The 71,147-nt window shown below is 45.0% G+C and overlaps 2 protein-coding genes across 6 annotated transcripts in view; both read right to left on the bottom strand.

Moving 5' to 3' along the window:
- Nucleotides 1-1,214: 1,214 nt before the first annotated feature.
- Nucleotides 1,215-39,785, bottom strand: CHRNA1 (cholinergic receptor nicotinic alpha 1 subunit). Its single transcript, XM_059395491.1, has 12 exons — nucleotides 39,704-39,785; nucleotides 36,555-36,576; nucleotides 34,338-34,472; nucleotides 15,475-15,602; nucleotides 11,355-11,500; nucleotides 11,209-11,253; nucleotides 9,813-9,922; nucleotides 7,359-7,554; nucleotides 6,645-6,882; nucleotides 3,322-3,545; nucleotides 1,955-2,194; nucleotides 1,215-1,631 (listed from the first exon to the last, which is right to left on the bottom strand). Exons 1-12 carry the CDS (start codon nucleotides 39,783-39,785, stop codon nucleotides 1,500-1,502), a joined length of 1,698 nt encoding a protein of 565 aa, XP_059251474.1. The 3' UTR covers nucleotides 1,215-1,499.
- Nucleotides 39,786-56,823: 17,038 nt separating this feature from the next.
- CHN1 (chimerin 1) overlaps nucleotides 56,824-71,147 on the bottom strand; it is a 211,735-nt gene continuing 197,411 nt past the window's right edge. For all 5 annotated transcript variants that reach the window (XM_059394198.1, XM_059394199.1, XM_059394200.1 and 2 more), the window contains 5 exons: nucleotides 69,906-70,079; nucleotides 69,080-69,157; nucleotides 65,848-65,985; nucleotides 58,888-58,993; nucleotides 56,824-57,610 (listed from right to left, as the gene is read on the bottom strand). In XM_059394198.1, the coding sequence (XP_059250181.1) occupies nucleotides 57,439-57,610; nucleotides 58,888-58,993; nucleotides 65,848-65,985; nucleotides 69,080-69,157; nucleotides 69,906-70,079 (668 nt within the window). In that variant the 3' untranslated portion in view covers nucleotides 56,824-57,438. The remainder of the gene's footprint in view (nucleotides 57,611-58,887; nucleotides 58,994-65,847; nucleotides 65,986-69,079; nucleotides 69,158-69,905; nucleotides 70,080-71,147) is intronic.

Raw genomic sequence — 71,147 nt, forward strand, 5'->3', positions numbered from 1 at the left:
GGCTTATTTCATCAAGCATGTTTCCGAGGTTGATCCGTATTATAACATACATGAGAATTTCATTCCTCTTTAAGGCTGAATAATATTCCCCTGTATGTATATCCTGCTTTTTCTGCTGATGGACACTTGAACTGTTTCCACCTTTCGGGACTGTGATTCATGCTGCTGTGGACATTGGCATACACGTGTCTGTTCACATCTCTGTTTTCACTTTGGGGTATATACCTAGAAGTAGAATTATTGGATCCTATGATAGTTCTATGTTTAGTTTCTTGAGGAACCACCAGACTATTTTCCCTTGAGATTACTCTCACATGAAGGCACTGTCCTGCCATGAGTGGGTGCTCGAGAATTCCATGGAGAAGTAGCTCGAAACCACGTGGGTTCAGAGAGGTCACCCATACCCAGGGCTCCTGCTTCTGGAGTGTATTACCTTGTGGCTGGAAAGTGGCTATGAAGAAAAATCATTTTCTCTCCTGTTCACTTGTCTGGAATTTTAGAAATGGTGGTGATATGGGCATACATTTCTGATTTCATCGATAGAACAAAAACCCCAACCAGCACTGGATGAGGACTGGGGAAAAGGGCCGGGGGTTTAATTGGAAGGGCAGAAAGGTGGATGACCCTAAGACTGAAGCTCTCAAAACCCTGAGCGGAGTTACAGGATGGCCTAGGTCAGGTGGGGAGAGGCCAGCGGAGCGAGTGAGCCGATGAGCTGACCCAGCCCTGAGCTACTCTGAATCCACATTAGGTCTGGCTTCAGAACTGGCTCAGTTCTCCTTGCTAGCTCTGGCAGTGAACTTAAGCTTCACAAGTTCAGCTTTCTCATTTGTAAAATAGGGACATTATGAAAGTCAGGAATAAAACCACATCCGTGAGATGATTCCCACAGTGCCTGGCCCTCAAGCTTGGTATAGCTCAGGAAATTAGCTGACTGTGTTCCTTCCTCAAGCCTTGAGCAGCATACTTGGGGGCTATGTTAGCCTGGGAAGCCCTTCCCTTCCCTCCCAGCTCTAGAAACCTGCTCTGATGCAGTTTGCATTTTGGTGGCTATTCTAGAACTTAGCTGTTGACTTTCTACAGTTTCCTTTTTTCTCAAGTGCTTTATCTTTTGGGGACTGGCAGATAGGCCTACTTGTATGTACAAAACTGACTTTTAAGCAAAGGGTACATTCTTTGCTTAAAAAATTTAAAAAACAAAGCACTAGAAAACCTGTTATTCTGGACCACACTCTTCAAGATGCCTTTGGAAATGAATACACTTTGTTAGTGATCCCACTTCTTTTACTGAAAAGGGTTCACTCTCCAGGTAAGATAGAGCAGGACCGCAGGAGAAGCGCTGTGAAGGTCCTGGAGGCCGTCACCTTACATAAATATAGATCGTTAGCATTAATCATAAATACAGAAAGTTAGAGGTCTGATAAATGATCTCAAATCAAAGTAGAAAGATATTTCTCTCTTCCCCACCATTCTCTGCTCTGCCTGGTGCTCAGCTCAGCTCATCCTTGCTGATTTAATTCAATGAGCCGACCTGCAAACACAGCCAGGGTTCCAATGATACAGACGAGCATGAAGACTCCGAGGAGAATGTGGTCCATTACCATTGCGACATACTTCCATTCCTCGGCCGCCTGGGAGAGAGAAAAGTGTTAACGTTTTCTTTAGGTGGTCATTAGAATCACAGTGTTCACGCTATGCGTGGTCTACAGCCCTCTCCATCTGTAGATTTCAAAGCCCTCGACACCCCTTGGCTGGCATGGTGATCTTTATCCTTCTGATAGGTTATTCCCAGTGGGATGGCTCAGGAAGCTGGCTTAGGGGTGGTCACCAAGGCCCATCGTGGGTCAGCAGCTGCTTCGTGAATGCCAGCCTACCCATCAAGACAAACCCATTCATCCGTGCTCAAGTATTTGATCTTTTAAGCCTGGATTGTGGGACAAGCCACAGAACTTACGTTATTGGACTCCTGGTCTGACTTCATGGTCTCTGCGATGTATTTGACTCCTTCGATGGCACTTTTTACCTCTGGGTGTTTGATCAGCGGAGAGTGGAAACCCATAGGTGGAGGCACTGGCTTCCCAGAAATGTCAGAAATATCAATGTCTTCTGTAAAAATCTTTTTGTCTTGTTTTTCTCTAGAGGGTCTTTTCATTGTGGAGAAGAACATGATATTTGGGATAGTGTCGATAAAAACCTAACATAAGAAATACACGCATGAGAATTATTGTGAGCAGGGCAAGTAGCAAACTCTGACTTTGAATTAGCAACGTGAGTCTAGGCACAAGTCATTCGGCTTCTCTGGGCTGTAGCCTCTTTGTCCTTAAAGCAAAAGGACTCTACTAGATTTGCTCAAAGATTTCTTTAGGCATATCTTGTGGCCTGTCAAATTACTAAGGTAAGAGACATGACTCTGTAATGTGAGCAGTTCGCCACTGGAGGGAGCCTGTGTGCAGCTATTGGACTCCATGACAAGCCAATGATGCTTAAGCTTCCAGCCCAGCTCTAGGTACTGGCTTCTTTCAAAGCCATGTGTTAGCAGGATAATATGGTTAAAGAAAAGGTCTTTCTGGCTAAGAGAACATATAAGTCTCCAAAACAGCTCCTCTGTTTTCTTACATTTCTTGTTCCTGAAGGAATGCAACATAGGGGTTGCCAGGAGTCATGTGAGTCTTTACAGATACAGGGACTGACTGTCTTCCCAAAAGAATACATTGCAAGCAGTAGTGTCTCTGTCAATTCATAACAAATCTTTTGCATGCTACAGAAGAGACCCTGGACACTAGTGTCTCTGTGAAGTTTTATTTAAAAACTGACATACTGGAAATGTTAACACATTTTAAATTTCAATAATGTAAATATTTGAGACCATGTTCCTCGGTGAAACTCACATTTTGACAATTTCTTGTCAAGCACCCCTCCATCTCTAGTCCTTATTCTACTCTCAGCAGATGATTTTTTCCCAGCAAAAAATAAGCAGTCTGTTCAGAGATTGGAAGACATACAAACAGAAATCTCAAGAATTTCACAACCTTTGAATAAAAAGACAGTGATTTATTCACATTCTCTAATCACAGAGATTATTTGAGCTTGAATTTGGAGTGGGCTTTAGTAATTCTGTTTTTCTTCTGTGTCTGGGGAGGCTACGTGAATTATTTATTCCTAGAAAGAGGCTAAAGAAATTTCCTTCCAGAAATCCCCTCAAAATCCCCAGAAAGGACTTTCAGTTCCTAAGTACCCACAAATGTGAGCCAGAATTCCATTGGCCTCCTGGAAGGAGAGACGTTCTCGTGGGCAAGAGATGGCAGGGCCTCGCTCACTCACCTTGCGTACCCAGTCGGGCATGACGTGGGTGCTGGGGGAGCGGTGGTGTGTGTTGATGACAATGACGGTGATGATGATGGACGCGATGACAAACACCATGGTGAACAGCATGTATTTCCCAATCAAGGGCACAGCACTGGAGGTGGAGGGGATCAGCTCCACGATGACCAGGAGGAACACGGTTAAGGACAGCAGGACCGAGATGCTCAGAGTCATCTTCTCTCCTGGACAAGATGAAGAAGAAATCCGACCACTCATGTGTTAGGGGCTGAGTTGCGGTATCCTTCCATTTTACACATGGAAGCCTCAGCACCTCCGTGACTGTGTTTGGAGATGAGGCCTTGAGAGAGGTAATTAAGTCAAAATTAGTTGATTAGGGAGGGCCCTCATCCCGGATGACTGGTGTCCTGATGGGAAGAGGAGATTAGGACAGAGACACAACAGAGAGGAGAGACCCGGTGAAGACGGGGGAGAAGACAGCCACCTGCCAGCCAAGGAGAGAGGCCTCAGAGGAAGCCAAACCTACTGACACCTTGACCTCCAGAACTACGCGGAAATAAGTTCTTGTTTAAGCCACCCAGTCTGGGGTACTCTGTTACGGCAGCCCTGGCCCAAGGCTGAGAGCAATGGGACCCTCATGTTGCCAGGGCAATTTCTTGGGCAGAATTTGGTCTTATGAGACCTTATGCACCTTAGCTCTGCTGACAGTGGCAGGTGGCAGGCATTTCCATGACAGGCCGCTGAGGCAACCAGTGGGTGCTTGACCTCACATCCCAGAATTCTGTGGCTTGCTAGAATTCAGGGAACCAAGTACACCTAGCTGTGTGACAAGCTAGATTCCAGGTGGCAATTTTCTGTCTGTAGCAGAATGTCATAAACCTTCCAAAACAGAACCTGACCTGCTTGTTACCCAGCAGACGGATGGGCAACCCCAGAAGTACACGTGTATTTTCCTTGCTATGGGAGGAAGCTGCAGGACCAAAGCAAAGAGAAGTTCAAAACCAAGGAACTACTTTTTCACATTCATCTAAGAGAATAATTTTGTTTTTTTCTTTTTCTGTCTTTCACATTAAGGGGCCAGTGATTTCCTTGCCCCAACCTCTTTTCACCAAGCCCTATAATTTCAGGATGAATAATTCCCTGTTAAGTCTTGATATGGCAAGCGAGAGAGGGGCTGAATGGCACTGGGATATTTTTGTGGGGACGGACCACCTGAGAAGCAGTTAGACAGCCTTTGGAAGGGACTTTCTTTGGCCTGGTCTTGCTGTTTGTTTTGGGAAACCCTTGTGTTGCTCTGTTCTCCTCCCATACCTGATGCTTCCTGATGCTGCGAGTATCTATGGGATACAGAGTGGAAGTACAGAAGCAACGACCAATTCTACCTAGTTAGGAGAAGTCTACCTAGTGGGGAGGAGAGTCTTCAAAAGTGAAAAAGAATACTTGGGGCACCTGGGTGGCTCAGTCTTTAAGCATCTGCCTTTGGCTCAGGTCATGATCCCAGGGTCCTCGGATGGAGCCCCGCATCAGGCTCCCTGCTCAGCAGGGAGCTTGCTTCTCCCTCTCCCACTCCCCCTGCTTGTGTTCCCTCTCTCACTGTGTCTCTCTGCCAAATAAAGTAATAAAACCTTTTAAAAAATAAAAGTGGAAAAGAGGACAGAGTTATAAATATGAGCTACTGATCAAGTTACATCAAGTTTCTCGATTGATAATAAGAGCTAACATTTATCAAGCATTCTTACTGTTCTAAATGCTCTTCAAGCACAAACCATTTCACACTTACAGAAACTCTGATTCACTTCCATAATGCCCTGACTGGCATTTTCTCTCTTCACTTTAAGAAACTTCATTTGATTAGAAAGTTGAAAAAAAATTGTATTTGTAATCATTTGTTTAAAAACACAGTCATAGGGGCGCCTGGACGGCTCAGTGGGTTGAAGCCTCTGCCTTCGGCTTGGGTCATGATCCCAGGGTCCTGGGATCGAGCCCCGAATCGGGCTCTCTGCTCGGCAGGGACCGCTTCCTCCTCTCTCTCTGCCTGCCTCTCTGCCTACCTGTGATCTCCATCTGTCAAATAAATCAATAAAAATCTTAAAAAAAAAAAAAAAACCCACCCACAATCCTAAGTACAACGTGCACCCTGTGGGGCAAATCTTTTTTTTTTTTTTAAAGATTTTATTTATTTATTTGACAGACAGAAATCACAAGCAGGCTCCCTGCCGAGCAGAGAGCCCGATGCGGGACTCGATCCCGGGCCCCCGAGATCATGACCTGAGCCGAAGGCAGCGGCTCAATCCACTGAGCCACCCAGGCGCCCCTATTTTTTTTTTTTAAGATTTCATTTCATTTTTTTTTTTTTTAAGTAATCTCAACACTCAGTGTTGGGCTTGAACTTACAACCCCGAGATCAGGAGTTGCATGCTTTCCTGACTGAGCCAACCGGGTGCCCCTTGTGGGCCACATTCTGCCTTATTCTCTACTGTGACCTTGATGAGTGACAGTTGTTCAGTATGTGGAATGAGCAAGTGCATATGAATCCTTTTTTTTTCCTTGTTGGAAAGTTGAACTTAGACGTGTGTGTGTGTGTGTGTGTGTGTGTGTGTGTGTGTTCTTTTATCATTTTGATACAATTTTACTGGTCATAAGTTTGAGGACTGCCTGTACCACCTTTTCCCCTACTTGGTTGTCCTAAATCGTTTATGAGCAGTGACTTCAAGCAGGCACTTCCCCTTTTCTGCGAATGTTGGTATTTGGTGAAATTATGTCACAGGTGTGATTACCCAGTAGGAGGTAAGGAAGCTGTCCAGGCTGATATGTGAGAAAGAATTGCTACTTGGGAAGCATGGTCTTGTGTATAGAGATGCTGCCATCTGGAAAACGGGAATGCCAAAGCTATTTTCAAGTGGCAAGCAGTGAGGAAAAGACGCAGGACTTGGATTAATCAGCATATAGTCTGCGGCTTCATAGGGGACGTGACATGAGGGTGTCTGTGACCCAGGCCTTACCCAGCACATTCCTGGGCACACACTAGATTTTTCGGCAAGGAGGCACTGGTGGTCATTCACATTAACCAGACTGAGCTGTGCATGTGCGCCTCTGAGGTCATGTTCAACTCTGCCTGCCCTGTGGTCTGCGCCAGCCGAGAGCTCTAGCCACAGACACTCACCACTGAACAGGGAGACCGTAAAGGCGTCCTCCCAGGGATGATGCTTTGGGCGTGTCTGCCTGTATTTGTTTACTGGCCCATGATTATTCCTGGTTTCCCCCCACATAGCAGCAGGAGATCTGCCCGCGGCAGCAGCTGCAGCCACAGCCCTGGCACCCACCTGAGTCTGTGGGCAGGTAGAACACCAGGCCAGTTAAGAAGGAGAAGAGCAGGCAGGGAATGATGACGTTGACGATGAAGTAGAGGGGCAGGCGCTGCATGACAAAGTGGTAGGTGATGTCCAGGTAGGGGGTGGAGGGGCAGCAGGCGTAGAACACCCAGTGCTTCCAGCCCCGGGACTCCTTGATCACCCACTCTCCACTTTCCATGAAGTTGCTTAGGTCTGGTTGGTCGCTTTCCTGAGAAGATAAAATGAAACTGTGAAACCCCAGCTGTGTCCCCATGGAGGAGAGGTGGGTTTCACACTCGGCTGTAATAAAACAACAGATTCCAGGGCTGTTGGGACTGGAATGGAACCCAGAAGGTCACTTCCGATGTGGGGGTCTTAGATCCTCTCCTATAAAGTAAGGGGGGGTGGGGTTGAATCACTGGGGTCCTCTGTGTTGACCACACCTTCAAGTCACTTGGAAAGTTGACAACATATGGGTGCCGTAGTCCCACCCCAGATTGATTAAGCCAACATTCCTGGGACCAAGCCAATTTATGTAAGAACCAGATGGTTCTCATGTGTTCTCAATTGAGAACCGGTGAATTCGATGGCCCCCAAAGGTCTAACTGGTGCTGAGAGTCTGGGATTCTGGAGGGCCAGAGCTGGACACCTGGACGGTGCTCCTCCTGCGTCCAGCCCCGTCCGTCCCTCGAGGGCGGCGCCTACCGGGTTGATGGCCACCACCGAGCCGTCATAGGTCCAGGTGCCCAGCTTCATGCTGCAGTTCTGTTCATCAAAGGGAAAGTGGGTGACGATGATCTCACAGTAGCTTTTGAAGATGGCTGGGGGTGTCCATGTAATGTGGCCAGTGTAGTCCAGGAGCACTTTGGTGAACTTGACAATGGCAAAGTCGCCATCTGCACTGCAAGCGGAATCAAAGAGGAGCGTGACTCCAAGTGACGGATGAGCCTTCGTTTGTGCTCGGGGATGTTAGCGGGAGACAGCTGTTAATTATTCAGGTGCTAATTATAGATGCTTTCATTCGGGCAGTGTCACTCTTTATTCATGGCAACGTTTCCCAAATTTGTCTGGTAATCGCTGGGGTGCTTGTTTAAAATACAGATTTCTGAGCACCATCTAAGCACTAAATCAGAATATCTGGGGAAGAACCTAGGAATCTAGAGCTTTAAAGAAATAACAGGTGACACTATATACCAGATGTTTTCTTCCCAGTCCTCAGTAGCATTTGTAATGTTTATCTCCATCTAACCCTTCCCCAGTGTTCTTTGGAAGTTAACTGGAGGGAAAAAAAAAAAAAAGGAATTTTAAACAAAAACATGTCCAGTGGCTCATTATTGTGGTAAACAGGTTAAAGAAGGGCTCTGTTTTCTTTTGCACAAGTATCTAGGACTCAGTAGGGGAGAGTCACAAACTCAGATGCCTCCAGGCCCAGGCAGGTGAGGAAGGGGTGAGGAGTGAGGGGAGAGCCTTCTCTCCTCTGAGGAAGGTGCCACTTGGCTGTGGAGTCTGCTTGTGAGGGAAGGCGTGATGCTCACAGATACTGGGATTCTTCCTTGGGACCTGGAGATCTAGAATTTTTTAATCCAAAGTTTCCATGCTTTTGAATAAGGGATTTTTCTAGAGAGACTAGAACTCCAAAGTTTAATGTGATATTGTGCAATTTTCAAATGTTGGCACTGATTTCTCATCTAAAAAAATCCACCATGGTAGAGGAGAGCCTGGGTGGCTCTGTTGGTTAAGCGTCTCACTTCAGCTCAGGTCCCAATCCCAGGATCCTGGGATGGAGCCCTTCGTCTCACCCCTCTAACCCACCCTGCCCTTCTCCCTCTGCCCCTCCGCTTGTGCTGTCTGTCTGTCTGTCTCTCTCTCTCTCAAATACATAAGTAAAATCTTTTTTAAAAAAATAATAAATAAATAATCCACAGTGGTAGGTAACGAAAAATAACGAGCCACTTCTGCAGGCCTTATTCAGTGGGCAGTCCACTTGACCCCAGACAGCCCGTGTTGTGGGGCCCCCGGCAAAGGTATTAGAATAGGTGTTGAACAGGGGACGCAGGGCCTATATTGGTGCCTCACTTCATAAATCAAGAGATTTTCTTCCTACTGGATTTTTCCTGGGGTGAAGGTGAGGCTCTCTCCAGAAAACTGCAGTTCTGGACCTTCCCAAAAGGGCCCCAAAGAGCAGAGGACCACAGGATCACCCAGATCTGTCTCCATAAGCAAGTCAAACAAGGTTCTCTCCCCTGCAGGTGTTCCCGAGCAAGCTTATCAAGAGGACCCCAGGACTTTAATTGCTTCTCTTAGATTCTTACTGAAAGAGAACCTTCCTAACAGCCCAGGCATTCTGCTCTATCAGCGTATTTGTCCAAGAGGGTTACACAAACAATTGGCTAATCGGGCTCGAGCTTGAATCTCAGGTTGTCACTGGGAAATCTGTAGTAGAAAATCAAAGTGGGAGGGTCGGCCATAAGGGGGGGTCATTTCCGTTCACAAGGCCTTGCCAACCTCCCCGGTCAACGCTGGAGAAGGCGCAGCCCGCTTGCCCAGCCCCTCGCTGTAGACCGCCAGCCTGTAAGCCCTCCAGGCCGCTGGCGGATGCTCCTGCCTGGGAAGGACGCTCTTTGAAATGAGCATTCCCTGACAAATGAAGGGCGTATGATAATGAACCTGTCATTAAACCAGAGTGTCTCGCATCACATTATAATTTCACTATGTGCAGTCTGTCACGGAGCCCAGTGGATGGGTGACACCGGCCTCCCGGCCATGGGCAACACGCGATGTCTCGGGCTGCCGTGGGGATGTGACGGATAGCCACCCCCGGAGGTTCAGACCTGTCGGGAGGACGGACACGGGATTCCAAGGAACTCGATTATATGAATTTGGGTTCCTTGGATAGTTGCCACACAGCCTTCAGGAGCGCTCAGGAATTAAATGTCCCCCACCCCACAGCCCCGATTCAATTTGGCTCTGATAATTGTTTCTATTCATAACATGAGACACCATATGGCATCCCTAGCATGTCAACTTGGCTCTTGGTTTTTAAGGGTTATTTAATGGGAACAGTGGTGAGAGGCATACTGAGAGTGGCAGCCCTTCCGAGAGGGCCCATGGGCTCCCCCTGCCCCCAGAATGTCCCCCGCCCCAGCCTGTTTCGCTTACTTGTTATAGAGCACGAGGTCTGGGCGCCAGATCTTTTCCGAGGGAATGTGGATTTTTTTCACGCCGCCATAGTCGTCTGGGTTCCATTTCAGATTGTAATCCACCCATTGCTAGAAATGAAGACGTTTCACTACTAAGAGGAGCTAAAAACATTGTTTTAAAAATCTGAGGTTATCAAGAGGCATCTGTCTGGGTGGCTCAGCCGGTGACGCAGCCGGCTCTTGATCTCAGCTCAGGTCATGATCTCAGGGTCGTGGGATTGAGCCCTGAGCCGGCACAGAGTCGGCTGGAGACTTCCTTCTTGCTCTGCCCCTTCTCCCTGCCCCCCCTCTCTCTGTCTCTCAGCTCAAGAAATAAAATCTTCATAAATAAATAAATAAAGTTATCAAGAGTCTTGATGGCACAATAGTTCAGATATTGACCAAAACTGTGCTCCAGTAAGAAAAGTTTGATTCAGAATTCAGCTTCCACTTTAGTAAACGGTAACAGCAAACACTCTATAGCACTGACCCCCCCCACCACCATGCACGCACTGCTGAGAGCATTTTACATATATTCATGATGTAGTCTTCACAACAATCCTGTGAGGGAAGAGTGACTATTGACGCCATTTTACAGAAGAGAAACCAAAGGTACCCCAAGTCACACCACCGGGTGGCAGCACATCAGCCGTGCTGCCCCGCCCACCCCAGGAAAGGAGAATGACCTTCGTGAACATTCCCCTGGAGCAGCCAGCGTCATCTTTCAAAAGTGCTCTGTTTTTTCCTACATTGTGAAAGTAATACACGCCCCGTGTAGCCCATTTAGATGACACAATGTTATGAACTGAACCATGTCTCCCCAAAACTCGTATGTGGAAGTCCTAATCCCCAGTACCTCAGAATAGAACTTTATTTGGAGATAGGGGCTTTCTAGAGGTAATTGGGCTAAAATAAGCTCATTGAGGTAGGCTCTAATCCACTAAGGATTAGATTTATGTTCTTAAAGAAGGGGACATTTGAAGACAGAAACATTTTCGAGAAGAATGCCATGGGGACATGCCGTTGGCCAACTCTGTGCCAAGAAAAAAGGCCTGGAAGCCGAATCCCCCTCACAGCCCTCAAAAGGAACCAGTTCTGCCAATACCTGGATTTGGACTTTCGGCCTCAAGAACCGTAAAAGAACAAACTTTGTCTGTGGCTTTGTTACGGCAGTCTAGCAAAGCACAAAGTAAAACACACACACACACACACACACACGCCTTGACAAATATGATCTTCAGTCCCACGACACCGAAATATTTTCTTGCGTCATGTTGGTATGCATCCCTGTTACCCAGATGGATCCCCACTCCAAGGCCCGGGTTCAATTCCAGGGTGAAGACAGGCGACATCCGTGTACTTATTCAGCTGAATACCTGTTTCAGTCGCACGTTGGTTGTCACAATCTGATTTACTTCATCCTGAAAAAAAGGTCAGACTGCATCTTTAGTGGGGAGGCGGGGGGCCAAGGGACAGGGCCCAGGGTGAGGGGTATGGGGAGCCCCACGTGCCACAGCCTCACCACGTTGATGAGCTGGATCAGCTGTAGGCCCACAGTGACCTCCACAACCTGGCGGTGGTCTTCTACCGGCCGCACCACGCTGTTGTAATCTTCAAAGAGCTTGGCCACCAGGCGGGTCTCATGTTCGGAGCCCAGGACGAGGCCAGCTGGGACAGCAAATGACACACACGCTGTCAGATCCCGCCCCCCACCCTCCCCCAACACTAACGTGAATCCCTGAGGCGTGACCCGTGAATGGAAGGCGCATGGGCCCCCTTGGTGGGAGGCTCCCAGTGCAGCTTTTACAGCCCTACATTCCTTTCCAGTGGCAGCTGCTGGTGGGGTCCCTTCCCAGTGGGGCGTGCCAGATTATCATGAACAGATGACATTCCTGAGCACAGCCGCTGGCTGGACTCGGGTTTGCTGGGTGCACATACACACAAAAGGAAAAATCCACGCACAAGCCTGTCTCCATATTTCAGGGTCTTGTCCCAGGGTCATGAGATCTCAAATCTCAGATCTCAAAATGCTAGGAATGCCAAAAATTGATGCCAGTTCCTACCCATTAGGATGGCAGAAATTTACAGAATGGAAAGCAGTGACTACCGGTAAAGTAGTGGAACCCTCATTTGTTGCTGGTGAGAAATGAAACATGCGGCCGGTCTGGGAGACAGTTTGGCACACAAGCTATATGCGGAGTGACCGTATGACCTAGCGATCCCACACCTAGGCACATCCCCCAAAGAACTGTCCACGCAGAGCCTTGTACACCAGTGTTTGTGGAAACCCTATGCATAAGAGCTAAAAGATGGAAGCATCTTTTAGTTTTAAGTGCCCATCAACAGATACACGGACGAGCAAACCAGGGCGTAGCCGTGCAGAGGAATGTTATTCACCCATAAAAAGGAAGGATTGATTTACACCACAGTGTGGACGAACTCTGAAAACATTGTGCTAAGTGAAAGAAATCAGACACAAAGGTACACATATCATAGGATTCCATTTACATGAAATATTCAGAATGAGTAAATCTGCGGAGAGAGCAGATTCCTGGCTAGTGGGACAGCGGGGATGGGAGAAGGGGGAATAACTGTTAATGGGTATATGGGTATAGGCTTTCCTTCGGGCGGATGTTCTGGAACTGGATAGCAGGTATGTTGCATAACACTGTGAATGCACTTCATGCCACTGAATCATACACTTAAATACGGCAATTTTGGTAATGTGTATTTTACCAGGACAAATTCTATGTAGTGTGTTTTCCTGTAATTAAAAAAAAAAAATTACTGCTGGCGAGTATGCATCCCTGTAAGGTTACAAAGAGTAAAAATCATGGGCTTTTCTGACCTGGATCTGATCACGCTACTATCTGGAGCATGAGTGACTCCTAGGAATCTTTACTACATTCTCCTTCAGGATGCTGAGCAATAGCATCTACTACTCTTGGACCCCACAGCCCTTTTGTGTCCAGTGTTAAACGGTTCTCACCAGCCTCGCATGAGGCGGGCTGACGGCATTCTCACGAGAGATCAGAGAGGCTGGGAGAATTGTCCAAGGTCCTGCGGCTGGGGCAGAGCCTGGAGGCAGCCCCGCCATTTTGAACTCTGCTCCTGCACTAGCTCAAGATACCATGAGTGTGTCGTGGGCTGTCCTGGAAATTACACTGCTGCACCTAGCATTATTCCTATGAGAAAAAGTGTTCCCAATTCCATCAAGTGCCTTATGAAGGACCTTTGTAACTTAAGCCTTACGCGGATTGGGGATTGCCTGTTCAGGGTCAGGAGAGGAAGCAGACACACGATCTACTTGCCCTAAGGCACGTAACCAGATCTCCCCTTTCCGCAGGTTATTGCTGAAGCCACCATACCTTCTCCTTGGGCCAAGGCAACTTGAAAAATGGAATGAATGAGATGCTTTCCTTTTTTCCCCAGTAGTGTTAACCTATTGCCTCGAAGACAGGTTGTTATTTTTCTTTATTATTCGTCTCCTTGAAACTTCAGTTTGAAAGAGCTTGTCAACAAAATAATGAACTAAAAAGTAATTTCTTTTAAAATTTTTATTGATTAATAAAATCAGCATATCCAACTATTACATGGCAGACACTCTCCTGTGTGCTTTATATGTACTAACTCTCGGAATCCTCATAACTGAGTGGGGTAGGTACTGTTCTTGTCCTTGCTATTTCACACCCAGAACTTTAGATCCTCTTGACATAACCAGTGTTATGCAATGATTCAAAACATGTTCATCATCCCCCAAACGTGTATTTTGTTGGTAGAGCTTCACGGATGGCCCTGTGTTTGTATTATCTTATTGAATCCTTATAATGATCCTGTGAGATCAGTCTCTACCCCTGGTTTACAAGGGAGACAACTGGCATTTGGACAGTTGAGACATGTGTTCGTGGTTCCCAGCCAGTTGGAAGTGGTGCTAGAAATGCAGGCAGTCTGACCCTGGGGTCTGTGCTCTTTACCACCTCCCTGAAGATAAACGTATCGTTTCCATTCGGATTTTTGAAGCTCTCAGTATAGCCTACACGTGTGCATTATGGCCTTCCTGGACTCTGTGTGTGGAACCCGTGATCTCACCTACCTCATTTCTAGATTCCCAAACTTTCTGAACCCAGAAGAATCCATTCAGCACTTACACATAACATCTCGCCTAAACCACCAGCCACCTACATTCGGCACCCTTCAGGTTTGCATGTTGTTCAAAGTCCCAGTTTTTGCTGTCACCCCATCGAGCCCCTGGGATGTGGTAATCCTCTGTCCTCCATACCTGTCCATCCTGGGCCCCTCCTGGTCCACATTGGGGGTAGGGCAGGACCCTGGCATGGGCCACCGAGTGCCTGGGCCACTGAGTTTGAAGCTATTGCTTTAGCCATTCCTGGGCTGCTTATTTTTAAGTGACTGTTTATTCCCCGTTGACAGGAAGAACATACTAGAAAGCATCAGATAGAGCAGATGGTCCACATTATAAAGCAGGAAAACTATGCGGCCAACTCTATGGTCTACTAGGGAGAAGGGGAAGACTGGGGAGAGGGGCCTCATCAGCATTCCAGGGACATTCCCTTCTTCCTCTCTCAGTCTCACAAATAACAAGGGACCCTGTTCCTTCCACAGTACATTTCTGAGGAATTTCTGTGGAGGTCTCCATGTCTTAGATTGGGTTGATTGGTGGTGGTGGTGGGTTTTTTGTTGTTGTTGTTGTTGTTGTTTTCCTTTTTCCTCCCCAAAACAGGGTAAAGTAAGAGAAAACATACAGGACTTTCTGTGATTCTGCTCCCAGCTCCAATGTGGTCTGGGTATCAGACCAGTTCTTCATGGAGTCAATGAATCACAGTAAATACTTCCTTCAAGACAGGGTGTAAATTGATAAACATACAAATAAATAATGTCAAAATTGTCTTTTCTGCAAGACCAGATGGGTGATCTTTATTCAGATGGTGGCAACATTAATTCATTCATCAAGTATATTATTGAGCACTTATTGTGGGCAAAGCATTGCTTTAAGAGCTTTGAGATATTCAGAGGTGAATCTGATACGAATCCTCTTTCCGCCCTCTTGGAGACAGACATGTGTCATTTACATAAATAGCTAGGAACAAGCTGGAAAGTAATATGCCATAAGAAAAATGGCCGTGAAATACTTAGGATTCCAGAGATGGAGGAGAGAAAGTGGTCGAAATCAAAGACGCTGCATAAGTAGAACAGAGATCATTAAGTGGTAAGGTAACATATGAAAAAGTGTCCCTGATGTGAATGCGAATTTTGTCTACAAAGAACTGAACCAGGGACACCGGGGTAGCTCAGTGGGTTAAGCGTCTGCCTTCGGCTCAGGTCATGATCTCAGGGTCTTGGGATCGAGGCCCGCATTGAGCTCTCTGTTCTGCGGGGAGTCTGCTTCCCCCTCTCTCTCTGCCTGCCTCTCTGCCTACTTGTGATCTCTCTGTCAAATAAATAAAGTTTTTTGAAAAAAGAACTGAACCAGCCACAGCTTCAAAGTGTTCTTTTTGTACCATACTGGTTCAATTTGCATTTTTTGGAGGAACAGCCTGCTGGATTGGGCGAAAGGAATTCTGAAATGGTACCAGTCACTTTGGCTAATTCTTATCTCAACCTGGCTCTGTACATCTTGCTACCTTTGGCAGTTTCAGGCTGGGTTTTCTGACGAGGCACATCATAGACAGTCTCCAACTGGCCATATTCCAACATTCGTAAACTAAGTGACCCCAGGCGGGTCAGTTCACGTCTTTCAGCCTCAGATTCCCTGTAATAACAAATTGAAGTTGTGGGACTGCCTGATCTCGCTCTAAATTTCTGTGAGCCCCTATGTGAATTGATACCAGGAAACTCTAGGTTTGGTCTAAGTATACATCACATAACTTTTTAGATAGGTAAACATGCGTTTTCCAGAGGCCTTTGGTGTCCTGAGAGATCATTTAAGGATTTTCATGTGTAAGCTCATCACTTAAGAATTTTCATTGAGTGTAGTGTCTGCAGGCGCATAAGTGCACACACGTACACACATGTGCGCGCGCGCACACACACACACACACACACACACACACACCGCCCTACCACAAGCCAGTTTTGGTTGGATCAAGTCCAAATCCCACAGGCTGTAATTTATCTGAGCTTGGGCTATTTCCCCAAACTCCGCTCTTGGAAAACCTTACCAATAAAGCTGTTTACGTTTTTTGCCCAGAAGGTCTGTGTGTGTCAGAGCAGTATTAGAGAAGAGACATCACACTCTGTCAGCCGTCTTATTTCTCAGGTGAGATGATATCACCAGTAAACTTTTATATGAAGCCATCAGCACACATCCCCTACTTCCCCCCACCGGAAGTCTGGGATTCAGGATAGCGTTTCAGCTGCTGTGTGCTGACACATTCCGGAGGGGAATGCAGGTCAAGGGCTGTGCAAGGTTTTATAGTTTCAATTCCAACTCAAACCTACATAGAGTGAAAGAGTAGGGCAGAAGTGCATTCATACGAACTTTTTTTTTTAAACTGCTATGGTTAAAAAAAAAAAAAAAAGACCAAATATTTAATCTCTTACGGAAAGAGCTTAGTTACAATTATTAATAGGTTTCTCTCTCCTGCACATGCAGCTGTCAATCAGGCCTCTTCGTCATCAGAATTCTGCCAGAGTAGTAAAAGGAATGTTACCCAAATTGTAATTATAAGATGTCACTCCAAGTCCCTATGGTTGCTCTCAGATGGTCACAGGGGTGCTAGTCTGATCATACGGGTGAGGGGACGCCGGGCCCTGGTGGCAGGAGGGGCCTGCATGTCTACTTTGTAGCCTCTGACCAGGCAGCTTCCAGTTTCACTGAATAACACAAACCAGAAATCATCCACAAACCGAATCAAGCCAACCAGAGAACTGACCGAAGAGCCTCAGGCTGATGAAGGCCTGCCATCCTGTGTTCCCAGGAGGAAGCAAGACCCTGGTCCCTGGGGACGGCTAATGCTTCAGCCTCACAGGAGAGCCCCTCAGCCCTGGCACTTACCTGAGCAGAGCCCGAGGAGCAGGATGAACGGCCGGGGCTCCATGGGCTGTGGGCGCTGGTGTGGACTGGTGTGCGAGGGGTGGCCGTGTTGCTTGCAAAACGTCTCTGGCTGGGAGCTTGGCTGCTGGAGGCTTTGGAAAGAGAGTCGGCTCAGCGGAGCTATTGTCTTACACCACCTGTTCATGGCAGGGACAGCTGGGCTGCCCAGAGCCCTGGAGCCCAGGGATTCGCCGAGGGCCTCCCAGTATTACAGGGTGCCCCGCTTTACATAACTGATAGACCCTTGGCGAGTTGCGTGTGAACCGCATTGGGTTTTAAATGCACCATGAGTTAGGTTTAATAATAAAAAGACAATGTGGAGTAGGGAATGAATTCTTTCAACTGGTGAGCAACCCCCTCCTTTTTGTATAAACCAGACCCTCATCTAGGTGGATTGATTTGGATCAGGGTCCCCGAGTCTGAGTAGGTCGTCAGCTCTTTGTGTAAGACCCTGATCACCCTGAATCACGAGGTCCACATTCTACACACAGGACAGTTTATTTGCTCTGGTTCATTGTAGGCTGAGAGGACATGGGGCTCTCGGGCGGAATGAGTTTGAGAAGACTGGAGTTGGCGCTGCTTCTCCTGTCGGGGAATTCCACGTTTGCTTGGGTTTGGTTTTTAACAAAGATGGCTTCTTCCATAAAACTGGTTTTATTGGCCCCTGGAGCGGCCGTTCCTGCCTCTGTCTCTTGTGCTAGGCAATACCCGTCCCATGGTGCGCCATTAGCAGGAATGACCTCCCAAGGACGGTCATTCAAGTGAAGCATAATGAGCGACAAAGTGTCCCACTGCGTGAGCACTTGTTCCGGCTCCTCCTCTCTTCGTCCATTCTCTCTCTACTCTCGCTCAGGGAAGAATGGTTCAACTTTATAATTTCTTTGTTAATAAACAACCACCACCCTAAAAGCCAGAAGTTAGTAATTGCTCAGCTGAAGAGTATTTGTACCAAAACGGAAAGGAAGCAGTTGTTTAAAGAGACCCTGCCTGTTCCTTCCTTTTTCCCAAATTGAATCAGGTGAGGAAAGTCCCTCATGTCAAGTCCAAGGACAGCATCCTGACCACTCTGCCCATTCTAGTGGGTCCAAGTAGGTCATTAGAGAAAATTTTTGGAAGGTACAGGAGAGAACTGCACATGGACATGATTTACATTTTTTTCTGTTTAAGTTGTGGGAGATCAGCTCACTAACCACTAAAAAACTGGTTCTCTCCTTTCCAGAGTATTGCACTCTGACGGCTTAGGAGAATCTCGATGGAGCCATGTGACTGAATTCTAGAAAATAAAATGTGAGGAGAAATTTTGAGCCTCACAAACCTCTCAGCATATGAGAGGACATGTGTCCATGCCCTCCTAGTCTTATTTTTTTTTTTTTTAACTTTAAAGTATCCAGTATTGGGCATCTGGGTGGCTCAGTTGGTTAAGCATCTGTCTTTGACTCAGGTCGTGATCTCAGGGTCCTGGGATGGAGACCGCCATCGGGCTCTCTGCTCAGTGGGGAGGAGTCTACTTTTCCCTCTGCCTCTGTTCCTGCTCCCCCCTGCTTATGTTCTCTCTCTCTCAAAAAATAAATAAAATCTTTTTTTAAAAAAAGAAAGTATCTAGGGTCATTAATAGAGTGTTAATTAGTTTCAGGTGTACAATATAGTCATTCAACAACTCTTTACTCAGTGCTCGTGGTAAGCGTACTCTTCACCTTTTTCACCCATGCCCCCACTCATCTTCCCTCAGGTGACCATCTGTTCTCTACAGTTAAGAGCCGGTTTTGGGGATCTGTCTCTGCTTGCTCCCCTTTGTTCATTTGTTTTGTTTCTTAATTCCACATATAAGTGAAATTGTATGTTATTTCTTTTTATTGACTGACTTATTTCACTTAGCGTCATACCCTCTAGATTCATCCATGTTATTGTAAATGGCAAAACGTCCTTCTTTTTTGTGACTAATATTCCGTGCGTGTATATGCCACTTCTTTTTTATCCATTCATCAGTCAGTTGACATTTGGGCTGCTTCCATAATTTGGCTATTGTAAATAATGCTGCAAGAATTTTTTTTGAATTAGTGTTTTTGCATCCTTTGGGTAAATACCCAGGAGTGGTATTATTAGATCATGGGGTAGCTCTATTTTCAACTTTTTGAGGAACCTCCATACCGTTTTCCACAGTGACAGCACCAGCTTGCATTCCCACCAGCAGTATCAGAGGGTTCCCCTTTCTCCGCATCCTCACCAACACTTGTTTCCTGTGTTGTTGCTGTTGTTTAAACATTCTGACCAGTGTGAGATGATATCTCATTGTGGTTCTGTTTTTTGTTTTTTAATTTATTTTATTTCATTTCATCTTTATATTTTATTTATTTGCCAGAGAGAGAGAGGCGTGCACACACAAGCAAGGGGAGCTGCAGGCAGAGAGAGAAGCGGCTCCCCCCCACCCCTCTGAGCAAGGAGCCCTATGCAGGGCTCAATCCTGGGACCCTGGGATCATGACCTGAGCCGAAGGTAGACGCTTAACTGACTGAGCCACCCAGGCGCCCCCTCATTGTGGTTTTCATTTGCATTTTCCTGATGACCAGGGATGTTGAGCATCTTTTCATGTATCTGATGGCCATCTACATATCTTCTTTGGAGAAATGTCTGTTCATGTCTTCTGCCCATTTTTTTGGTTGGATTACTTGTTTTTTTGAGTTGTATAAGTTCTTTATATATTCTGGATACTAACTTTTTATTGCACATGTCATCTGCAAATATCTTCCCCCACTTGGTGGGATGTCTTTTAGTTTTGTTGATTGTTTCCTTACTGTGCAGAAATTTTTTATTTTGATGTAATCCCAATAGTTTATTTTTGCTTTTGTTTCCCTTGCCTTGGGAGACATAGCCAGAAAAATATGGCTATGGCCAATGTCAAAATCCTCTCTTCTAGGATTTTTATGGTTTCAGGCCTCACATTTAGGCCTTTAATTCATTTTCAGTTTATTTTTGTGTATGGTGTGAGAAAGTGGTCCAGTTCATTCTTTTGCAAGTAGCTGTCCAGTTTTCCTAACACCAGTTGAAGAGACTGACTTTTTCCCATTGCATATTCTTGCCTCCTTTGTCAAAGATTAATTGACCACATAATCATGGTTGTCTTTCTGTGCTCTCTATTCTGTTCTATTGCTCTATGTGTCTCTTTTTGTGCCAGTACAATAGTGTTTTGATTACTATAGCTCTGTATTATATCTTGGTACCTGGGATTGTGATACCTCCAGTTTTGTTCTTCTTTTTAAAGATCGCCTTGGGTATTCAGGATCTTTTGTGGTTCCTACAAATTTTAATGTTATCTGTTCTGTGAACAGTGCTGTTAGTATTTTGATAGGGATTGCATTTAATTTGTAGATTGCTTTGGGTTGTATGGACATTTTAACAATATGTGTTCTTCCAATCCATAAGCATGGAATATCTTTCCATTTGTTTGTGTTGTCTTCACTTTCTTTCATCAGTGTTTTATGGATTTCAGAGTATAGCTCTTTTGGCTCCTTAATTAATTCCTAGATATTTTATTATTTTGATGCAATTAAAAATGGGATTGTTTTCTTAATTTCTCTTTCTGCTACTTCATTATTAGTGTATGGAAATGCAATGGATTTCTGTACATTGGTTTTGTATCCTGTGACCTTACTGAATTCCTCTATTAGTTCTAGTAGTTTTTTGGTGAAGTCTTCAGGGTTTTCTATACATAATAGCATGTCATCTGGAAATAGTGAAAATATTACCTCTTCCTTACCAATTTGGATGTCTTTTATTTCTTTTTTTGTCTGATTGCTGTGGCTAGGACTTCCGGTACAATGCTGAATAAAAGTGGTGAGAGCAGGGGCATCTGGGTGGCTCACGCGGTTAAGCATCTGATTCTCAATGTCAGCTCGATAACTTGACCTCAGCTCACCTTGATCTCAGGGTCGTGAATTCAGGTCCCATGCTGGGCTCCAGGCTGGGCATGGAGCCTACTTTTAAAAAAATAAATAAATAAATAAATGCTGAGTGTTTATTCTTGTCTTATTCCTGATCTCAGGGGAAAAGCTGTTAGTTTTCCCCCATTAAGTATGATGTTAGTTGTGGGTTTTTCATAAATGGCCTTTATTATGTTGAGATATGTTCCTTCTAAATCTACTTTGTTAAGGATTTTTATCAAGAATGGATATTGTATTTTGTCAAATGCTTTTTCTGCATCTGTTGAAATGGTCATATTGTTTTAATCCTTTCTCTTGTCTTTCTGTTTGTTTGTTTGTTTGTTTAGATTTTATTTTTAAGTGATCTCTATACCCAGTACAGGGTTTGAACTTACAATCCCGAGATGAAGTGTCACACGTTCTATCAACTGAACCATCAGGTACCCCTCTCCTTTCTCTTACTGATGTGATATATCACAGTGTGATGTATCACATTGACTGATTTGCAAATATTGAACCACCCTTGTATACTGAGAACAAATCTCAGTATATGATGGTGATGAATGACTTTTTTAATGTATTGTTTGATGCAATTTGCTAATATTTTGCAAGGATTTTTGCTTCTATGTTCATCAGAGTTATTGGCCTATATTTCTCTTTTTCTGTAGTGTCTATCTGGTTTTGGTATCAGGGCCTCATGGAATGATTTTGGAAGCTTTCCTTTCTTTTCTATTTTTTTTCAAATAGTTTCAGAAGAATAGAATTCTCTAATTTTCTTTAAAGAATAAAATTCTTGGAGTGCCTGGGTGGCTCAGTGGGTTAATCCTCTGCCTTCAGCTCAGGCCATGATCTTGGGGCCCTGGGATTGAGCCCCATATCAGACTCTCTTTTCAGCAGGAGACCCCCCCCCGCCCTGCCCTTTCTGCCCAACTCTCTGCCTACTTGTGATTTCTCTATCAAAAAAATAAAATCTTGTAAAAAAAATAATAAAATTCTTTAAATTTTGGTAGAGGGGCTCCTGAATGCCTCAGTTGGTTAAACCTCCAACTCTTGATTTTGGCTCAGGTCATGATCTCAGAGTTGTGAGATCAAGCCTTGCCTCAGGCTCTGTACTGGGGTGAGCCTGCTTAAGATTCTCTGTCTCCCTCTCCCTCTTCCCCAAACCACTCCACCTAAATAAATAAATAAATACATGTTTGGTAGAATTCACCAGTGAAGCTATCTGGTCCTGGACTTTTGTTTCTTGGGAGTTTTTTGATTACTGATTCAATTTCATTGATAGTAATCTCTCTGTTCAGATTTTCTGTTTATTCCCGAATCAGTTTTGGGAGGTTTTATGTTTCTAGGAATTTATCCATTTCTTCTAGGCTGGCCAATTTGTTGATATATAATTTTTCATAATATTTTCTTATAATCCTTTTGTATCTCTGGTATCAGTTGTTATTTCTCCTCTCTCATTTCTGATGTTGTTTACTTGGGTGGGCTGGCTGACTTGCTTCCTTCCCTGCTTGCTTCCTTTCTTCCTTCCTGATGAGTCTGTTTACAGGTTTATCAATTTTGTTGATCTTTTTAAAGAACCAGCTCCTGGCTTCATCAATCTTCTCTCTCTTTTTAGTTTCTATATCATTTATTTCTGCTCTAATCTAATTTCATTCCTTCTACTGGTTTGGAGTTTTGTTTGTTCTTCTCTCTCTGTCTTCTTTAGGTATAATTTTCAGTTATTTATTTGAAATTTTTCTTGCTTCTTGAGGTAGGTTTGCATTGCTGCAAACTTCCCTCTTAGAACAGCTTTTATTATATCCCAAAGATTTTGGACTGTTTTGCTTTCATTTTTATTTGTCTCCACATATTTTTCAATTTCCTCTCTTATTTCTTGGATGACCCGTTCATTGTTTGGTAGCATGTTATTTAACCTCCGTGTATTTCTGTTCTTTGCAGATTTTTTCTTGTGGTTGATTTCTAGTTTCATAATGTTGTGGTCAGAAAAGATGCACGGTATGACTTCAGTCTTTTTGAACTTGTTTGTATTGGTTTTGTCACCTAAGATATGATCTATTCTGGAGAATATTCCATGTGCACTTGAAAAGAATGTATGTCCCACTATATTATGATGGAATATTCTGAATATATCTGTTAAGTCCTCCTGGTCCAAAGCTACTGTTTTTTTAATTGATTTTCTGTCTGGATGATTGGTTTAAGTGGAGCAGTAAAGTCCTGCACTGTTATTCCGTTACTATCAATTACTTCCTGTATGTTTGTTTTTAGCTGCTTTATGTATTTGGGTGTTCCCATGTTTGGTGCATAAATATTTACGATTGCTATACCTTCTTATTGGGTATAACAATTTTATTTTATGACTATGACTATGACTATGTAGTGTTCTTTGTCTCTTGTTATTACAGTCTTTGTTTTAAACTCTATTTTGTCCAATCTAAGTATTCCTACCCTGGCTTCCTTTTCACTTCCATTTGCATGACAAATGCTTTTTCCATTCCTTCACTTTTTTTTCTTTCTTTTTATTCATTCATTCATTCATTCTTCCAAATTTTTACTTAAATTCTAGTTAGTTGACAATTAGTGTAATACTGGTTTCAGGAGTAGAACTTAGTGATTCATCACTTAGATACAACACCCAGGGCTCAACCCAAAAAGTGCTCTCCTTAATACCTTTCACCCATTTAGCCAATTTCTTCACTTGCAATCTGCATGTATCTTTAGGTTTGAAATGAGTCTCTTGTGGGCACCATATAGATGCGTCTGGTTTTTTTATCCATTTGTATGTCTTTTGACTGGAGCAGTTTATATTTACATTACATTTACATTTAAAGTAATGATTGATAGGTATGTACTTACTGCCATTGTGTTACTTGTTTTATGTTTGTTTTTATAGGTCTTTTCTGCTCCTTTCTTCTCTTGTTCTCTTCTCTTGTAGTTTGTTGGCTTTCATTAGTGATATACTTGGTTTCCTTTCTATTTTTCGTGTATCTATTACTGGTTTTTGCTTGGGCTACCATCAGGTTTATTTGTAACATCTTGTGCCTATAGCAGTCTCTATTAAGTTGATGGTTGTTTAAGTTTGAACCCATTCTAAAAGCACTAACTTTTTATTTTTCTCCCCACCATTTTTAGATATATGGTGTCATACTTTTCATTCTTTTATTTTGTGATTCCCTTGACTGATTTTTATAGATATACTTAATTTTATAGATATACTTTTGTGCTTCCTATTTTTCCTGCTTATGGTCTTTCCTTTCTACTCACAGGGTCCTCTTTAACATTTCTTGTAAGGCTGATTTAGTGCTTGTGAATTCCTTTAACTTTTGTTTACCTGGGAAACTCTTCATCTCTACCTCTACCCTGAATGATAGCTTTGCTGGATAGAGGATTCTTGGCTGCAGGGTTTTTTGGTGTTTTGTTTGTTTGTTTGTCCTGCTACTCTCTTCTGGCCTGCAATATTTCTACTGAAAAATCAGCTGATAACATTGAGTTTTCCCTTATGTAACCATTTTCTTTTCTCTTACTGTTTTTTTTAATATATATTTTATTTATTTTTTAAAGAATTTTTTAAAAGATTTTATTCATTTATTTGACAGACACAGATCACAAGTAGGCGGAGAGGCAGGCAGAGAGAGAGGAAGGGAAGCAGGCTCCCCGATGAGCAGAGAGCCCAATGCGGGGCTTGATCCCAGGACCCTGGGACCACGAACTGAGCCGAAGGCAGAGGCTTTAACCCACTGAGCCACCCAGGTGCCCTTATTTATTTATTTGACAGAGAGACAGAGAGAGAGCACAAGTAGGCAGAGTGGCAGGCAGAAGGAGAGGGAGAAGTAGGCTCTCTGCTGAGCAGGGATCCTGACGTGGGGCTCAATCCCAGGATGATGAGATCATGACTTGAGCCAAAAGCAGCCGTTTACCAACTGAGCCACCCAGGTGCCCCTCTCTTGCTGCTTTTAAAATTCTCTCTTTATTAGTACTTTCTGCCATTTTAACTTTTCTCTAAAGTTTTGGTGTGGATCTCCTTGGGTTGATTTTGTTGTCTCCTGTCTCTAAATTTCTTTTTTCTTCCCCAGATTTGAGAAGTTTTCAACTGTTATTTCTTCAAATAAATTTTCTGCCCTCTTTTCTCTCTCTTCTGGGATCCCTGTAATGTGAATGTTATTATTCTTGATGACATCACTGAGTACTCAGTCTATTTTTATTAATATTATTCATTTTTCTCTCTCCTGTTCAGCTTGGTTGCTTTCTATTACTCTGTTCTCCAGGTCATTGATCTGGTCTTCTGCTTCCTCTAGTCTGCTATTCTTTCTAGTATATTTTTAATTTCAGTTATTGAGTTATTCATCTCTGATTGGTTCTTTTTTATGTTTTCTGTCTCTTTGTTGAAGGTCTCACCGAGGTCTTCCATTCTTTTTTCAAGTCCAGTAAGTATCATTATGATCATTAATTTAAATTATCTATCTGGGGCACCAGCCTGGATCAGTTGGAAAAGCATGCAACTCTTGATCTCAGAGTTGTAAGTTCAAGCCCCATGTTGGGTGTAGAGATTACTTAAAAATAAAATCTTAAAAAGAAATTATCAGGAATATTACTTGTCTCCATTTGATTTAGCTCTCTTGCTGTGATTTTGTCCTATTCTTTCATTTGGGACATGTTCTTCTGTTTCCTCATTTTGTCTAACTTTCTGTGTCTGTTTCTGTGTTTGGAAAGTCAGCTGTGTCTCCTGCTCTTAAAAATAGTGGCCTTATGAAAAAGAGGTCCTGTGGTGCCCTGAAGTACAATGTCTAGTGAACCTGGCACTTCAGGGGTTTCTCCCATGTGTGTTGTGTGCATCTTACCATGTGGCTGAGTTGTATTTGCCTTCAGTCCAGTTGTCTGTGATGACTCTCTGACTGCTGTGGATAGGTTTTGGTCCCTGTGTTTTTAGTGGACCAGTCTGGGGCCATTTTGGGCTTTAGTCAAGTCAGACCAGATGTTTGCCAGAGATGCAGTAGCCCCAAAATGCAAGGAACCCTCCCTGTGTTGTCCTCTGAGATGCTTTTGTGGGTGGGCCAGGTCTGCAAACAGATCAACTGTTGGTTCCCAGCCCACTCTTGGGGCTACAGTCTGACTGGTGTGTGTGGTTATGTTCCCCTCTGCCTAGGGCAGGAGTCACTATGGAGTGGTTCTGGCCCCTGCAAGGGCTGCTTGCACACTGCACGCCTTGTGACACTGCTTCAGATAGGCTTTGACCAAAGGCGTATTGGAGGATGCAGGTCTGCAGGAGAACTTGGGGGCAGGACGTGCAATGCCAGAAGGTCTACCTGGTGCCTGATGGGAGGAGAACTGCATCTGCCTGGGAAAATTGCCCAGGCTGAGGTGGAGGGGACAAGTCTGCAGGAGAGCATAGGCGCAGGGTGAACTATTAGCAAGCTAGGTGGAAAGTGTTGGCATTCTGTTGGTTCCCGCAGGTGTCTGTGTATCTCCCAAACTTCCCTGCCTCTCTAGCACATGCTGTGAGATTAGTAAACAAATCTCCCTCCTATATACCCCAGGCATTTTCTAACTGCTGTGTTTCCACAGGACTGTTTGTTTTGCTGCCTCTTTAAGAGTGGGCACTCAGTTTCCTATCACTTTCCTGGCTCTGTCAGAGCCAAGCTCACTTTTTTTTTTTTTAAGATTTTGTTTGTTTATTTGACAGAGATCACAAGTAGACAGAGAGGCAGGCGGGGGTTGGGGGGTGCAGGCTCCCTGCTGAGCAGAGAGCCCAATGTGGGGCTCAATCCCAGGACCCTGAGATCATGACCTGAGCCGAAGGCAAAGGCTTTAACCCACTGAGTTACCCAGGCACCCCAAGCTCAATGATTTTTAAAGTTCCAGGTGTTAAGTCCCACTGATTATTAAAAAAAACTCATGAAGCCAGGTCCCTTGGGCCTTCAAAGGCGAATGTTATGGGGATTCATCTTCCACATGCTGTGCCTGGGGTGCTGGGGTCCCCGGGGTAAGGGTCTGTTTCTCTCCTCTCTCCATGCCAGCAGCATCTCTCCCTTTTGTGGCCAATTGCAAGGGCCCTTTTGACCCACAACACATCTTTGCCCTTCCTGTCCTCTTCGATGAGGATTTTTCTCTACGTTTAGCTGTGGAGAGTCTGTTTACCAGTCATTTTCTGGTTTATTTACACTGATGTGAGTGTTATCTAGTTGTACACATGGGATGAGATGAGCTCAGACTCCTCCAGCTCTGCCATCTTTAAGCCTCATGCTCTTTAGTCTTCTGACTAGCTGGAATGGACATGACCCTGTTGGAAACCACATGTTGGAGGTGACTTTGCTTACAACATCCTGGATCCTTGACTGACTTTGTGGAGGAGGGTACCCACTGACCTGTCACCACGCAGCTCTATTTCGTGAGTGAAAACAAAACTTTCATCGGGTTAAGCCATTGAAATTCTTGTTTTGTTTGTTTGTTTAATAGAGTAGCTAGTGTTATTTGTATTAGTACAAAATTTACTCCTTTTCTTGGGGTCCTGGGACTAAGAATAAACCCTAAAATATATAGCACTGTAGAGGAAGGCAAGAAAATTGGTATTAGAGGCTGACAAGAAGAAAACCCATGTTATGTAACAGCAAATTATTTAATAAAACTGCTGTCCTCAGTTACTTGGTGAGCAAAATGTCTACTGAGCCATGGTTCTAAAAGAAGTTGGAAAACCCCAAAATCGTGCACATTGGTTCTTATTTGCTTTGCTTAGTGTGTCGCGTAAGAGTCAAGCTCAGGCAAGAATCAGCTGCTTTAAGAGGAAACATGAAAGGGAATACAATGAGTCCAGAAATTTGGAGGCTTCTGCTTTGATTCCCAAAATGTAAGTGGATAACATAGAAAAAAGCCTTTGAGCAACAAAAGCCCATTAAAACTTCTTTTTAAGCAGGTAGTTTTACGATTGCAGTTTAAGGATGCTTTCTTCACACTCAAGATGGTTTTTTGTTTTTTGTTTTTTGTTTTTCCCAGGTAGCTTCAAGATGGTTGCCATTAAGTTGAAGGAGAGAGGCATGGGGGTTAGAATGCAAAGAAGTAAATCTGGCTTGAGAGTTAGGTCTAATGAAGGACCTTATGTGTGCATACTGGCACATGGAAATCACTGAAAACAAATATTTCAGAAGTTCACTAAGTGTTGGGAGGAATTGTATTGTCAAAGAGTTCTTGAACCCAGACTACAAAAACTAGTGGGTTGTTCAGACATTTAAACAGTCCTTGGATGCCCAAACATGCTACAACAGCTGCACAGGCTCCCAGAGAGGGCACTATCCCGGCTGCCCACTTGAGATGTGGTCATGGACGAGAATGCACAAGCAAGACCTGCAGGGGCCCAGCGAGGAACCACAGGGAACAACAGAGAAGGGAGCTCCTCCCCAGAGCAAAGTCAGGGTCTAATCAAGGAACCATTGCAGACCCTCTCGGGGCCCTCGCTCGCCTGCCCCATATCCTCTTGTCTTTCACTTCTACTCTGAAAGCTCTGCTTACTGCCAACAGCTGCCCCAGGGATTGTTTTTCTGGCTACAGGAATACATGGGACAAGCTAGAAATGTAAGAGCATGAATGGCTCCGGAAACAGCCCTCCACCGTGGTAGGTGGACAGATACCCCAGTTTCCTCACCCATCAGATGGGGCAACTGAGGCACACTCTGTGCTTGACTCAGAGTTCATCTGTGATGGACTCCCCACTGCCCGCGGTGGAAATGGCTGGACAGCCCTCCCTTTATTGGCTTCCTTCTCTTCTCTGTCTCACTTTGTTCACCCTGTACCTCCCAGATAGACCCCTTACCGGCTCTGCTTCTGGGGGAACTCAAATCAAGACAGAACTTCTCCCGCTATCTGGGCAGGAGCTTCGTAATGTCTTCACAATAATGTAAATGGGTGCCTTTCCCACATTTCTACCATCTTACCAGTTCTCTTCTATAGACGAACAGTGGAAACTATAGACTAAAAAATAATTAATTAAAACTTGTTATCCTCAGTAGTAAACCTATTTTTTCCCAAAATGTATATTTAAGTAATTCAAATTTATTGTAGAAAAATTAAAAACCAATGAACAAGAACAATGTTTATCCATTATCCTTCCAACCAGAAATTTTCATGGTTAGTGGGTTAGTTTTTATCTGTTCAGACCCTTTACCTGCATTCATTTATCTACTTATTTTTCACTATCCCAGATCCTTACTTTATGTTACTTAAAGTCAAGAGTTTATTTAATTTATAGGCTTTCATGGATTAACCACTACTAAGGAAATGCTACTTTCAGGAGAATATTAATCTTTTTTTCAGCTTTATTGAGTTATAATTGACAAATAAAATTATAAGATATTTTAAATACACAATGTGATGATTTTGATATACATATACTTTGTGAAATTCATTTATTATAAATATGTTTTCTGGGCACTTGGCTGACTAGTCAGTGGAGTATGCAACTCTTGATCTCAGGGTTGTGAGTTCAAGACCCACTTCAGGTGTCGGTATTACTTAAAAAAAAAAAAAGCTGGGGTGCCTGGGTGGCTTAATCAGTTAAGCTTCTGCCTTTGGCTCAGGTCATGATCCTGGGGGCCTAAGATCAAGCCCCGTGTTGGGCTGCCTGCTCAGCAGGGAGTTCGCTTCTCCCTCTCCCTCTGTCTTTCACTTCTACTCTGAAAACTTGTGCTCTCTCTTTCAAATAAATACATTAAAAAAATTTTTTTTAAGTTAAATTTTTTTTTCTTGGACATTACTACGAACCAAGCACAGTTCTAGGCATTTGAGATACATCATTAAACAGATGAAGATTTCTGTTCCTCAAGAAAAATGCATTCTAAGTTAGAGAAAATAAACAATTACATATATAATATGTGTACATATATATAATTTAAACATAAATTGTTTCATATCTTACCGTGAAAATGCAATGGAAAAAAGAAAGGTAGAGCAGGGTGAGGGGAATCAGGATGGCTAGAGAGGGGAACAGCATGGAAGCACAAGGTGAGGCATTTGAGCAGACTTGAAGGAGGTGCAGATATCTCTGGGTTGAACACTCCATCAAGAGTGAACAGCAACAGAAGTCCCTAAGGGAAGTGGACCAGTGTACTCCTGACATTGCAAGGAAGCCAGCCAGGCCAGAGAAGAGAGACAAGAAGATGCCTAGGAGATGATGTCGGAGAGCAGCCGGGAAAGAGAGAACACAGTGTGTCTTGTAGATTTCTACTCGTGCAAGACTGGGAACCTCTGCGGGGTTTTGACCAAGAGTGACGTGATCTGACGTACATCATTAAAGGATCACTCTAGCTGCTGTGGTGGCGAGAGGCTGTAGGGGAGACAAGGGAGGTGCTACTACCGTAATCCAGGGGGTAGGTGGGGGCAGATGGGACCATAGTGGCTGCAGGGAGGGTGATGGGAAGTCATTGGATTTGGGAAATATATTTTGACCCAGGGCTAAAAGGATTTCCCAAAGGATTGGATCTGGATACGAAAGAAAGAGAGGATGATGATTGCAGATGGTTTGCAGGGTTCTGGCTTGAGCACTGGGAAGGATTTAGGCGCGAACAAGTGGATTAAGGAAGGCTGTGGCCGGAGCAGGTTAAATGGGGAGGGAGGGTCATAAGTTCCATTAGGGACACACTGAGTTTGGAATGTCTATGAGAAACCTGAGTAGGCAGTCAGATTTATGAGTCAGGAGATTAGGGGAGAGGTCTAGGCGAGGGCAGATGGTGCTTAAAGCCATGACTGGATACTGTCAAAGCAGTAAGTATAGGCAGGGAAGAGAAGAGAACTAACATTAAAAACAGGAAGAGGGGCGCCTAGGTGGCTCAGTCAGTTAAGCATCTGCCTTTGGCTCAGGTCATGATCTCAGGGTTCTGGGTCATGAACTCAGCCCTGCATTGGGCTCCCTGCTCAATCCGGAGTCTGCTTCTTCCTCTCCCTCGACCCCTCCCCTCCAGTCATGCTCTCTCTGTGTCTCTCAAATAAATAAAATCTTTAAAAAAAAAAAAAAAAAAGCTGAGAAGAAGAGGAGGAAGGCAGGAAAGCCTGAGAAAGCAGAACCAACGAGGCAGGAGATCCCGGAGGGTGGGGTCCTGGAAGCCAGAGGAAGAACTCACACAAGGAGGCGGGAGGGGCTGCTGTGTTAAATGCTGTTGGGGGAGCCCATGGCAGGAGGACAGAAATGCCTCTGGGTTTAGCAACATGGAGGCCTCTGGTGACCTTGACACATACAAAACCTGACTGGAGTAGGTGTATGAGGGGAGCAGGTGGAGTGACCTTACAAAAGGGGTAACAAATGAGGTGGTGAAGAAATAGAGCCAACAGAAGGTTTTGTGTTGTATGCCCTTTTTGTGGGGTAGGGGGTGGGGAAAATAACAGCATATTTGCATGATGATCATAATGCTCCAACAGTGACAATCAAATAAATTGATTATGTAGTAGGGAGCTCGAAGAAAACACCCACAAAAATGTTTTCCAAATGGGGGTTTGCCATACATACCTTTCCATAACTTACAATGTATATAATAAACATGTTCTTAGTCAAATAGTGTGGCTCTACTTTTTTTTTTTTTTTAAAGATTTTATTTATTTGACACAGAGAGAGCATGCATAAGTAGGGAGGGTGGCAGGGAGAGGGAGAAGCAGGCTCATGCTGAGCAGAGAACCCAATTCAATCCCAGGACCCTGGGATCATGACCTGAGCCAAAGGCAGATTTTTAGCCAACTGAGCCACCCAGGAGCCCCTCTACATTGTTATTTTTTTTTTTAAGATTTTATTTATTTATTTGACAGAGAGAAATTACAGGTACACTGAGAGGCAGGCAGAGAGAGAGAGAGTGAGAAGGAAGCAGGCTCCCTGCTGAGCAGAGAGCCCGATGTGGGACTCGATCCCAGGACCCTGAGATCATGACCTGAGCCGAAGGTAGCGGCTTAACCCACTGAGCCACCCAGGCGCCCCTACATTGTTATTTTTAATGACTCCAGAATATTCTGGTTTTTGAGGGTACCATAATTTGTTTAACCAACCCTTTCTCATTGGCTCTTTGAATGGTTGCCTTTTTTATTTTGACTTTTTCACTTTTGTAAGCAATCATACAGGGAACATCCTTACGAATTAAGTCCAATTTTCTGATTGTTGCTTTGGGATAATCTCTGAAAGTGGAAGTGCTGGGTCAAAGAATGAAAAATGTATTTGATTTAACATAATTTTTAAGATTTTATTTCTTTGTTTGCCAGAGAGAGAGAGAGGGGAGAAAAAGAGAGAGCACAAGCAGGGGGAACAGCAGGCAGGGGGAGAGGGAGAAGCAGACTCCCCACTGAACAAGGACCCTGATTCAGAACTCGATTCCAGGACCCTGTGATCATGACCTGAGTTGAAGGCAGATGCTTACCCAAATGAGCCACCCAGGCATCCCAAATGAAACATTTTAGATAATTTTAAAGCATATCAAATAGCCCAAATTTCCATTCCAGAATGGATCGAAGTCATTTAGACCAACCCTTTATTGCAGTTACTTTGTATTATACCTATTGCATACTGTTACATTTATTTGTGTGATGATCTGATTAGTGTCTGTGTCTCCTCTAGACAGCGGACCAACGAGCGGGGAGTCAGTACCTGTTTCTACTCACCGCTGCACGCTCTGCTTCTTACCCGGAACCTGCCATTATAGTAGTCATTCAGTTGGTAGGGGCTCATGAGTGAATGACGAAATGTAAAGCCTAATTCAGTGATTAGGGTAGAAGATCGCCCTGGATAATGTCATGTGGGGTTAGAGTGAGGTGTGACTTCCAGTCACCCCAAGTGCCTTGCAGGGTACCCAGTTTATAGCAATAAATGTGTTTGTCATCGACTAAATCATGCACGGATGAGGCTATCACTTTTATAAAAGTCCACCTTCTTGTGTGGCTTAATGAGTGGAATGGTAATAGATCCTCCCCAGGTCATCTTTGGAGAAAACACTGAGTCTGCATGTCTATTCAGAAGCCTGGCCAACCTACCCGCCAAACAAATCCTCCCTTTTCCAATGCTGAGCAGTTCTTGCAGTGGCCAGCAGGTGGCAACAGGAGGCTATTTAAGTGGCCTCCGAGCAACCGAGGCCCTCTGGCTGGGACCACTGCCTGGGCTGGCGTCCTGCCTGCTGTCTCTGGGCTCTGTGGGGACCATCAACCGGAAATGCCCTGCAGGCCAGCCTGGCGGGCTCCTTCCCTGGAGGCAGGCTGCTCGGGTACATTCTCAGGGACCCTAGACCAGTGGTCTCCCCTCAGGAGTGTCAAGAAAGAGGGGTCAGTTCTCAGTCCCTGAGAGAGTCCAACTCTGCATTTCCATGTTACAGGATTTGCATTTTCAAGGAACTCTGTGCTGGACAGCTCAAGAGCCAAAAAGCTGCATTTGAAAATCCAGACTTCTTCAGGCTCCCAGATTTTATCTATTCGCATCAAGAGACCTGCTTCTGCCATTGTCTTAGTCTGTCTGAAATTATCAGTTTATGTTAATTCTTTTTTTTTTTTTTTTCCCAGCCCAGTTCAGTGCCAGGTGCACAGGCTGGGTTTTTTTTTTTTTTTTTTAAAGATTTATTTATTTGACAGGCAGAGCACACAAGCAGGGAGAGCAGCAGGCAGAGGGAGTGGGAGAAGGAGGCTCCCCAATGAGCAGGGAGCCCCCAACACAGGGCTCAATCCCAGGACCCCAGAATCATGACTTGAGCCAAAGGCAGACACCAAACCGACTGAGCCACCCAGGCGCCCCCAGCTGATACTTTCATCCAATCGTGCTGGATCATCAGATTATATAAATGCCTCTGAGGACCTACCACAGACTGGTAGACTACCAGTCTGTGGTAGGTCCTCAGAGGCATTTACGTAATCTGACCATGGTCCATTCACCATGGGTCTACCCCATCTTGCTGCTGCTTTTTTCCAGTGGAAGGGATGGATTTGCCCTCATCCACCTTTACTCTCTCCTTGGTTCCCTTGAGATTAATGATAGGAAGGAAATCCCATTTGTGGAGAACCCAGTGTGTACCAGTTCCCTGGCACAGCAACCTAGTGGGTGTCTTGTCATGGTGGCCAAGACCACTTAGTTCATAAGTAGTGGAGCTTTCCAGAACAAGAGTCTGCTGTTTCTGATTCTAGTCACGTTGCTCCGTCTGCACACTTTTAGTCGAAAGTATGCTCCGAGAAGCCCCTCAGAGGTGGCCACAAGCGAAGGGAAGGAGGGGAGAAGGTGGGAGGCTCAGTCAGTTAAGCAGCTGCCTTCGGCTCAGGTCATGATTCCAGGGTCCTCAGATGGAGCCCCACATCGGACTCCTTGCTCAGTGCAAAGCCTGCCTCTCCCTCTCCCTTCTGCCTACAGCTTGTCTTGCTTATGGTCTCTCTGTCAAATGGATAAATAAAATCTTTAAAAATAAATAAAAGAAAAGCTTAAGAAAACAAAAGGAATGCTTAAGTGAAAGATTTTATAAACATATAGAGTATAAGAAGAAATAAACATCTGAGAATCCTCTCGCAGCACACGTCATCTTGGGTCATTCTGACACTGCAGAGTCACGGCCAAGTGTGAGCGATGGCTGTGAGACAAAGCAAAGCTTGCGGGAACTGAAGCAGGGCCTTGACCCCTGAAGTTCCGGGGTCTAGCCACTTGACTGCTTCTGTGGCAAAATTCTTCTGCAGCCGGCTTCTCGTTCTGAGACACAAAAACAACGGGAGGGATACAGATTCTAACGTGTACCCCTGCCCCTGCCTGGAATGAGGGGCGTGTTTTGAATTTTGTCACACAGCTACTGGATAACTACAATTGGAAGGAGAACTAAAGAAGCCTGGGAGGCCAGGCTGAAGGACAGATGAAGAACAGAGGCAGAGAAAACAGGGAGTGGGAGAGAAGGCTCAGGCTGGGTCTCCGGAGCATAAGGGGAAACAATCGAGAGAGCCCATCAGAGAACCAGGCATCAAGAGACAGGGGCAAACAGTATCTTTAAGGAGTTTGCTGGGTATTTAAAACACACTCCTACCTTTGGCATTTTCTCAAGAGACAGAAAAATTTGAATTGTTTTCAATTATATTTTTCTGCAGGTCTGAACAAGTGCCAAGACTAGACCATGTAGGATCCTGGGTTTACACCGGTTATGTAAGCAAACCAGTTTTTGCTGTGATCTGGGAGAGTCAAAACCATGAATGTTTTTCAGCTTCCATTTTGTCAGCTGCTTGAGTTTCTATTCTGAGAGGTGCTAACTGTTAAACATTGTTATTCACTTGTGTTCCCTAAATAACTTTTAATTAGTTTTAATTGGGACCAAGAATGTTCTGCTATTGACACAGTGACAGGAATTATAAAAAATAAACTAATAAAGAATTCACTTCAGAAAAAACTTGCACTAATATTACAGTATTGTATAATGTCTATCTCAGCAGAGACATGGCTTTACATTTTTAAATTTCATTTTTTGATTATTTTCCTCAAAGCCACGATCCTTTTGGTAAAATAGGTTACCTACACATTATTTTTCACCTTGCATTTGCATGCATTTTTCACTATGGAAATTTTCTGTTTTTTTCAGTGGAATGAATGCACTGGTGCAAGAAATGTGATCAGGTCAGTAACTGTATGTAGCCTTCGAAACCTTCTGTTTTGCTGGGTTTTGACTGTATTTATCACACAGTGAAAAATGGGGAGCAATAATCCTTTCACCTTAAAAATTGCCAAAGAAGGGGCGCCTGGGTGGCACAGTGAATTAAGTGTCTGAATCTTGGTTTTGGTTCCAGTTGTGATCTCAGGGTCTTGAAATGGAGTCCTGTGTCAGGCTTCACACTCAGCAGGGAATCTGCTTGAGATTCTCTCTCTCTCTCTCCTCCCTCTGCTCCTCCCCCTGCTTGTGCTCTCTCTCTCTCTCTCTCTGTCAAATAAATACATCTTTTAATAAAATAAAATAAAAGTTGCCAAAGAGAAGTTTGTGATGCCTCTCAGAATATCGTAAGGCAGACAATATAAGGAATTCAAAAATAGCGTTGGAGGGGTGCCTGGGTGGCTCAGTGAGTTGGGCCACTGCCTTTGGCTCAGGTCATGGTCCCAGAGTCCTGGGATCCAGCCCCGCATCGGGCTCCGGCAGGAAGCCTGCTTCCTCCTGTCTCTCTGCCTGCCTCTCTACCTACTTGTGATCTCTGTCTGTCAAATAAATAAATAAAATATTAAAAAAAAAATAGTGCTGGAATTTTTCAATCAAGTCCTCCCTTTTTCCTCAATTGTCCCCTAATCATTGGGGCACGATTCTAACAAAGCCTCAGACATCCCTTTGTCTAAAAAGCGGCCCACTATCAAAGAGCTAGTAATCTTGGGGTCAGCCCTTTGTCTTTTCCAAAGTGAGTAAAACCTTCTGAGTCCTGCAGGGTAAAAATCTGGCAAAAATCAAAGAGAATTTCTGATACACCAGTGAAATACACCACGAGGCTTCTGCCTATGACACGAATCCAAAACATCCTCTGGTCTAGTTCAAAAACCGATAAAGACATGAACGAGCGGGTTTCTTTAGTGAAAGCAGGCTTATGATATGGGAAGTTAAATCTCCACGTGTAGTGACCGATGGTTATCTCGTTTCCAGACTCATTTTCATTATCTTCTTAAGTACTTCTTAATTTGGTTTTGGGACCATTTAGCTAATTAGACATGAGCAGCATGGCCTTGTGTGTTCCTGCACCACGGACGGAATTATTTAGTATTCTGTAGTTCATTGACAGACAGTTGGGATGCTCTTGAACGTTTCAGGAGTCTTACCTTATCTTTTTGTTATAGAGGCCTTGGGACAAATTAAAGCATTGGTCAGCTTCATTGCTAGCTAGCTAGACTTTTAAAGATTGGCTAGCCAAGACTGAATTCTATTCAAGCACTGTTTTATCTGTCATACTAACTTTAAGGACATTAGCCTGTTGCATGGCCACAATCGGTACTGTTTAAGTTGCCGACATCTATGTGTTTGTTCTATGTGCTGACCTAAGGCGTTAGTGGTTCTGCCTCATTTGTCACAATTTTGGGCACATTAGAGGGACTTCAGGGGGGGGTAGCTGGAGCTCCCAGATAGATATGTGCATCTGTCTGGAACTTCAATTTTACTTGAAGACTTGGAGGAAAAAAAATTAATTTAACCATTTATTTAATGTGCTGCCAATTCTTTATTTAATTTGCTGTGAAGCAAAAATATTATGCATTAGTTATGTTATGACTAAAACCCAAATGTTGACTAATACTTACAGTGATAGAATAACAACTTGTAAACCAAGAAGTGTGTCTGTTTAGCTGTCAGAATTCCAGCCAGAAGCCAGCCGGTGATGCTGAGCAAAAAACAGGTTGACATTGGTCCTGGGAGGGTGATGGGATGTGACCCCACCAAGCCACCAGGTGAGGCAGGACAAAGCCTACTGCTCCCATCTCCTGTCTACATCCTCTGTGGTTAGACAGAAACTCTAAGGACTATCGGAAGAAGGAAAAGAAAACCTCTAATTCGAGGGAACGGGACCTATCCTGTTAGGTGAGATCCTGAAAATCCTGCACCAGCTGAAAGTGGGCGGAGCCATAAAGGAAGTTTCCTCCTCCCTCAGCAAAGACTGCACTGGGCAGGAGCTCTCTGAGGTAAAAAGACCTGGCCTGGCCATGGCACCTCCCACCTCTCAGTGCCTGAGGCTTTACCTTGAATGAAGACCAGGCTTTAGCACCTCCTGCTCCTCCCCAGCCTGCCTACTGTGGGCAACGCAGCCTTGCTCAGGTCCTGTCCTAGCCATGAGCGAGCTCCCGCCGTTGGACTAGTCCAGGCTTTGAGTGCCTGTCTTCATGTGGCCCTCTCCCAGGACTGCGGACTGGGTCCGACCAATGAAGTATTTAAAGCAAGATTTTTCTGTGAAAATAAATACAAATGCAAAATTCACGTGGGTGTCTTGAGCTGCAAGAGCTCAGCGGTGATAGGTGCTGTCACCCTGTCTTTGAGCAGTTCCTCGGCCCCATGGGGATGCGTTCACCCTCCTCTGCCATTGGAGTGTCACCAGGAGACAGGTTGGAGAAGCCCCACTCTGAGAAACGTCACTACCGGGTGAAGGAGCCAGCCCACGTGTGACGTCCTCCCTCAGAATAGGAGATAGTGCTCTTCAGAGGGCATGTGGACATTCCATACAGTTTCAGACACCTGGCCTCCTAACTGAACGGGATGCAATGCCTTTATCCCCCCTTCCTAATCCGTGCGAAATGTCCGAGGAATAAAACCAGTTTTTTGTTTCTTAATGAGCTCGTACAATGTGCCAATTTTGTACAGACTGCTTTTTTCTATTTTTTTGCAAAATTGCCTTCAGAAGCATTTAAAATTATTTATGTTGCCTGTTTTTCATTTCAAGAAAGACGCTGGGGATCCTGAGCTCAGAGGGCATGAGGTGGGGTCCGGGGGCCTCCCAGCTTCGACGTCATGCTTGTACCGCTGCCCCCGAGCCCTCGGTTCCATGCTCCTCCTGGCCCAAGCAGACTTGGAGGAGCCTTTCTGAGCATGACGCCCTAACTCTGGAGGGGTCTGTGGATGATAGGGAGGAGGCCCCTCCTTGTCCTCGACAAACAACAGCTGTCCCATTATCTGGCCTTTTCTTTACTCCTACCCCGAGAGCTTTCAGGATACATCTGAAAGCTGAAATCTGAGTGGGAAGAAATGTACCATAAGGGGTCCCTAATTTGAGATCTGACTGTGACAGCCTGGTTCCAGCCAGGCCAGTTCTAGGTCTAATTCAATGAATTCTGAGTTAAGTTTTGAAGGATCTGACCCTTCCCAGATAGTCCCTCAAGCTCTGCCTCTTAAAAAGAAAATTTCTCAGAGACCAATTCTTGGCGTGTGTTCCCTAGAGAATAACTGGCAAGTTTGGAGGCTTGTTCTGTATCTGTTTCTATTCTGGCAGCTAATTAGTGTGTTGGTTAGGAGGCTCCTGTGCGTTTGTTAGAACTGTCACCTTGAGAGCATGTTTGCGGGGTCCTGGCTCTGAGGCCAACACCCCCGCTTCCCAGTCACACAGGGCTTACGTGTCCCTTTTGCCCTAAACCAGAGCCTTCTCTCGTACCGTATGCATGAGCCATGATACCTTGCAGATGGAAATTCATCCCTGACATGAAGAGAGACCGTCTGCCACCTCCCAGATGGCTTAGGGAGGGCAAAGAAAGATTCAGAGGAAGTAAGCTAAGAGAGTGAGACCAAGGGAATCCAGTTGGGTTAATTCTAAGGGACACATCAGGGAGTTTCCTGGGAGTGTGGCATGAATCACTAATAGGGGACTCAAGACACCCATGCCTTTAAGGAGGAGAGGCTGAAAGAAAAAGCTGACTGCCTAGGGGTTGGGGTGGTGCGTATGGGTGTGGTGTAGGGGCTGGAGATGTGGTGAGGGTAGGGAGCTGGAGGGACCAAGCAAACGTGGACTGAGGAGAACACGCAGAGAGCAGGCCGTGCTGGCTCTCCAAAGACCTGTGACATCCCACGTCTATCGTGTCCTGCATTTTCTCCCACTTCAAATAAAGTAACTCTTCCCCTGGAGGAGAGCGGGACGCGGGCGTGCCCTCTTGCTCTCTGGGCCACCCCCAGGGAGAAGAAGGCGAGCACAACTTGCTTGCAGGCACAGATTCTCATGTTCGAGTTTTAAAACTCAGTTTCCTCACCCCAAAATTACATGTGGCATGTTCACGGCGTGCCTTTGTGCTCTCTGAATCGGCCCTTCCGAAAGCCAGGCTCTTCTCCAAAAATCCACTCTGGCAGGAGGTCAAGGCAGGGCCCAACGCTCGGCCCAACGCTCCCCCCAGCTAATGATAAAATTCCGAAGCGCAGCTCTCCCAGCGTCACCCAGAAAGAACCCAGAACGGGCCGTCTGGCTCTGACAACGGCAGCATATGTCCCCACCCAGGCCGCGCACCTTGTCTGAGCATCAGCTCCGTCCCCGGCCAGCAGAAGGACTCGCTTGGCCTGGCCTGGGTAGATGGTGCCCGGTCCGCCATGCCGCCCAGGCACTTCTCCACTGTCGCTGGCCGGCTGCTCGGCGGCCCAGCCCACTCCCAGGCCCCCCGCACCCCCGCCCGCCGCCCCGGAGCCACAGCCTTGCCCCTTGCCCCAGTGACAGGGCTGTGGTTTGCCGCTCCTGACAGATTCCTCTCCGACAGGCAAGATGAAAGGCAGGAAACGTGCAGTTCCAGTTCCCACAGAGGAGTGGCTTGGCCGCACCGTGTGGCATTTACAGTCCCGTCATGGGCTCTTGGAGGCCGACCTCAGGCCAGGGGTGCTGCTGGGCCTCCTGGAGCCCCTCCTCACCAGCGGCTGACCGCTGCCTTGCCCACTCTCGCCACCGCCTACAACTGAAGCCATCTCCTCAGAAGGCCGCTGCCCCAGGGACCCCCTCCTGCCCAGAGGGGCCTGTCTCAGAGAGACCCCCACTTCCTCCTCGGCCACTCCCAGGCCCTGGTGGCCTGTTTCTGAGCCATTAAGTGGAACTTTCCCTGCTTTTCCATTTCTCTGTGAACAGGAAAGTGCCTCCAGCTCTTCCAGGCAGAGGACTGGAAATCCCCAGTATTCAAAAAAAAAAAAAAAAAAAAAAAAAGGGAGAAATTGACCCACTAAGACCCAAAGCAAAAGGAGGGAAAAAAAAAAAAAAGGCAAGGCCTCACTGTGATCTCTGAGTGACCAGTGGCCCTTCGCGCAATCACCCCAGTTGGCTAGAGGATTCTTCTATAAACACACCATCTTTCCCACAAGATATAAGTAAGCACCGCTTCCACCCACGCTCAGGATGTTAGAACATTGGAAGAATGATTTGTTCTGGACCAAAAAAAGAACTTGCAGGAAGAATTCCATTTCTCTTCCTCCAGGTGTGTGCCACGTGGCTGTGTTCTGGGGGCTAGTGGGGGCCGTAAGTGTCCGTTTCCTGGCTTTGGTGCAGTTAAGCCAAACCCTCCATCGTTTGGCAGTAGGAAGAGCATGTGCGTGTTCCATTTCCTCAGGGACGATTTTTTTAAAGTGGCTGGAACGCACCTGATCTCATTCAGCTGTGTTCCACGGGAAAGAGGCAACTGGAAAGTACAGTAAAGCCGGCTCACGCGGTGCCCAGATAGACCTTCCACTTCTTGTTCAACAGCAGCCACTGAAGACAGGTGCTCAGGGACAATAATGTCCTCTGGTGCCTTTGTCTGGGCCAGCTCATTAAGGTAGAGACCACCTCAGTGCTGACAGGACAACCCCTGCCGGTGCGTTCCAGGAGAACATAATTGACTACAAAACCTTTTTTCGATGTCACCACTGCCAGATACAAACCCAATTAGCAGCAGAGTTAACTCAGATGAATCCTGGGAACAAGGAACTCGCACGTTCTACAGCTAATCAGACCCCTGGAATGATGACACGTCGGGATGTTGCCAGGAAGCTGGGATCCTGGGCACCCCAGGGGGCTGCACTCACACAGAGCCCTCATGTTCATGGAAGGCACAGCCTTCGGGGACTAACAATCACAGCCTGGCTTCTGTCTGCTCAAGGTTTCCGCATGTAGGAGTGTCACAATTACATTCTGCTCCATGTGGAGGCTTTTCTCCTTCCCCTTTGCCATGTGCTGTGCTCGGTTAGTCTGGTGGGAGGGGTCTACTCCAGCCTGGGGCTGGCAGAGAGCATTTGGATTGGAAAGAAGTAGGATGGAAGTCTCTGGAATCAGAACCCCAGAGGCCTGGGGAATCACCCCAAGTTCTCACCTATAAGCGGCAGAAACCAACTCTGGCTGATTTAAGCAGAAGCAGGTGTGCTGCATGGCGAAGGGGTGGCTCAGGATTATAGAAGGTCTGCAGAGTGAGCCGAAGAAGGCAGAGGCATGAGGGTCTGCCCAGCCAGGCCCATAGGCGACACCATAAGCCCAGTCCTGTGGGGACTGGGCACCTCCACGGGGGACAGGGAGGCATCACAACCCCTCTAGGGACCGCTAGGGCTGGACCTGGACACAGGGCCTGGAACAGCTGCCTTTGAGCCTGTGCAGGCCCAGGACTCCCTCCCACCTCCTACCCCCCACAGTGCTCCGCAGTCCTGCCCCCTCACAGCTCCGGCTCCTCACTCAAGCCTGGGGGTAATACACAGCCACACACCTGAGTTCAATGCAGATTCTTCCAATTTCCAGAAGGGAAATTACTGACTGCTTTTTTTTTTTTTTTTTTTTAAATTCTCCACGGGCTCTAATGAAGATGAAAGGAGACAATGTCCCTATCCTCAGAGGTTCCCCTCCTGTCCTATACACCCTTGGCTTTGTTCCAAACCTGACATTCTACTTGGTGGATATCCAGACTGTTGACATTTATGTCAACAACCCCCTCATAGGGGCTGTGAGGCAATACCATACGTCCCATTGCTCTGCAGAAAGCTTGGAGGGGGTCAGGGTGAACTAGCAGCTAACTAGGTGGCCAAGGCCAAGGTGAGAACTGGTTAGAAAATGCTAAGCACCTGCCAAGATTCTCAGGCCCAGCACATGAAACAGCGTCAGCTGGGGTCTGGAGCTCCCACGAGGAGCAGGAGAACCTCCCCAGCCCAGGAGATGGTCTCAGAGACAGGATGGAGCCCTGGAAGCAGATTTCCTCCTCCAGCAAGGTAGGAAGCAAACGGAGTGGGCTGGAGGACGCTGGGAGATTTGGAAAGATTATAACTAGACTTCTCTGTTTATCTTCTCCCTAGCTCTGCAGCCGGTCTGCAGTTAGGATAAATTCAGCACAGGAGGAAGAGGCAGCATTTCCTCCCCCTCTCTCCTCCCATTTTAGGTGAGAGGAGGAGGTGGCATGGGGGATAGAGAAGGATCTGATGTGCTCGCCAGCTGGTGCTGTGCTGGGCTAAACAGAGGGAGCTGACTCTGCGCCCCCACAGTGTGGAGCCCCCTCTCTTTTATCCTTGTCCCCAACGCCTTGGAAATCAGGGTGGTCTCAGGTGTGGGGGGACTAGGTAGCCCCCCACATGGTATGATCCAAGGGTCCTCATAGGCGGTGCACCCACGCAGCGCCCCACAAACCTGGCTTAAGACATGCAGCCCCTCATGGGGGCTGCATTTTGGGGGGACAGCCTTGCTTTCAGAAGGGCCCGGTTGAAATGCAGTTGTGTTGCCTGAGAACAGTACGTGTGAACAGGGCTGGTCATCAGATCACCCAGGGCTGGGCTGTGGGCCAGTTCTAAGGATGGGAGCCCGAGAGACAGATACTAGAGAGGGGGTGTACAGAGGGCGTGCAGGGGTGCACCTGCTCCTGCTCCACGTGCAGGGGTTGCAAAGGGCTCGTGGGTGACAAGGAGGGTTAGAATGAGTGGGGAGTGAGGGACTGGCCACTGGGAGAATCAGAAGCGGGCCTCCTGACCCCACCTCTCTGTAGCACAGGGAAGAAGCTGGATCCAGCTCTCCTGTTAACACCTCTCCCAAGAGCCTGGACCTCAGCAGCAGATGCCTCCTGGGCTGCGTGTTGGCTCCAGGGGCAGTTAGGCAGAACCATAGCAATTGTTTCCATTACCAGTGGTTTGCTTTTACATTTGGTTCAAGGCCTTGTATCTATGGAGACGAGATGCTCTGTCTCAACTTGTGTTTTGTCCTGTGCGTTTTAGGAACCATACAAGGGGCTGTCACCCCTGGCCTGGGAAAACAGTCCTTGGGCTTGCTTCGGAGACGGTCACTTTGAGCTGCAGGGTCTGGGCTGTGAGAGCCTTAATGCGGCTTCTTGCCCCGATGGTAAAACTCTAGTTACAGGGTCAGTTACTGCTCAGAAATTTCTGCCCTTGGTCTTTCTGTGGTTTGAGCCATACTGCTTATCATGGTGAAGGTCAGGTTGGGCTTGGTTTTGCTTCCCACGTGTACTTCTGCTTTGTGGCTAAGGGGAGAAACAAAATCCGCCACCTACTATTTGACAAATGAGGCTGGTCCCTTAGTCCTTTCGGCTCCTTCTTGGGAAGTGTGAGATTTGGTTATTCTCTGAGTACTGAATGGATAGGAGGATCCCTTTCAGGAGGCCTTATTTTGGTATTTTTGTTTTCTTTTTTTGCTATCCTCTTTTGATGAAGACGTTACACACAAACGAGTATCACATTATAGGCACAGACGCATCTGCAGATATGTTCATAGTGACCTGGTGATGGGAAGCAGATGATTTTTTTTCTTTATGTTCTGTGATTTCTAGGTCTCTGCATTGAGAATATCTACCCTTGCTGTTAGAGGAAGAAGGCAACAAAAATATGCGTTCATGGGGCGCCTGGGTGGCTCAGTGGTTTGGGCTGCTGCCTTCGGCTCAGGTCATGATCTCCCAGGGTCCTGGGATCGAGCCCCGCATCGGGCTCTCTGCTCCGCAGGAAGCCTGCTTCCCTCTCTCTCTCTCTCTCTGCCTGCCTCTCTGCCTACTTGTGATCTGTGTCTGTCAAATAAATAAATAAAATCTTCAAAAGAAAAAAATATGCGTTCATAAAGAGAACAAATTTCGATTTTCAAATAACATGTACCGTAGGATTATTTTTCCCTAAAATTAAATTAAATTAAAATTAAATTAAAAAACCTGTGCATATCTACCTGTCCACCCCTCCAACCACCCCTCCACCTATCCTTCCGTCCGTAGAATGATGCTGACTTTTTTGGTGATACTTATTTCTGGTTGGTGAGATTTTCAAAAGCCTTCGTTTGTTTTCTTCTTTGTACTTACCTCCATTGCTTGAAACTGGTAATAATGAGGTGCTTTTTAAAAATAGTGCAGTCTCTCTGCTTTACACCCGGGGTGAGCCCCAGCCGCAGAGCTCGAGTGAGCTCTCCCAGCTGGTAAGGCCAAGTGAGATCTTGACCTTCCGCCCTGGCTCCCCTGGTCGCATGGAGCCCACTGGTGGCAGCCCTGGTCAGGGCAGGTGCACAGCTCGGCGGGGAGCAAAGAGGGAGCTTGCAGGTGACACCTGGGCCCTGTTGAAACTCACAGGCAGTGGCATCCTGAGCCTTTAATGTATGTTTTATCACCGGCCGGCTGGGTCTGTAGCTGACTAGGGCTCTGTGGTTCACAGCTCCAGGGGGTACAACAAGCACCTGGGGGCTTCCCCCACCCCTGGGATTCTTACTCATGCACTATGTCTCTCCTTCTCCTAACACCCCCGAACTGGAGTAGGGGCTCCTGTGGAAACATCTCCAAGGGCTCCCTTGGAGGTTGAAGGTTGGTACATTCAAAGATGTCTGTTGAACAGTTTTAACTCTAGTAGAAGAGGTCTAGGAGGTCCTCCTTGCCTGTGAATTTGGAGAGCATTTGCTGAATGTTGCAGAGCTGGGATGCAGAAACACTTTGTCACTTGGGGGGAAAATGAGGGTGATACAGCCACCTAGGAAAACAGGTCATTCGTCAGCTGGTAAGAGGTCAAGATCTATGGACACAGTGACCTAGCAATCCGGCTCCTATACACGTGCTAGGCTTTCAGAGACGTAGAAGAACGAGCATAAGTATCTTCATCCTAATAGCCCCGAACTGGAAATCACATACCGTCCCTCAGCATTTATAGCACATATGCCTTAAATAAGCTGAGCTGTGCAGCACACTGGGACGCTGGAGTCTGTACAGATGGGCCAACTCCCGCTTGGTGTAAGGACATGGGTGTAACTAACACAGTCAAGTGAGGCAAATCCTAAAAGAAGGTGTACAGCATTATTTCACTCGTGCACAGCTCAAACTAAATCCTGCTTTTTAGGGCCGTGTAGGAAAGTGGTAAACATATGAAAAAAAAATCAAGAAAAAAGCTATTAATAAATTCAGGATAGGTTTGCCCCCAGGTTGGGGGGAAGGAGAAGAGTCAGAACTGGCCTGGGTTCCAGAGTGGAAGGGGTCCTTGAGGTGCCATTGAGTGTTCTCCCTCTCAGGGGTAGGTGGCGAGGATGTTTGCTTTATAATTATTGATTAAACCATTCACTTAAATTTCATATGCTTCTCTGAGCATGTTCTGTTTCACAACAAAAGTGTTAAAAAGATAAAAAGCAAAATGTAGCAAAGGGCTCTTCCAGCCTCCACATCTAGAAATGGCCTCTTCTGTTACCCATAAGCTTCCTTTATTTCAGCGACCCAAAGTAGCCTCTTTGGCCAAGTCTCTGACCAGGGTCAGAAATCAATAGGCCCTCATTTACCAAGGTCTACTATGAGCTTAGTCTGGAACCAGATCCTGGTGAGGGTCAGGAGGGGACCTGTGCTGTCCCTGAGAGGACAAGTCATTGGAAATAATGGTGGAAAACACTAGAGCAAGCTATAGACTCGTAGGGAAGTCCTTAGGAGGAGGTGGTCTGTGAAGGGACGTGGAGAGCCAGGGAGGGTGTCCAGATAAAGGAAAGGATGTTGTGAAGGTGGTGGGAAATCACGGTGTATCAAGGAGGCTGACGAGGGCCACCCAGGTCTCCAGTGGAAGCCAAGTACTGTGGGTTTGACCGGGTGGCTCAGGACGGTTTGGAAGACCAGGAAGATGAGGTTTTCCCCCACCCCACCTTGTTGTTAATCTGTCAGTCAATCAGTAGATCATTATTCTGCCACCCCAGACACATTAAAGTCTAAAGAGTCAACAGAAGAGAATTGAACTAAGGAAGACTTGCAGAAAGCCTTGGAGAAACATAGATGAGTGAGTGTGAGAGAATTAGCAAAGACTGTGATGCCCATGGCCAAGCTCCCTTGGAAAACAATCCTCAGCTGCCCCAGGAAAGCCACTGATCCTAAGTCCACGAAGGCTCACTGTGGAAAATAGCACAACACTCCTCCAAAAACTTGAACACAGGATTGCCATGTGCTCCTGCAAGTCCACTTCTGGGTAGATACCTACAAAACCCAAACTAGGGACCCAAGCAGATATCTGTACACCTGTGTTTGCAGGAGCATTATTCACAATAGTCCAAGGTGAAAACAAGCCAAGTGTCTGTCAGCAGATGAATGGATAAATAAAATGCTGTATGTACATAAAAGCAATATTATCCAGCCTTCAAAAGGACCGGAGTGTTGGTATAGGCTTCAGCGCGCATAACCCTTGAGGACATTCTACTAAACAAGACAAGGCAGTCGTGAAATGACAACTCTTGCAAGAGTCCACTTACTGAAGTACCTCACGTTGGCCAATTCCTAGAGACAGAAACTGGAATGGTGGTTGCCTGGGACTGGGGGAGATAGGGTGACAGGGAGCCATTGTTTGGTGCGTGGGCGGTTTTTGTTTGGCATGACAAAAAAGTTGTGGAAATAGTGGTGAAGGTTGCACAACCTTGTGAGTGTACTTAATGCCACAGAATTATATATTTAAGATGGTGAAAATGATACATTTTGTGTGTATTTTACCATCTGCCAGAAAAAAGTTCACAGGGGCTATTATGGATGGAATGTGTCCCCCCAAATTCCTATGTTGAAATCCTAGCCCCACTGTAATGGCATTATGAGGTAGGACCTGTGGAAGTGAATTAGGTCATGAGAACAGAGCCTTTCTGAATGGCATTAGTGCTCTATTCGGGTGAGACCAGAGAACGAACTTCCTCTCTCTTCCGTGTGAGGATCCAAGAAGACCATCATCTGTACACCTGGAAGCAGGTGCTGACCAGATGCCAGGTCTGTTGTCACCTTGATCCTGGACCCCCCAGCCTCCAGAAGGGTGAGGAAGTAATGTTTGTTGTGTCAGCCACCCAGTGACGGCACTTTGTTTCAGGGGTCTAAACCGGCTAAGACCGGCTCACGAAATTGTTCCTGCATGTTGTACTAGAGGAGAGAGTCAGGGCTGTGGAGTCTTTTACTGAACAGCAGGGAAGGTGGAAAACAACATGAAAGTTCCTCACTGAAGACCGCAGCAGAGGAAAGTGCTGTCCCTGGCCTATCTCTAGAGCTGCTCCCACTCTCCCGCACGCAACCTTGGAAACGCCCCCGGGAACCCTTAGGAACCCAGGCGGACCTTGCGGCTTCCTGAAAAGGAGCCCCGTGCCTTCCTTCCCACCTTCATGCCTAAACAAAAGCTGAACCCCGAATTCCACCCAAGGAGCTGTCCCCTGGATAATTACTTTCCCTAAGGCTTCTTGGGATGTGGGAGCCCACCCTGGATGCGATTTGAAAAAGAAAAGGAATTTAAAGAGCGAAAGATGCCGCAGTATGTTTACATATACACAATGGAAAATTTGCTCTTACTCAGCTTGAAAAGAAAACCTCCTATCCCCATGGCAACCAGATTTCACCGTGACCATGCATCTCTGCCAGGTTACCTCCCCCCTCATTCGTCTGCCTGAGCTCCTCAACCCCTGGGGGAAGCAACGTGGGCCCCAGACGATCTCACGCCCTGCAGTCCTCCCACGGCCCCGGACTGCTGGCTGGGGACTCTGTTCGCATCTGTGAGGGGCCTTCCCAGAGACCCGTCTAACCTGGGGCAGCGGGGGACTCTGGGGCAATGTGAGCCCGTGGCCAACTCCAGGGTTCAGAGCCCTGGGCGGAGTGGATGGAATTCAGAACCTGTCTGTGCTGCTGACCAGAAAATCCACCCCTGGTTAATCACAAGACCCTCAGGTCCTGCTCTCAGTAGAAACTCAGGTGACAACTAGACCCTTAACGCTTTATTCCCTCAAACACAGAGTTTCTATCATCTTCGCTTGTGATCTTTCAGAACAAGGACTTCCTTCGGTGCATTTTCTGAGTGCCATTTCAGAGAGCGGTTTTGGAACCGCTGACCTGCGATGAACCCATGATTCCCTCCCTTGGGGACCGGCTGGAGGTCTCTCTCGCCTGCAGGCGCCCTCCCCTGCTGCACACACAAGGGAAGCCTTACAGGAGGACAGGAGGGTTGGGTAGAAAAGAAAGCCCACAGTTCTGACATCTCAGGGCCCCCAGCCCCTGGCTGACCACATTCTCTTCTCTCCTGCAATATGGTTTATAATCAACAGGTTCTGCTTTTAGATTCCAGGCCTGAGGACTTCCCCCCACCCCCCCACAACCCCGTAGAAAGCTGTGCCCGCTCCAAGAGCCAATTCAGTGTGTTTGTCCTTTGGATCGTATTGGATTGGGGGCCAGGCATTTGGCACAAGGAAAACACACATGAAAGCAAGCAACTAGCTTTGTTGTTCGCGGACCGCATGGGTTTTCTGCCCTTCCCCACTTTTCCTTGCCTTTGAGCTGCTCTACAGTGTGGGGGTGGGAAGACGTGCTTCCTGACTGAGTTTCCCTGCATCTTGGGCTAAAGCTGGCCTGGGCCAGGTCTCTGCCAGGCCACCCCCAGGCTTCTCAAAGCCCCACTGTCCAGCAGTGCAGGGGCCTTGGGCATTCATTCCTTGTGAGAAATCCTTAGCTCCCCCTCAGAATGACCTTCTACCAAACACTTTGTCTCCCACTATCATAAAGTTGGAAAAAGAAGAAAGAACAGTGGTTCATGGGGGTGTAGGCAAGAAAAAAAAAAAAACTTTGGCATAATCCAAATTCAACTCAGTAGACTTGGAGTGGGATGGGTATTGTGGGATGAAAACCTCTGACTTCCCTCTGGAGAGAGACAGCTATGTAATCTGAGAAGCGAGCTGTGGTATAGGGGAGATCACATGGGGCAAGGATCAGGGGCGGGAGGAGCAGTGTCCTGGGAGCCCAGACCCTAGCCCAAGTGTTGTTAGGTAAGGCCTGGCTTGTCTGCACTTTTTTTTTTTTTTAAGTAAGATGAAGCTTCTTCCCCTTAACAGCTCTGTGTTATCTTGTTCTGCCCAGCTAGAGCTCTAAGGATCCAAGTCACTATAATTAATATTAATGGTGATTAATTTTTAATGAGGACATATCAAGGAGCACGCTGGCAAAATGTCCACTGGTAATTTGAATTTTGTGAGGCCAATCGCCCTCTTTGCTTGGCCACCTGTTTCACAGTCAATGCCTTGGCTCCTGGAATTCTCTGATAATTTATTAGTTTCTTCTCCCAGATCTGGGAAAAAAGCAGGGTTTTCCAGGAAGTCAGGCTCCCTAACTGATGTTTCCTCCCCCCTCTGAGAGGGCTGTGAAGGGACCAGCTGGGGATTTCCTGGGTTCCTTCAGTGACGTCACCAGGAACAGGAACTGTTCTCTGGCAAGCACTCACTGAGGCTCATGCTAGGCTGTGTGCACCTGCTCCAGTGGCTTTGGGAATCCCGGCAGGAGGGTGTCCTGACTCCTCCCACTCTGACAAAGGGAATAGATGCCCTCCACACAGACCAGTGGATTCTAATAAAGTTTTCGTCACTGATCATGCAGAAATGATTCATGATGTGGAAACTCCCCTCCCCAGTGCAGCCGGTCCAGCACAGAGGCCCTGATGTGGGGGGAAGACACTTCGCCAATCCCCTGGTTGTACAGTGCCTGTCACTCACCATTAGCTTCACGGTTATACTTCATATACTTAGTACTCCTTAATTTCTCTTAAATCATTCATGCCCAAATCAATGTTTTAAAAGCTGATGTTAAGGGGGGAAATGTTCTTAGAGGAGTTAGTAAGTTTGCAGAAAATCCAAGGCTTCCTATGCACAAGTTGCTTGTTTGCTTTATATCCTAAAATTTTATTTTTTTCATGCAAAATTTTCGGAAATGTTATTATCCTCATCTGATTGCAATCATCATGAAGGTGGAACTGGTCTATAGGATTTCCCAAATTTACTTAACTACCGTAGAGCACTGAAATCTCTGTTCAGATTCCTGATGTTATCTGCCTGCCTGTGACTAATGCAAAACCAAATTCATTGTAACTCAAGGTGGTAGCAGAGGAGATCGATGGTAGCAGGCTCGCAGAGGAGGGTTTGGGGGTTGTTGGATTTGTAGGCTCTGGATTCAGTGGTTACCACGTGTCTTTCAAGGTGGGAGACATATGGTAGTACAAGGCTGGTGAACACAGCAAGGATCTGGTAGGGGGTCTTGATGGGTAAGCTGCTGTTTGATAAGCTGGCTGTTTGCCCAGATGAACAGCCCTTTATCTCAGGTTAATTGATCTGCAGAAACTTCTGAAGCAAGCAGTCTCCGCTTCCTTGGGCAGAGGTCTCCTGGAACAAACAGCTGAGTCGTGTTGACACAGTGGTCACGACTCTCAGACCTTCTGGCTGGGTTAGGCTGAGGCAGATTGTGTCAAAGTTCTCAGAACAATCTCCATTTCTTACATTTTGTGCAAAGGCTAGTCTCATCAGGGGCAGGCCAGCAACTGAAATCCTTGAAGTGATTCAACACAGTTCATGTTAGAGCCCATCTCCTTTTTCTGCCTTGACATCTAATTCAGGTTAAGCTATGCAATGTAGAATAATATTTGAGTAGGCAAAGGAAGAATTGAGGACACAGTCAGGCTTAGGTCATAAACGAGGAGGGTGAGACCCTGAAGGGATTTTGAAGTAGATTTTGGTCAGCTGTTTTCATTTGTCCTGAGGTATTTTTTTATTTTTATTTTTTAAAATTTCTTCGTTGATCCCCTGGTTGTACAGTAGCGTGTGATTTAATCCCTGCATATTTGTGAATTTTCTAGTTTTCCTGTAGTTGATTTCTAGTTTTATGTCATCCTGGTGAGAAAAGAGGCTTGATATTATTTCAGTCTTATTAAGTTTATTAGGAGTTGTTTTGTGGCCTGACATACGTCCTTCCTGGAGAAGGTTCCACCGTACTTGAGAAGAAGGTATGGGCTGCTGTCTTTGGGGGGTGGGGGGGATGTTCCATGCATCTGTGACGTCCTTCTGGTTCTGTATCGTGTAAGGCTGAGGTTTCCGTCCTGAGTTTTGGTCTGGATGGTGTACCCATTGGTGAAAGTGGGGTATTAAAGTCCCCGAGGATTCCTGTGTTGCTGTTTCTCCCTTTAGCTTTGTTAATATTTGCTTTATACGGTTAGGTGTTCCTATGCTGTGTGCATAAATATTTACGGATGTTATATCCTCCTGTTGGATTAACCCCTTTATCATTATGCGGTGCCCTTCTTTGTCTCATATCACAGTCTGCTTGAGTCTGTTCTGTTTGATGTAAATATAGCTGCTCCGCCTTCTCTGTCTCTCCATCTGCGTAGAATATCTTTTTTCCTTCCCTTCATTTCCAGTCTGTGTGTGTCCTTACATCTTAGGGGAGTCTCTTGTAGGCCACACAGAGATGGCTCTGGTTTTCTTTCTTTTTTTTTTTTTTAAATCTGTCCAGCCACTCTGTCTTTTGATTGGAACGTGTAGTCCATTTACATTTAAAGTAATTATTGATAGGTATGTATTTAGTGCCATTTTGTTAATTGGCTTCTGACTGCTTTTTAATTCCTCTCTGTTCCTTTCCTTTGCTCTCTCCCTTTTTGATTTGAGGACTCTCTTGGTAGTCTGCTTACACTCCGTAATCTTTCTCTTTTGTATGTCTACTATAGGTTTTTGCTTTGTGGTTACCCTGAGCTTCCATAGAACAACTTACTTTTATAATAGCCTGTTTAAAGATGGTAACGACTTAATTTGGATGCACTCCAAAGCTCTACATATTTACTCTCCCTTCCTCCAACATTTTAATGTTGCTGTGTTCCTAGGATCTGGGGATGGAGAGCGGATGTACTTGAACTTAACCTTTGTATGCTTGAATCATCTCCTTTCTCACATAGTTTGGATACAACTTTTAAAAAGAAACAATAAATTATTGCTCAATATTATGAATTTTCTTTAGCAAAAATAAAAACTGTCTTAGGAAAATGTCCACTCATAGGAAGAGGCATCCAAATGATCAGCCCAGGCCTTGATTTTTTTTTTGCTCTGACAAGCCTTGGCTCCTGCCCAAGTTGCACTCACAGACAATATCAAAGGAAACTTATGGTCTAAGACTGACCTAATAAAAACCAAGAGATTTTTATGATTTTTATGTTTTTGGAACATTCCAGGTTTATAACATTTTACCTCTAGAAGGTCCTTTTTGCCAGTTTCCTTCAGTGAATTGTTTTAATCTTTGAACATCACCTCCTCTGCTTTTTTGTGTTACCATAGTGACATGGGCAGCTAAGTAGTCGTTTCAGAACTAGAAAAACCACTCCTAGGATTTGTGGCTTTGCCTGCTGATGTTACCTGCCCCAGTCATAATTGTGACTGTATGCGAGTAACAGTAAAACCTTAACACTTCCAAGTGTTCCGGAGAGCGCCACAAACTAGGTCAGCAACACGGGGCTTATATTGCTTGTGATGTTTTGTGCAGTTGGGTGAGATAAACAAAAAGGGAAATGTTGTCATCGTGAAACATATTATGACTGAAAGTATTAATATATCTCTTTAGAACACAACTCATCAATCAGGGCTTTCCTTCTGCTATTTGGTGATAAAGGAATCATAATTTTTAGCTTAGCTTTTCCTTGATTTTTGGTTCCCCTATGTGAAATATCAACTGATGTGAGATTCTTGTGTGAGATGCTGGACTAGTGAAATAATTTTACTTTAAAAAAATTTTAAGCATTTGCCGAGAGGCCCTGCTGCCTTTAATAAGGTAGGAGGATGCGTTGAGAAACACATGTTTGGAACTATGATAAAAGTATTAATACAACCTTTTATTAGTAACATTGTTAGTTGGTCTGAAGTGGGATTTGGTGTATGTGTTATGACCGAATTCCTTGGCTGGACAGAACCAAGTAAAAAGAACATCTTTAGATTTCCCTTCACTACTATTCAGTAAATGTGGAAGACTGTCAGTCTGTTTTAGATGAATGGTGACTCTGAGCTGTCAGGTTGAGACCATCTCTTTTTCCAGAAGGACCATCAACTAGGCACAGAATTGGCCAAAATAAATGCAAAGGACTGCTAACAGCAATGCCGAGACTCGAGTGATGCAGGGAGGTCAGGGGCGAGTGGACCCATGGCCGAGGACATGATGGGGCTCCTTCGTGCTCTGTCATCCCATTCCAGAAAAAACTTGCCCACAGGGACAGGCAGCTGAAACCTTATGCTCTGGATGTCTCCAAATAAGCTCTTACTGAGTATGTGTGAAGTCATTTTCGTCTTTTCTTTTCTTATTGGTCAAATGAATGTTTACAGTCAACTTGAGAGTATCGATGGAACTGTAAGAGTGTGCCTTTCCCCAAAGAAAGGCAGATACATCCATGCTATCTTGTTTTAGCTTTCTCCTGATGTCTAGTGCTGAGGCTCATAGGAAAAAAGACTCTCAGTGAGAAAGGACAAAATCCAAGTTTGACTAGGCCATGATGACCCATTAAGCTCCTTGAGAACTGGAAGTGACCCTGTTCCCAGGCCTAGCACAGTGCCGGGCCCACAGGGAGCAGGCAGGAAGTGGGAGTGGAATGGGGAGTCCCCCAGCAGGGGAACGCCTGACTGGGCTGGATTTGGACAGAGAGTGCAAGTAAAAACTCCATCTCTAAGACTTAGAGAGACTGACAGATCCCTGGCAACATTCTCTTCTTCTTAGCCTTCTCCTACATTCCACCACGCTGCGAGCCAGACAAGGATCAAAACGGCCCAGATGTTCGGTGGGAGTGTGCGGTGTGATGATGAGGTATATGTGAAGCCCACTATTGCTTCAGCTCAGACAAGGACGTGCCGTTCACTTAACACTAATGGACAAATGGGAGTACTACACAGTTGTTACAGGCCAATCTGGTTATAAAGACCCTCAGAGAGTTCTATAAGAAGTGACCCTCCTGATGAGTAAAACATATAATTGGGAGAAGAATTTTGGGTGTCCTGCTTTTCCAATGTGCATTTAAAAACAAAACCAAACACAACCCAAAAAACTCTTTTTGCTTTTTTAAATGGAATTACTAATAATAGCTAATCAGCTTTGGGGCTATAAACACTAAAATATTTGGTTGAAAATGAATAGTGTTGGAACCCTGAACCTAATTTATTCAGAGGCACTCCATTTGAGCTCATCAAGTAACCAGAAAGATTGTGATAAACATCCGTTCTTCCACTTACAAACATTTTAAATATCAGTTCAGTGAAGAACAACTTCCTTTGGCCAGCTGGTGTGATGAACGGGCATTAAAAACTAACAGAAAATACAGAGAAGGGAGATTGCTTTCTCGATAATTTCTTTAAAACTATTTATGGAAAATTGAGAAGAAATGGACCTGATATCTGGGGCCAAATGAGCGGATGATGATGGGGAGCTCTATGGGTCCCTCCTTCACTCCTGCAGTGGAGATCAACAGACATTTTTGCCTCATCGTAAAAGGTCATGATTTCAGAAATCTCCCATTAGTCACAGAAGGCTATGTGTAAAACCTTCTGGTAGTTATTAAGAGCCTCCTGAGCCAACAGGGGATTGTTTCTTCATTTCAAGGAGTGTCACCCCCACGGTCCCAGAATGCTCCCAGATGATGCAGCTGTAATTTGAATCTGCTTGTCCTGAGGAGATGAGCTACACATCCGGGTCTTTAAAAACATACCAACGGTGCTTGTTCACCGAGCTGGTAAACAAGAATCTGGTCTGAAGACTTGGAGGTTTATCTGAACATCTAACTGAGTGTTTACTATGATCAGGAATTGCTTCTGCTTCAGGTAGATCTCTAATTTTAGCAAGTGCCTCCCCAATTTCCCTGCGCACATACGGAAGCTGTTCCCTCCAGGTGCGGGTCTCCTATGCTGCCTTTGGTCTGGCATTGAAATGGGACTCATTCATCAGATGACTTTGAGCCTCCACGGTTGTATTCACACTTAACGTGGAATGTCTATGTGGTCCTGCCAGGGGAAGGCTGCAGTGTTACCCTGGGACCACAGAGCTTATGTCTGCACCTATGGAAGACAGAAGTGCTTTAAGTGGCATAGTGTGTGTGTGTGTGTGTATCATTCTGTGGCCTTTTAAAACATGTTTGGAACCTCTTGAAGGAAGGCACACTGTTAAATGTTTCTGCTACCTGGATTTTCCTGGGTAATTTTATGGAATATTTCAAGTTTCAGTAAATCAGAACAATAATAAATGCGTTTTCCCTTAGAAAAGAAAAAGTGCCTAGAGAGTCAGCCATAGATATATATATAAATATATAGATATATTCCTTTTAGGAAAAGAACAGGGTGATTATACTCTAATAAAGCATCTTTCTCTGTAATTGGATTTCTCTTTTTAAAGGACTTTGTACAAAATGAACATTAGCCATGACACAATGTAGCCTTACCTGATCCGGGACAGACTTATGTGATCAGATAGATTTCTCTGACAAATGTATTTCATGAGTCAAGAGCACAGATTTATGTATAGTGCCTTTTAGTGGCCTGCATTTTAAAGAAGTTTCTTTGTTATACAAAAGAAATCTCTGTACCCTCTTAATCCATGCTTCCCATGTTTAGTGCCATGACATTTTCCGTGGGAGACCATGGTTGAGAAGGCCACGGTGAGGGACTAACTCTTGAACAACCATACTTTTCTCAACACATATATTAGTAGTTCTACTATCAACCTCCTACCAAAGCCTAGGGGCAAAAATAGGGAAAAATCCTCATTTCTGTCAGTTACCATTATCTTTGAGATGGTCTTCATGGTATCAAGGACTGAAGTGTACATTGCGTCATTATTATTATTCTACTTTTTAAAGCAGGATACAACTTGAGTTCTAGAAGGATGCTCATTTGACAGACCCTGGAGGGCTCTTACGCAAAGGCACACGGGTAGTTAGTGACAGCATCAGGCCCACCGCTGGAGTCCTGGGATCTGGAAGTATGCGCACAACTCCTCTCCAGCAGCCTGAGCAGCCCCACCGCAGGTGAATGCCAGCATTTCTGACAAATCAAATGTTGAAGAAGTCACTGTTTTTAGTTTTTCTTCTGAAGGCTCAAGAAGGAACAACTGCCGGGCCCCCTCACCCCTCACCCGAAGTTGAGAAAATAAGTCTAGCTTTCTGCCAAAGTGTGCCAGAAGAAAAATCCAACGAATGGATATTTTAATCAGCTTTAAATTACTTTAGGAACTCAACACAAAACTTTACTTAGTATTAAATAAATAGCCAAATGCATTTTCCCAAATATTTTCAATCATGGGGGAAAAAGTAAGCTATCAATATTTTTGATTTCTAAAAGTCAAATTTACTAAATTAATAAATGCATGCCAGACAAAACCACAAAATTGCAACGGGAACCCAATAATAACATAACAGAAAATGTTCCGCATTATAGTTTTTTATTGGTGGATAATTTATTAAAGTAACAAATCTGAAAACACAGTTTGCTTTTGCTGGAAAGAAAAGACTATGTTAGCGAAGAACTAAGAGAAACCAGAAATGAAGCGTCTGAGAAAAGTTGGCGTATGTTCTAGTCTATGGCAACGCAGCAGCTGAGGGGGGCTGGTTCATCCATTCATGTGAGCGTTTACAGAAGCGTCAGAAACCAATGACATAGAACCCAAAAGCGAAGTCACGACAGATCAACTCTGCGAAACATGCTGAATTACAACCACAGACTACCTGGGACGGAGAGGCGGTGCAGGCTTGTTGTCTCCTTTGTGTGGGGTTCCCTTGCCAGAGAGAGGGCTAATCATGCAATAGCTTGAGTTTCTCTTAACATGATAAACACCCAGGGGCACTAGAACTGGAGTGCGTGTTCACTGTTTTACAAGGACGGCGGAGCAGTGCTATGGAAACAATGGAAAGTTCCTTCATTTTAACCTGGCTATCTGCCCGAACTTCTAACCAAGAAATGATGCAGCTATAAGAGCCAATTAAATTACTATAAAACATTCCTTCATCTGTAAAACATTTTTTTCCCCTGCGAACTAACATTTAAAATAAAATGTCTTCATTTTTGATAAGCAGCTCCACCACCAGTCTCTGGTATCTGATATCATTCAGGGCGGCCATGGCGTCCAGCTCTGGAGATCTCATCAGGGTCGGGCCGAACACAATGCCAAGGTTCTCGGCGTTCATAAGGTTCTCCTTCTCGTGGAGGGTCACTCTGGAAAACAGAAGCACAGGGGTGCGGCTTCGTGTAAGCCCGGGCATTCTGCACAGCGCTTGAGCGCTACAATAAAAACCAGGCTCACGGTCAAGGCTCCGGCCCACTTACCAGCTCTTTGGCTACGCTCCTTGTATGTCCCCCTCTTCACCTCAAAGTAAATCATATCAATAAATTAAACTTCCGGTATCACCGAAGCTCCTGGCCAATCTCACTGTTGGAATGTGCGGGGTGTTTGCCTGTAGTGGACGGGGGCGCTGGGTCGTCTCTATTAGTCCATCAGCCCTCCTTCCCTTGGCTGCCCGGTTCCCAGGATATTTACAGAGTATCCGGGGAAGGGGGTGGCGGAGGCACAGAGTGGGCTGCGTTCAGGGAGACTGAGGGAGGCTGAGTGTCCGTGTTTGCTCTCCTGCTAGCTAGCAAAGGCCCGGACTAGGGCCGGAGAGCCATTCCTTTGCGTTAGTGCTAAGGACTTAATTGCATACATATATGAAGCAAACTTGAATTTGCAAGTGAATTTGTAAGCATATTAAACACAAGTTTTAGCTCCTACTGCTTTTAAGGAGGGAAACCGTGTAAATGTTAAATGCGCCACCAGTTAAATATTCATTTTTGGGTAGCTCTTGCCGAGAGGCATACAAAATAGATGTCAAGTTCTGTCTTTTTTGTTTCTAATTGGCTTTATATTTTGAAATCCTAAAACCACTAAAACTCGATCCCATAATTTAAAACCATTTGCTTCAACTAGTAGAGAGTGAGAGCGACCGAGCACGGAAATGAAGTTACACTACCATCAAGCTACTTAAGACATTAAACCAGAAGTAGCCAGAGTATTTTATTTTCTATTCCTCTCTCTACCTCTTATTTTACTCCATTTTTTATAGCAGTTTTCAGTGTCGGAGACATTACGGCAATAATCCTGTCACCCAGGGTGAAGTGCCTGTTTGGGAGCAAGAAGTAAGGAAAGCGAGACTTCTGGAGAGTTGCTTTGCTCTTTCTTATGCTAATGCTCCTGCCGGGACAGCTACCACCTTTCCTCTTCCCACCAGAACCGGACACCGGGCGCTCTCACATATCTGCACCCACAGACCCGAACGGCCAGCGTGGCCACATCCAGCCTGTGCCCGGCACTGGTGCGCACTGTTTAGCCTTCCTCCTCTGCTTGCGCGTGTCTGTAGTTACTCCCTCAGTGATCTGTCCTTTCTTAGATCTTTGGTCTCATCTCATTATTAACACTGGGCCGCAGCACAAGGAGCAACCTCCGGCCCGTGACTTGCCTCTTGAGATGCGCCATGAGGTACCGCAGGGTCTCGCAGTGGGCGGGGGGCAGCAGCCTCAGGGCCTCGTGCAGCGCTTCTAACTGCTCGTCCGGATCCATAATTTCTAAAACAGCAAGCCGAACACCAAGGAGAAGAACTTTAACACCTTGTATAAATGCTTCACTGAATTCTGTTCTTGCAGTGATCACCTAGGACCGGTCCAAAATGCTTTTTTGCAGATCCTTGCCACCCCCCACCCCCAAGCTGTGGAAAGTATTTTAAGGTCCAAGTCTCCAGTTTCTGTGAGACTTGGTTTTGGCGCAGCGATACCATTTACTTAGACTTTGGGGGACAGCCCCCACTTGCTTCACTTGAGCGCCTGAGGCTGGTCACTGGGGACCTTGGACACTGGGTAGATCGGCTGTCACCCCAAAGAGTTCAGACACATGTATGCACAGAGTAAAAACCGAGACATTCAAATGAGATCATCTTACAACATTACAGACATACTGAAGGGAGGTTAATTCCTTCCAGGTCTTCTGAACATCCCAGTTCTGCCATGGTAACCCCTGCCAGAGGCTTCATTGATATTCATGCTATTTTCTTTGTAAACCAAGAGAGGAATCACCCAGTATTTACTTCCTTAGTTGTTTTTTTTTTTAATTTTTTAAAAAAGATTTTATTTATTATTTATTTGACAGAGATCACAAGTAGGCAGAGAGGCAGGCCGAGAGAGAGGAGGAAGCTCCCCCGATGTGGGGCTCGATCCCAGGATCTTGGGATCAAGACTTGAGCCGAAGGCAGAGGCTTAACCCACTGAGCCACCCAGGCGCCCCTACTTCCTTGGTTTTAATTTACTTTTTGTTATATAAAAAAAGTCAAATCTATCCTCAGAGCACAAAAATATTCTACTACATAGGACAACCGGAGACTGTAATGAGCCAGTGAAGGCAATTCTAAACATTGGGAGTGACAGCAGGGTCCCTGAAATAAATGTGGCTCTTCCGAAGGTAGAAACTTCAAAGGGAACCATCTTCATTTGGACATTTTCGTTTTGTGTTGGCCAAAACCCCAGCACGTTCCTTTGAGGTCACAGATTGCATTTAGTTCATCAGTTATTCCCATAATCAGAAGCAGCAGACGTCTGTGGAATGCTGTGCTCTCAGAGCACCCTAGCACATTCCTGCTTCTCCTCAGATGTCACGAAGATAGGGGGCCTTTGAATGTCGGGGCGCAGGGCAGGTGCAAGGGGACCTCAAAGTGCTGAGTCTGAATCAGGAGAGCAGCCTTGAAATACTAGAAGGCCATAGCTGATCACAATGTATCATTCAAGACACAAGACTAAGAACCCTGATTTTCTAACGTCTAAGACAAACCGACTCCATGGCCATGCATCAGTCAGGGTAAAGCTGACATAAAAATGAATGTGAGCTTTCCTAGCATTGGCAGTGCAGAGCTGATAAATGTCAGAATAGGAAAAGCGAAGCTTTTTAATTCAAAGAAACTTTAGGAGGGGCCGGGTGACTAAGTTGGTTAAGCGTCTGCCTTCGGCTCAGGTATTGGGATGGAGCCCAGCATCGGGCTCTCTGCCCAGCAGGGAGCCTGTTTCTCCCTCTCCTTCTTGCTCATGCTCTCTCTCACTATCTCTGTATCTCCGTAAAGAAAAAAGAAACTTCAGCCATTAGGATTTCTGCCCAAAGCTTACTCAGGGTTCCTGGTTCGTTTCTCAGTGATACAGGATGTATTATTTGCCATGATAACTGATACATGGGTCTTTGAAACTTCGGGTCTTTAAAGAATGTCAGTTCATAACAGCAGTACCATTTCAGATACTGAAATTTAATCATTTAATTTCTAGAATTAAGAAAACTCCATTTACTATAGAAAACTATTACTTTGTCTTATAATTTTTGCCATGGGGCTAATTAATTTGAAACTATATTGTTTTGGAAATTGAAAAAAAGAGTAACATAGTTTTCTTCTAATTTTCATATTTAATCTTTGCAGAGAGCATCTTGAGATGGTGTGAAATTAGGGATGGTGTTGGTGGGCTAGCAAGTAAAATTCCCTGCTCACGGAGAGCTGCTTCTCTCTCTCAGAGGCTGACTGGCAATCCACAGTGAACATGGACTTCCAGTCTGTGCTATATTAGAATGAGGCCAGTGCTTCGGGAAAGAACAGCAGGGTAAGAACCACTGCAAGTGCGAGGGGGAAGGGCTTCCAGGCAAAGGAGCAGCTGTGTCAGGATGCTGAAGGGCGAGAGGCCTGTGACATCTGAGGACACGTGAGAAGCCAGAGGTGGCTGTGCTGGAGTGAGCAAGAGGGGGATGGGAAGGAGGTCAAAAAGAAAACAGGACACTGTTGTGTCAGGTGCTGTAGGCTATTCCAGGGACTGTAGGCTATTCCAGAGAGAAAAGGGAAGGTGCTGAACAAGGACATGATGTGGCAGATGTTGCTCACAGTATCTCTCCTCTGTCTCCCATGTGGGAGACAGACTATGGAAAGGCCAAAGTAGAAACAGACTATTCTAGTAACTATTACAAAAATCCAGGTGAGGAGGGCGCCTGGACAGTGCAGTTGGTTAAGCATCCGACTCTTGGTTTCAGTTCAGGTCATGATCTCAGGGTCGTGGAATTGAGCCCCGCAATGGGTTCTGTGCTTAGCGGGAAGTCTGCTTAAGATTCTCTCCCTCTCCCTCTGCCCCTCCCTCCAGGCTAGTATATGCTCTTTTGCTCTCTCTCAAATACATAAATCTTAAAAAAAAAAAAAAAAAAAGACCAGGTGAGGAATGACTCTAGCTTAGACCAGATGGTGGCAGTGACGGTGATGAGAAGTTGCTGGATTCTGGGTATATTTTAAAGGTCGAGTCCATGGGATTTCCTGATAAGGGATGTATGAGGAGAAGAATCAAGAATGAGCTAAGTTTTGGCCATAAGTGACTGGGAGGATGGAGCCTCCATAAAGGTTATGGGTGGAAGAGGTTTCGTGGGAAAGACCAGGGTTCTACTCACGATGTCTATCAGACCTCCAAATGATCTCGCTGACGCTGGTGAATCTGGAGCTCGGGGTGAGGCCAGACTGGAGAGAGCAATTTGGGGGCATATGATAAACTACATTTGAATATTCTGACATCAAATTGACAGACTCTTCCCTGGAATTAATTTTTCTCTATTTTTTTTCTACTTAAAGGACTAGTAACCATATTCTTTTTAGAGAACAGAAATCTTTTGTCCTAAGAAGACCATGGCATAATTTAAGCAAAGATAAAATGGAATGTATTTAGAGATGAACAACCACCATCAGTTGTTTCAAGTATGTGAAAGGCTTGTATGCAGAAGAGGGGGATGTTAGGACCATTGCCAATGGGAGGGAGTTGAAGGCAGGTGGCTCTCTGCTGTGCACAATAGGGCCTTCTGACCGTTAAGTCTGTCCACTGGCAGCTGTCTGCTGAGAGAAGCGGCGATCCTGCAATTACCGGGTATTTAAAAAAGAATGTGTCATAGAAGGAAGTCTTGTTAACATGACCCTTTAGAAGATCTAAGAACTCTAAGAATCTGTGGTTCTCAATATAAAATTATGCTTACACATTCAACAAGTATTTATTAAGCACCTATTATGTAAGTGAGGGACTCCTGCAGGGGCTGTGGGACAATAAACATGAGCAAGAGAACTTCCGCTTGTAAAGGGGTCAGTCTAACAAGGAAGGCAAGATATGAAGGCGTGAAGGAAGGAGGCCGTAACAGAGGTCCACGTGAAGTATGACAGGGAGACGGAGGAGAAAGATGGCTCGGGGGCTGAGCGGAACAGAGGAGAGAAAGAGATGGCATCTGAGGGAGGTCTGGAAGGATGTGGAAATGTGAACATGGTGGGGGCAGGAAATAAGCACCTGAACCTATATCAACATCTAGTTAAAAGTTCTTTTTAAGGTATGTGCTGCCAATTCAAAGAGAGAAATAGAAATTCAAATAGAAGAAGAAAAAAGACTTAAGGTTAAGGAGTGACTCAGTGGCAGAGTTGAGGGAAAAACTTGCAAGTTCTCATCCCAGGCTTCAGGACATTCTAAGTTGTTTGGGACGAAGAACCCCGGGTTTTATTTCTGACTTTATTTGACTCACTCAGGATTACACACTGAATCACATTTTCTAAGATCATCTGGGAGCACAGCTCTTAGAGTCCTTGGCCAGAGAAAGATTTCCACATTCAGTCCCAGCAGCACTGTTGTCCTTGTGGTCAGAAGCGCCTGAGTGTGGGCTTACAGAGCATGCCTTCAAGAGGCACCTGCCTTCCAGGCCTTTGCACCTGGTGGGGGGGGGGGGGGGGGCAGCGATTTCTTCCCTGGAGGGGAAGGGGAGGCAGTGAGGAAAAAGGTAGTCTGAGACTTCCAGGTGGTTCCATGGCACTTGCCAAGGGATTACAAAGACCTTTAAGCCCTTCGATGAGACGCCCTAGCCCCCACCACCTGTGTGTCCCTCTTCATTTCCTGTAGCCACTCCCCCCCAGCTCCCAAGCGGTACATGTCTGCGGGAGGCAGCAGAGCTCAGATGGCTTTGGCAGGAGAAAGCTTTAATGTGAACTTGGAGTTTCTGTTGGCAAGAAATGCTAATAAATGCCAGAGAAACCCGAGCCTTCAAGAAGAACCCCCGCCACCCCCCCCCCCGCCCCGTTTCCTAGGGGCTGAGTGAGAAAAAGGTTCAAGAGTCCCTGCATCAGGAAGGGTGGGCCAGCCCTGACCATCTTTGGGAGGACTTTCTGCCTTTCGGTCTTCCTCCTGTGGGTAAGTCTTCTGCTGCTCCAGGGAGCCAGGCAGTGGGCTGAGTGGAGAGAGAGGGTCTCGGACATTAGACACATGTGAGTCAGAATGCCAGGGCCTCTTCTCCACCAAAAGGACCTTGGACAATTTACTCACACCCTATAATATCCCCTTCCTAAAATGCTATCCTGGTGGAGCGCCTGTCTGCCTCGGTTGGAAGGACATGCAACTCTTGATCTCAGGGTCATGAGTTTGAGCCCCATGTTGGGTGTAGAGGTTACTAAACTAAACTAAAACTAAACTAAAATGAAAAAAAAAAAAAAGAAAAAAACGACTAAAATGAAATTGTGGCTATAAAGTGCCTAACATGATTTCTGTACCTAGTATATGCTGTACAAATCTTAGCTTCTCTTGTCTCCCTTCTGTGCCTGTAAAGAGAAAGGCTGCATCTATGTGTCCAAAGATGAAAGCGATGCCACTGCTAGAAGAGACGCAGACAAGGACACCATATTCCATAGACAATAGATTAATTGCAAACACATAAAATAAACACTGATATCGTATTTAAGTATTAAGCCATGGTTTTGGTGTCAGGGAAATCACACCTCAAAATAGCTGAACTTATGAGAAGGAATCTGCCTTGAGTTAGGACGTTTTTATCCTGTGATAGGCTCTGAACAGCTCTCTGAGGTACAAGGGGGGGTTCACTGACAGGAGACGGAAGGCCTGTTCCAGATACAAACCCTGAACGCTGACAGATCGTTTGGAAGGTTAACCGAGGCAGCTGAGGTGGGCGTTGCGGGATGAAGGTGGAACAGTGTGGGAGTGTGAGAGGCAAAGACCTTGAACCCCATTAAGGAAGGCTTGGATTTTTCTTCTGCATCAATGATGTGGTTGTGTCGAGTTCAGAACCTGGGTCTGAAGAACGCTCTGTCCCCTGCTAATGGGGAGCCTTTGGCTTTGGCGCAGAAGCCAACGTTCAGTTTTACCTCAAAGTGACACTGGGGACAGGAACACTGCCCCCTTGGGCCCTCAGTGTTGTCCTGGGGATCAGGGCAGACTGTGGACTGAGCAGCCCTTCGTGATGGAAGTGTCAAGTGCTGCCCATGTTCATGGCCATAAGGCTTCTCTGGGGCGGAAACGTCTGGGCCACAAAACAGAAACCCAGAAGCTCCTGCAGACAATTTTCATGATCAGCACCAAATCCATCCCAAAATAAGAGGAGTTAAACTCCCATGGAAGTGACCTAGAGGCTTTCAGGCTCCTAACATGGACATTTGTACAAATCAGTCTAATTCTTCTGGATGTTCTCTACATGAGAGCTGGGCTGACCCGCAAGAAATCAGGGCTCCAGGGAGCTAACCACAGAAATTCTCAACAAAAGCACTGAAGGGGAAACTAAAAACGAGAACAAAGCAAGTCTGTACTTCAAGAAATTTCCAAGTCAAAAAGCAAATCAGTGTTACTAAGAAAGTGATGTTATTATTTAAAGATCAAGACAACATATGGTTTTTAAGAGAGAAAAGAAAATGACAGAAATAGCTTATCTTTTCTATAAAATGGCAATGCCAACACTTAAAATCTGTTAAAAATTCCCTTCTTTAAAAAAATGTACTGTGAATTACAGGTATGAGTTTTGCACCATAAATATAATTTGGCATATGAGGCTTTGCTTTTTCTCATTTGCATTTCAACTAGAACTTAAAAAAAAAAAAAAAAAAAAAAGAAACACTTCTTGATCTAAAACCGTGTTCCTTAAAGTATGATCTACGGACCAGTGCCAGTTCACAAACTGTCTGTTAATGGTTTGTCACAGGATAAGGACAGACATTGAAAGTAAGAATTTAGAAACTTTTATGGGATCTGATTGAGCAACTTTTATGCCTAGCTGAATCTAGAACAAAATAGTTTGGTCCTGTTTTTCAATTTTATTTTTCTAGTTATTCATTTTTACTTTGTGGAAGTGTTGGTCCTTACCTAAGGAACACTGGGTTAAGCCTTACTTTGGAAAATGAGGGTTAGCCCATGACAAAGAAGCTTCTGATGGCAGAAGTCATAAATAACCGATGTTAGAGAGGGGTCAAAATTCTTGTGAGTATATTAGCCGTGGAGAAAGGCGAGGGGGAAATACTTAGTAAGCATTCAAGAAACTCAGGAAAAACCAGAGAAATGATTACCAGGAGGAGGCAGTCTGGGGGGTCATTCGGAATGCGTGGCTTCATACTTACTGGCAGACTCGATAAACTTCGGGTAGGCGTCGTACGTGATGAGTGGGATTGGGAGATCCCTGAAGTAAAGTTTCAGCGCGCCAGTGATGATGTTGATGTCTTCATACATGTTCACAGAAATATCTGCCTTCTCCCCATCTTGGAAGGAGGTTAAAAAAATAAGAGTAAGTGTCTGAATGCATAGCACTGTTTTCATAACATGTTTTTGGGTACAGTCTTTAGAGATTGGCAGTGCGTCAGTTTTTAGTATCAAATTCTGTGTGCCGATGTATATAAATGATCAATTTTCTGTGGAAAGCGAAATCATTTTTTTTAAAATTTTCTATTCTGAAGTTACTTATTTTTCCAGGTTTAAAGAGGGGGGAGTACAAGAGGACAGAGGTCAACAGCAACATTTGTAAATTCCAGGAGTACTTGAGAATTCCTAGGGGAATGAGTGGGATTGCTTTCTCTTTCTTTTTTAAATAAACCTAGAGAATGTGAAAAATAACAAGAAAGCCACTCCTAACTTACAAAAGGCCACTTCTGACTCACCCCAGGCTCTGATACATGACCATGACACGTTGGGATGCTGTCTAAGCCTTGGGGGTAGGCAGATAGCAAGAAGCACGAGAGTAAAATGAAACAAAACTTTAGAATGTTGAAATAACAAGAAAAGAAGTTATACAATAGAGGAGTAATTCAGAGGAGCTGGGCCTTAAGACTCTCAAGGGAAGCTGGCCTTCTTTTACTCCCCTGCATTTTGTCACTGGTTAAAATACCTGAATTTTCATCTACAAAACATTCAATTAGTGCCTACTCTGAGCTGACCTTATCCTAGGTTTCTTTTATTCCGTTTGGCTTACAAATGATTTCGGCTGATTAAAAAGCAGCCTGTTGGGGCGCCCGGGTAGCTCAGTGAGTTAAAGTCTCTGCCTTCGGCTCAGGTCATGATCCCAGGGTCCTGGGATCGAGCCCTGCATCAGGCTCTTTGCTCAGCAGGGAGCCTGCTTCCTCCTCTCTCTCTCTGCCTGCCTCTCCACCTACTTGTGATTTCTGTCAAATAAATAAATAAAATCTTAAAAAAAAAAAAAAAGCAGCCTGTTCCCTACCCTCATACTAGAATGGCTAAAATACAGAACCCTGACAATGAATGCTGGGAGGACCAGGAGCCACAGAACTGTACGTTGCTGCTGGTGGGAACACAAAAGGTACAGCCACTTGGGGGTAGGTGGTTTCCTAAACATACTCTCACCATATAATCCAGCAATCACATTCCAGGGTATTTACCCAGAAGAGCTGAAAACTACTTATGTCTATACAAAACTGTGCTCACAAATATTTATAGCCACTCTCATTCATAATTGCCAAAAAACTGGAAGCAATTGAGATGTCCTTTAATAGGCGAATAAACTGATATATCTAGACAAAGAATGTTATTGAACAACAGCAAGAAAAGAGCTATCAAGCCATGAAAAGCAATGGGAGAACTTTAAATGCATACCGCTAAGTAAAGGAAATCAGTTGAAAAAGGCTACATACTCCATGATTCCGGCTATATACATTCTGGGAAAGGCTTAACTGTGGAGTCAGTAGAAAGAACTGTGGTTGTCAGGGGTGCAGGGGGAGAAGGGGAAGGAAGAACAGGTAAAGTACAGATGATTTTCATGGTAGTGAAAGTTCTATGTGCCACTTAATGTGGATATATGACATTATGTATTTGCCAAACCCACAGAACTCTGTAACATAGAGTGAATTTCGATGTGAGCTACTCACTTTGGTTATTAAGAACGTACCCATGTTGGCTCATCAATTGTAACAAATGTACTATACTAATGCAAGGTGTTAACAATGGGAAACTGGGTTGGGGGGAGCATGAGAGGAGAGGTTAGATGGGAAATCTCTGTGAAATTTTGTAAGCTAAAGCTACTGTCAACCTAGAACGGTAAACCTAAAACTACTACTACTTTTTCTTTAAAGAAGCCTCTTTTAAATGCAAAATGCCATGGCATGTCATACATTCACATTGAAGTGTGAATTAGATCACTGGTATGTGTCTTTCACACTTGGGTTGAAATCACGGGCTGTGGTGGTCCAAATTGGGATAGACCACTTTCTGGGAGGAGAAAGCAATGTAGAATGCTTCCCTGGGGAACCCTGGGCAAGAGGGCAGGTGCTAGAGGCCCAAAGATATGGAAAAGGAGATGGGGGGGGCACAAATGGTAGGCAGAAAAACTGCAAAGGTAAGTATCACCTCTATTGACATTTTTATTCAGGGAAAGTGAAAGAAAACTGGTATTCTCTCCTGCCACATAGTTCCTGCTTCCGCCTTCTATTAGTTATTTTTCTATGAGAATCCACATATCAAATATCCTGTCTCATTATGGGTTACACATCCAATTTTTGGTTTGGAAAATAAAATTACCAACCTTATAGCTCAGTTTTATGACAAGTTAAATCGAATCGAATTTAGACATGGATCTGAGAACCCTTCTACCATTCAGCTAATTCTTTCTACAGTGAGATACTGCAGTCATTGCACCTTCATCCACTCTCCTCTCACTTCTTCTCTCTAAGCCACAGCACTTTTCAGGGCCTTGACAAGGGCAGCCTCAGGGCTTTTGCACAGACTCTTCTCTTGCCAGCGTCTTTACATATTATGTGGTTAACCTCTGTTCTTCTCTGGAAAAGCCTCTTCTGATCTCCAGCATTCCTCCAACCCCAACAAACTACGTTATATTCCAAAGTTATTAATATTTTCCTTTATGGCATAAATTCAAATAAAATCAGTAACGATTCTGTAGTAGGGGCATCTAAGTCATTAGACTGAGTCTCCACCCAGTCAAATATGGTGATGGGATACATGGATGACGGGCGGTTTGATGAGCCAACTCCAGCCTGGGAAATCTGAGATCTGCAATGACTTAGATTCTCCCAACCACCCTGCCCTATCTTCTCCATGATTTCTGGTAAATTTAACTGTTCTGTGTATATTTTTATGAACAGGGACCAGCCTTGGGTGCTCAGGTACTGGTAATATAGTTACATTTTATACAGTTTCTTCCTCACCTTGAAGTGTAACACTTTAATATACTAATAAAAAGTAGAATTTTAAACTTTTAATTTGGAATAATAATCAACGACTTAGACAATAATATAAATATAAATAATTAATATAAAGAATAACAAAAACTGTGCCTTCTTGGCAGAGGGCATTGTTGTCCTAAGTTAATGAACGTGCTGAAGAACATACCTCTGTCAAAAGCCATCTTGACATCTTCAATTAAGTCACTAAATCCTGATACTCGATACAGTCCTTCAGAATTAAGACCTGTAAAAATAAAGCAAGGGAGCTAATTAGTTTCTTTGGAATTATGCCTTTTCTCCAAATTTTAATTTCTTCCCATACTTCAGGCTGGGGAAGTAATGTGCATGAAAGAATGATTAAATACACTTGTTTAGAAACCTCTTCACATTTTCTCCTAAAATAAAACCACTGCACTCATAGTTTTTAAACTCTGACCTACTGTTACCTGAGTATTTGTAATTTGGCTCACCACTGAGTCTAATTAAATCAAATATGTTGAGTCTTAAGGGAAATAATTCATCACCCCAATTATACCATAATTCTTTACATAACCGAAGATTAAGATAACCATGTTAATAGGCCCATACCAGTGTTTCCCAAATGGGAAATAAGAATTGGGATGCAGCGTTCTTTTTGGCTTAGGTTAGTTTTAATAGAGCATTTACACCTTTGCTTCTTGGACCTAGAAAAATGTAAAAAGTGAAAAACAAATTGCTATCTACATGTCAACTTTTATAGACTAGAAGCATCATCATCCATAAAAATATTTGTTTATTTCCTGTAACTAGTTCAATGCACCTTAAAATCAAGCTAGTTCATTAGATGCTACATTAACTCATTTCAGGCTTTCAGATCATTGGACATCTGAAATCATTCCCCCCTAAACTTATAAAAGAAGACAACTGGATTATGCAATGAGGCACCCAGAAGGGCATGAAAACTTGCATTCATGGTGCATTACAATTGCTGAACCACACTGGAAATGCCTCACCTCTAGATTCAATTTCCCTGATGCACATGTCCACCACCATTGGTCGCTTGGTGATATGGGCTTTCACGAGTGTTGTAAGGTCACAACTGTACACCTTCTTGACATGTTTCAAGTCTGGCTTACAGTCATTTGGGACCATCTTGGAACACTGCTTATGAACATTCAAACCACAATCTAAAAGAAAAATACAGAAAGGAAAAATTCATCAATGTTTTGAGCAGAGTTTTGAGCATTCTGGAGTGTTTATTTTAGCAAAAGACAGTCCGTCCAGCTTCAGTGAGGCTTAAAAGGGGACTAGCTTCCAGCAGTTTCTGCAGAGTGTAAAAACATTCTTCCCATCTTTTCTCTTGGAAAATTTTGGATTTAAGTCAGCAGATGATAATTCTAGCTCGTGCTTCATTTCTTACTTGCTGTGTGATCTCAGGAGAAATTCAACCCAGATGAAACAAAATTAGTGTTTAAATGTCTACAAAATATAATATTATGCCAAAGAGGCAACTTAAAATTGTCCATTTCTTCAAAGTGACATAAACATTATATTTGATGTGGGAAATAAGATTATACTTTAATATATTTGATATGAAGAGGAATTAGCTCTCCGAAAGTAAAAGTATCCCAGGATCTTCTTAAAATCATGCCATTCATATTCATATCTCTTCATAAGCCTTGATATATAGATATATAAAACAATAAATTTAGCGGCTAAAAATAGCCATTTACTATTAGCACTGGCTTACTGATGCCAAGCACTAGTCCAAATGCTTTACATTATTTCCATTAAGCTCACAAAACTTTATAAAATACATACTATTTTTCTTCTTATTTTATAAATCTGACGAAACCGAGCACATGTTAGTGATTTACCCAAAGTCATGCCCTGAGTTTGCAATGGAATTGAGATTTAAGCCTACAGATATTTCTAGGGTCCACGATTTTAACACCTATAACCATCGTGCCTCTCCTGAAGCTTGTCCTTTGCTTTGTAATTTTACTGAGTTGTAACTTCTAAGATGCCAGAACTCAAACATCTTCTAGTTAATGTCAGGAGATACTTCATTTTCAATAAGAGAGCAATGGAGTTTTAGAAGGGACAGAGAAGAATTCAAATATTTTGTTCTTCTCAAAGAACCATCACTGAATAATTTAACTAAAATAAATGTCATCTTTATGTTTCTAAAAACCTAACCCATTTGATGTTTTTCATAAGGACTTGATGTTGACCCCTTGTAAATCTGATTCAGA

This window comes from Mustela nigripes, chromosome 3, assembly GCF_022355385.1.
Source record: "Mustela nigripes isolate SB6536 chromosome 3, MUSNIG.SB6536, whole genome shotgun sequence".
Lineage (NCBI taxonomy): Eukaryota > Metazoa > Chordata > Mammalia > Carnivora > Mustelidae > Mustela > Mustela nigripes.

Coding starts and splice junctions, on each gene's coding strand:
- CHRNA1 (XM_059395491.1), bottom strand. CDS start 39,785: ATGGCGGACCGGGCACCATCTACCCAGGCCAGGCCAAGCGAGTCCTTC. Junction 15,603..34,337: donor GCCATCGCTCACACTTGGCC/GTGACTCTGCAG, acceptor TTGTTATTACAG/GGAATCTGAGGCTGAAAGAC. Junction 3,546..6,644: donor CTACCTGCCCACAGACTCAG/GTGGGTGCCAGG, acceptor CATCTTGTCCAG/GAGAGAAGATGACTCTGAGC.